Genomic DNA, 67,500 nt, shown 5'->3' on the forward strand with positions numbered 1-67,500 from the left:
GTGAAATATTTATCGATATAAACACGCGGGTTCCATAGTTTCTGTATTGGACAAAAAACATAAAAAATTTATTACCCCTTCACAATGATTCATCTTTTCTTGTCACTAAGAGATACTGTTCGCTAATACTAATGCAAAGATATAATCTTTGGTATAGACGAAGGTAGAGAGCACATTCATTATTTATTTGGCAATGATTGAAAGAAAACTGATTGAAATGTTATATGCAGCAGCGAGTATAAACGAATTAGTGCTGTTCGCTAGAATGTGAATACAGTTCTTTTAGACAGCTATGGCGTAAGTATCCTTATTTACTCCTGCGCAAGAATTTTTCGGAGTTATGATGACCATAAATATAGCGAAGAAAATCCAAGTTTTGCAAACGTTATTCAGGTAAGCACTTTCGCTTATTGAAATGTTACATCTGAAATAAAATATGATAGGCTGGAGCAAAGGATATTGACACGATTCATTTATGTGAGTTATTACTTTTCAAAAAGAATCTGATTGTAGATGTGAGTATACAAGTCTTTGATTCGCCTTCTTCACAAAGTAATCTTCTAGCTTAAACGACACTATTCGCATCTCTGGAAATATGCTTTTTTTGCTCTACTTGTTAATGGTCAGAATTATAATGAACGTTGTAAGTATTTTTTTAAAAGAGCGTGACTGATGGGTCACAAATATTTATGCGTGACACGGCATTTTGCGTGGGTGGTGCGCAGCGCCCGGCGTTGCGTGACGTAGAGAGAGGGGCCAGAACTGGACTACGCCTGGCTACGTTGATAACGAGGCGTGGACCAAAGCGGCCCACGCATCATCTAAACTATTGCTATAGTCTGTACAGGCGCTGGACGTTGTAGACTAAAAAGGCTAAGAGGTCTTTAGTCTCCAATACGAAGCCATTCTTTAGGAGCGCTATGCGACGAGGCAAAGAACGGCTTTGTGGGACTGAGACCTAGAAAGATCTTGAAAAGATGCAGGTGACTGACTATTGCCTTGACAACTACCTGAAAGTCAATTAAAAATCCCAGAAGGATGAAGAGGGGTCGAATGATGAGGGCTCCGAACTTTAAAATTCGTTGGCTTCCCTGTTCGCTTTGACTGCGAGTTGTGAGTGGATTTATTAACTGCTAGCAGGAGAGTTCAACTCCTCTGTATAAATTTGTGCGACTAAGAGTCAACTTGTATATGTTGAAGTTATTTTTCTTTTCATTGTTTTGGGGCCATGGTAATGTATGCTAATGAATTTGAAACAGAGGAAAAACAAAAATTAACGCAAATAAAAAAGTGAACTACAAAATAATCAAGATATTAATATTTTAGCTTCTCATAAGTCTTCGAATTCCTGGAAGATCGTCAAGTTAACTTCATTGGACAATATCGTATCTTTCGATCATTTAAGAGTCTTTCTTTCCTATTTTTTTGGGAAGTGTCTTGTACGCTTATATGAAATTAGTGATACTCCTGATCCAGAGCGGACAGCGTCAGTCCTTGATCTTCTGTTGAGATCTTCCATTCATTCATTACTAGTAGCTGACGAAAAGACAAAAACCCGCTTTTATGGAAATATAAATGGGGGCGAGCCTACTAAAAAATACTTACAACTTTAGCTATATTTTGATGATCAAATAAATGTAGTAGAGTTGTTTTAACTCCACCTGCCGTTCGCAATTTCTTTGTCGATCCGCAGCAATAAAATCCAATAAGGTGATATGAGAACAGGTTCTCATTTCTGGCTGGTGACGCAGTACCTACCCCACCCTTGGCATCTCTCTGGTGGCATACAGTTACGTCATCATGCCGGGCGGAAATGGTGCGCAAGCGCGCACTTCACGTCGAACAACAACATGGCGAAGCTGGAAAGCCAGAGAGGAATAGACACCGCTTTTGACTCTTATTTTAAAAGATAATGACTGGTTTGGTCAAGAACCAGATCGTGAAGCAGCTCGCCAGGTACTTTTGCCATAAAGTGGTCCAAAATGTCCGCGATGTTCGTGAGATCTGCTCGGCGCGATAAACGGGAATGTGTGCACGTGAACTTGTTGGACAGGTTTTTTAATGCTGTGCATTTTCTTTCAGGTTCACAAAGAACCTCTCTCCCAACAAAATCAGCGTGAAGTTTCTTAAGGGAGAAGGCGAACTTCACAACCTTGAACTAGATGAAACAACTCTTTCAGAGCTTCTGGAGTTGCCACCATGGATTCGCCTTACAAAAGCTGTATGCAACAGAATTTCCGCCAAGGCAAGTTATTATCAGCATACGGATGCATTGTTGAATTTATTATATTTCCTTAAGCACATCAATTCATATTTCACTTCATAATTTGTTTAAAACTTTTTTGACAATGACATTTTTAGAACGAAGTCCTTCAGTCAAAAACAGAGCAGTTTTGGTGATTAAACTGTTTACAGATGTTTTACTTAAGAGCAGAACGTCTCAGAACGTCTCAGAAGCCTGATAAAGTTCTGTCATTTCTGTCATCTGTTGAGGAGCTGATGATGAAAATATTAAGTCTATGATGAACAAATGTGGAAACGACGTTTGCTTAGGGTTATAAATATTAATCTGTGTTGAATCTGAGTTTTTTCCTGGCGATATTATTCAACTGCCTTTATGATTTTCATTTTAAAGTTTTACTATATGATGACAACAAAAACTATTGTAGTCCTTTTAGTAGCCTAGCGTCTTTTTAAAGGGACAATGTGTTTCTTTTCCGAATGTATTGACATAGAATTTAACCAACACTGTGGATTATGTGCTTGATCACGAGTTTAAATGCTACAGAATTTAAGCTTAAGTAAATCTTCATTTGCGTGATTATTGTAACATGACAACCTTTTACTTGACAAGTTTGTATTTACTGCATTTTATAAAGTGCTTAAAATGGTAATTCAAAACCCCCCAGGTTAAACGTAATTATTTTTGTAGACAATAGGCTTTTGCTTAATTGGATATTCTTTTTGTCAAAAGGTTTCAGAAGGAAATAATTCTAGATTCTTTAAAACATCAAGAGCACCTGTATATAGTATCATAGTTGTTGAATTGTCAAATTTCGTAGGAACGCCAGTTTTAAGTGTCAAAGTATCTTTTGTCTGCATAGCAAACTGTCGTCATGGAAATTTTGATAATCTCAAGCCAGAATTTTACAGGTGAAACTGTCACTGGTAACTGTATTCAAGTCTGAGTAAGAACGTTTTTCTTTGCAGAATTTTCTTGAATTTAACTGACATTGTAGGATAAAAATTTATACTCTTTTAAACCAACGGTACCCCGTACATGTTATGTTTTGAAGGAATCAGTAAAAAATGAATTTGGTGGGAAATGACACTCTTGATTTATTTTTCTACAGATTCACTGGACAAAACTTAAAACAGATCCAATTTGTCTGGTAAGTGTTTGTTGCATTTTACAATGTAGTACTAACTATTTCTGGAACTGCATATCCTACTGAGATAATTTTACACTCAGTAATAATATAATATAAATAGATTTTGCCAGAACTATAAGCGAAGCTCCCGTTTACGCATTCTTCACACAATGGACTTTAAACCACTGCAAAGAAATCCACAAATCTATATTAACCTTTGGGGGAGAAACACATGACTTAGAAACATAAACTTAAGCCTGCGATCAGTTAAAAGCTAACAACTGGTCAAAAAAACGTGTGACCTCGATGAGTTGGCACCAGAGCCCATGTAACAGTCATGTGACACTGGTCAGCAGATACCCTGTTTTGACAGCTGTCAATTGGCCATAACATGGTTGTCTATTATCAAGTTAAATACAGCTTACAGGTTAAATACAAGTTTGACGTTTCACATTAGTTTCCCTGGGGGGATATGCCGATGGGACCCTGGAGCCCTTAGCCTATACCAGCGCTGGTCCAAGTGAATTTTGCTACCCTATACTAGACTAGACTCCCCAAATCCTGTTTTCCAGAAACAACTGAGGTCACTAACACAGTCCAGCCAGAACAAAACCGATTTGATTTTTTTATATTCTTGAGTGGCAATTCCTGGTTTCCCTAGTCTAGACTAAAATCTTCAGCCAATTGATCAGTTTAAATTTGAAATGATACCCTCTTCTAGACCCAAACTCTCTGATTTATATACCCTATCCCAGGGTAAACTGCTTCAAAACCATTCCCTTCACAGCGGCACATATCTATATAGCCCATATACGGCAGTACCCCCCCCCCCCCCCCCTCAGTACAGAATTGACCTAAAACAGTAATAACCTCACGGCACCCCACTGTAGCCCCTGTAACGGGTTAATTTTATCTTGCAGTATCTTGACCGTGTTGAGGTTAACATGGAAGCTGTTGACAGTGATGTTAACACGCCACCCACCAGTTCGCCACAGAGAAACCCTTCCCACGCGCCTCATCAACCTCTCAAGTAAGGTTTAAATAATCAAGGATGTTGACTGTTTGTATTTGGGTTGTTAGAGATGTGAATTTTCTTTCAAAATAGCTACTTAAAATATGTAAGACTTCTTTCCATTGTACACGTTGCAAGTGTAAACTCAACCCTAACTAGAATTTATTAAAGGTAATACAAAGGAATTCCATTTTTTAAATGTCAGTAATTGGAAAAGAACATTATGTGAGGCTTTCATCCCCTAATTTTTGTTTCCCTGTCCAAAAACATGAGTCATCAAAAGTAGAGGTTGCTTAAAAAAGAATGAAACAAAGGTTGCTTTGTTGGATTAATATCATTGTAAGCAAAAAAGAAAAGGTCCTTTTCTCTCCATTATAAAAGAGGCCAACTTCAATATTTTTGACCTTGAATGATGCTTTCAAAATGAAACACAAACTTTGGAATTAATGCACTGTGCAATGTTGTTTGAGTGTTAAGGTCACTTGTCATAGTGCAGGCAATCTGAAGTACAGTCGACTCCTGGTAACTTGAACCCTCAATAACTTGAACCTCCTGCTAACTCAAAGCAATTTTGATTTCCCAATTTTCATTTTTTGTTTTGGTAAATTACTCAATTTTGGAACATATTGAGAAAAAGTTTACCAAGAAATGAGTTAGAATTAATTACAATGTGTATACAACAACAAATTACAAGACAGCCTGATGTTCAGGTTGAAGTTTTACATTTTGCACTATGTTGTTTATTCCTGTAGGGAAAAACCTGCTAACAGGTATGGCTTTGTTGAGAAGGTTGTGGATGGAATGTTTGTTCAGATCAACTCTGTGATCATCTCATTTAAGTTTCAAGCTTTCCTTGCAACATTCCAGATGTCACGTTTGTTTATACAAAGTACAAACCCCAAATGGGAAGCTGATGATCTGCGGAATACGCGTGTGAAGGATGAAACAAGAGGAGAAGTATTAACCTTTAAAGAAATAACATGGTCTACTCTAAGGATAGATGCCAATGCATTGTATGACGTAAGAAAATACCTTCTTTTCATTTTCTTGTACAAATGTACAATGAGTTTTTTTTGTACTACCATATTTTGTTTCAAAGAGCTGCAATTAGGAGTGAAGATATCAATAAGTGCTGTCTCCAAATGGGCTTCACATCACCCAAACAACCATGCGGCACCCACATAAATTGATTTTTAATTTTTGAAAGTTATTAGTGGTGATTAAATTTATTACTATTGTTATTGTTATGGATGTATTTTAATAGTTTTATTTTTCTGCAGGAAAAGCTAGACCAGCAGTCTACTCCTCTGCGTCTTATCACCAGTCATTCAGCTCTCCATATTACAATCAAGAAACGTCTGGAAGACTGTGCAGTCCTTTCTGCAAGACTGGAACTTTTGTTAGATGATATTTTATGGGTTCTTACACAATCTCAACTGCAGGCATTTTCTGGTCTATTACATTCTGTGACCCAGGCTATGTCGCAAACAGCCCGGAAAGGGCCTGAAACCAATCCTGGGCAACCTGTGAACCCAGTTACCCAACAGCAACAAACTTCTTATGCATCCTCACAGGTGAACGAATCCAAGACTGACATTGAATCATTAAATGCACTTTTTACAAAATATGACGTACGGGAAACAGCATATCATGTGAGGACAGGGAGCATTGATCTTCACTTATGTGATGACACCGAAACCGCGGGCGGTGATGGCGGAGCTATGCATTTGCAAGTAAATAAATTATCAGTGGATTATTATCCCTATCATTTAGCTGGGACATCAAGGACTGACTGGCCTTGCCATAATGAAGCATCCTTAACTCGTGCTTACTGGGTCAACCAACTTCTAAATGCGTTTAGGAACTCACAAAGTAACAAGCAAATGTCACCTCACAGAGCAACGCAGACCCATCATAGAGCCAGAAGTGATGTAAGTATACATTTTGTACAGTATAAACATTTGCTATGCTTCCCTAGTGCAACCAGTTGTATGGCTTCTACACCTGTATTAACTCTTCTCTTGTAGCAGCCATAGTAAGAAAAAAATGATCCTTGGCTTTATCTAAATGTTTCCAGTTACGTGCTGTGTGAACTTGACATAGTCCTGTAGCAGACAATATATGTAATAAGTAAATTATTTATTTTTGGTTTGACTGTTAAACCAGTTTCTTGAAGCTTGTGGGCTTAAACCTTCAATGAAGCATACCAGTAACTGATGTGGAAAGCTGTTTTTTAGATAATAAACTACTACACTTATTTTGTTATGGCAGAGTTCTGTTATTGGTGGTAATGCCAGAGAAGGTCCCCATCATCCAGGATCAACAGTCAGTAATCCTTCTTCACCTCGTGTAAGCTCCAAGAGAAACCACCCTTCAAGTTCAGCCGCAACTTCACGACAATCAGCACATTCTATCAGGAACAGTATGCAGCGCCCTGTTTTCATGCTTGAAAGTTGCTTTGTGGTTCGTTGTGAGGAATTTTTCATCAAGCCTGTAACAACTTGTAATGTTTCAAAGGAAGAAATACCATTTTTATCATCTGATAAAAAAGCTCTGTATTTACCCACCGACATGCCTGCATTTCAACTGGACTTCACGCAGTACTATTACCCTGGCACTGTAGGTTCACCAGGTTAGGGGTTAAATTTCCTCTTTTTTTTGTTACGTGTATCTCAAGGTGAATGCCAGCCTTGACTTCTCTACGGTTTTTGAATTTAAACTTAAAGGAAGATCTATTATTAATTTTATATTTAAGATACAGAAGAGTGTAAAAGTTGTGGTGAATAGCTGTTAACTGGGTTACATTATACAATATTGTGTAAACAGACGTAAAAGCTGGAGTACTACTGTATATTTCTAATGTCTTACATGTAAGTGCGTGGTTTGTACAGAAGTTCATGTCTGTGGTAGACAGAAGACAATGTAAATTCTCTGACTAACTACTATAAACATGTTTTTTAGACATTTCTTATAGTGGAATGAGTTGAATATGCTTAAAAATATTAAGACTTTATTTTCAAATGATCTTTTTGTTTCGTATTCTAGTACCCTGCCCAAATGTGTTTATTCAGCTAAATCCCATTCAGCTGACACTTGACATACCAACCTGTTTGTGGCTCAATAGCTTTGCAAGAAGCATTCTTGGACAGAGAGTAAGTACTTGTTTGCCTTTTTCTGCACTCAAGAGTCGTTTTAAAGAAAGTGGTGCTTGATTGAATTCTCTTGCGTTTCAACTCTCAAAAGCCACGGAAGGCTCTGCACTTTGTAATGTCATGAGCTTGGCATGGGACAAAGAAGTCCTGGATGTCAGTTGAGCTCTGTAAACTATGGAGGAACTCATGGACTGTATTCACTGTCAAATAGTTTATAGGAATTAGTATTTATTATGTTTATAATGTTATGGCCAATCACAGTGAAAGTCAGGGCAAGACATACAAGTAATCCACAAACACACAAAATAATATTTCTTTGGCTGTTTGTGGTTTAGTTTCCCATGCCTGATGAGCTCTTCCCTTCATAAATATCTCTAGTTTTTTTTGTTACATGAGTTTCACAGTAAAACGCATCCCGGATGTTGCAAACAGTGTCAAATGCATCCTGTGTGACAGAAAAATGAAATATTAGTATGGCGTATATTAATGAGAAAGATGTTAAGTAGACTGAATGTTTTCTTTTCAGACATGGTCTATGGGAACACCTGAACAAACGAACTTTCCTTTGAATCATATTGACATTAGAATTGAAGGCCTCATGCCAAAGGTGGGTGTCCTGTGATATTTGGTAAGGTACTAAGGGAGTAGTTGAACGGTGTTGTGATAAGATGTCTTTTGTTGTCTCTCCAATCTGTGAAGTGCGAAATGCACGCGTTATGTAATTTGTTGTTAATAACTTTGTAGAGAATGTCTAATCGGCCAAAGAGGAAAATACTGTACCATAATATTCTTATACTACCTTTTGGTGGTGCCTTGTAAATGTGAATGTGACTTTTGAATTACCCTCTATTAATTTGCGTGAACTGCACGTGTAATGTATGCATTGCACTTGCAAATCGTACAAAACAAAACTTTTTACAAAAGACTGGTTTACTTGAAGCACCACCCAAAAAGGAATTTAAATGATATTATGGTATTTTCCACTTTGGTCAGTTCATGTTATTGTATGTTCCATCTTTCATAAACTGCGAGCAGTCTGTTATTTTTTTCAGACTTAAAACCCTTTCTCTCCTAATCATAGTCAAAGAAAAATTCACTGAAAAAAAAAGACATTTTTTCTGAAAATCGTAACAAATGAAAATTTCTATGTAAATGTTCTACCAAAGACGTTTCATTTTAAAGGTAACACCCTAGGATTTTGTCCACAGATGAAAAGTTATCCTGACAAATAACGCCCGGGGTATTGATCCTTATCCCTACATGTCATTGATATACTGTTTTAACGGGTTTTTGCAAAAGTATCATTCATCAAAGTTGCTTGGTAGGAATTTTTTCATAGACGCAAGGTGAACGTTTTCCGTTATTTCTAGTATCAAACTTTACCGTGATGGAAGTAGGTTAGCATCTTGTGATTTAGGTAACAGCTTAGTGTGCTATTGCAGTATAGCTTTTATTTTAATGGACAAGGTTGTTTGCACTTCTCCATTTTGTTATCTATACCACCCACAAGCTCTGCACCTTGATCCCATCCTACCCAAATCCCTTCCCAGGACTTGTACTGTCCATTCATGGTTATAGTGCTTTCTTCCTTTAAGTAAATCTGTGTCATGTGATTTTCCTTTTTTCAGATTGTCATCCCTTGTCCAAGTGATCCCTGTGCCGCCTATAAAGAATCTCGGCCCCAGGCTCTCCAGCTCCAATCTTCCCAAGTATTTATCACAAATTCAAGGACTGGGTACAAATCCACCCAAACAGACATGTTAATGTTCCTACAGCCGTTCCTGGCATCTAAGGTTTACTCGGATTTTAACAGCTTTCCCTCCTTGAATAGCGATGTTCGACCTTTGCCTAATTCTGCGTGGGTGAACGATTGTAGTCTGTTGGTTAACAATGGCAAAGTGGACTGCCTCATGAATGGCGTTTGTCATGATATTTATGATACCCACCAACCTTCTCAGGTATGAAAAATTTCCTTTAAATGTTTTGCTTCGTTGCACACATTTGAAGGATGCTGTGAACTGTGTAATAAAGTATTACTTTTGGGATAGTTCAAGCGTCTAACTTTTCATGTACCGAACCTAACCCCTTCTATAAAGTACGTGAAATATCGACGTTTGAATCATTTAAGTCCAACATAATATTGGATCGACCCATAAAGTGAGTTCGAGTGGTCCACTTGGTTCCTGTGTTTGTCGAGGTTTCTATTGAACTCTTATTTGATAATCTTGGTATTGAAAAATTCTGGAAAAAGTCTTGCATTTGTTCCGAACTATTTTAACACGCTGGTAGATGATTCTACTTTGATTATTTTTAGGTTTGGTGTATTTCTGCCGAACAAGTATGGCTGGATTTCCTAGGCATTGAGGAAGCAAATAACCGACCAATGCCGTTTATTGATGCTGTTCCTATCCAGATATGGATTGCTACTCCTGTTCCTGAGGCAGGCTACAAAAATACAACCGCCAAATCCCCTATGGGTCGCTCCCAGAGTGCCAGCCCTCTTAACTCACCTCCCCACACGAGGACAAATTCAGAGATTTCTCCCATGAGGAAAGCTTTTGAGCCGTCAATATTTGTCAAAGACCGAGCAGACACAATTCCGTCGCTAGCGTCGTCAAATTCAATATCTTTGCACAACAGCGATTCTAATGTAAGTCATTTTCCCGAGGCTGTCAATAGCATTAGCCTGAGTGAGTCGTTAGTGCTCAACAGGCCTCCACCTGCTTATGAAGGGAGGAATGGGGCGGACAAGCAAACTTCATCCGAAAGTGAACAGCCACCGCCGTACGAGATATTGGCCCAGAATGGACCTGTGTTACCCGTGCCTCACTTTGAAGAAGCACCTCCGTTACCTGAGAAGGTTCCTCTCTCTGAAGAGTTCTTAAACGGCTTGACCGTGAAAGAAAAAGAATCGCAACAAGAGCTTGATTCCGTTTCCAAGGCAGAACTGAGCCTGCTCATCCAAATCCCGCAAACTGTAAATATTCAGTTAGACCACTTTCAGTTTGTGTTTCTCATGCGTATGCAGGAAATGCTAGTTAAACTACAAGAAGACCTTGAAAAGGGTCAGTTAATGGAGTCAATGGAATCTCAGCCAATGATTTTCTTTTCTATCCTTGCACGGGGAGTAGACTTAAACATAGTACTTCCTCCAGCGCCGGACCGTAAAGCCTCCCGTTTGAACAGGGATCCCTCTCAAAACTTAAGTCGCAATACCAGTAGCCTCAGTAGTTATCCAGACACTGGGATTGTGTCAGATAGTGGTTGTCAATCTCCGGATGTGATCGACTCCAAATCTCACTCTAGAACCAACTCAGATGGGTCTCCACAGTGGAAAGATGGTTTACAGCCTACCATGGAGAATCACAGTCCTAGAGACGTGTCACAATCGCGTCCCAATTCATCGCAGTCCACGTCTCATACTTCTGGCCGCGCCAGTGTGTCGTCAGCGCCAGACACTGATGGCTGGTTGATGGTTGGTGCACAGGACAGCAAGTCCTCCAGTGGTCGAGTTACAAGCCAGACGGACAGTGATGCCAGTAACGCTAGTAGTCATCTGGATGGTAGCGCTTCCAAAGATTCCAACAAAAAAAGCCCAAAAATGGTGTCCATTCTTTCCATCCAAGGCGAAGAAGTCGAAGTTGGACTGCATTTTCATGGATATGACAAAGTCATCAAGATTATATGCCCTGAAGTAAAACTGGATGAGCTTGGCGTGGTTTCCTTTGACAAATTCCTTAACCAGAAGTCATTTAAAAAATCGCTTAGGCAAAGTGCGCTTTCTTCTCCATCGGAGGCCACTCCAATGGTGCGCATGCGTGCTGAGTTTGGCCCATCTGCCGAAAGGCTGGAGCCAACAGCTGGGGAACGAGGTTTTATGCATGTCAAAGCCAATGGTGTTAGTGGTACTTTGTTAGTCAGCACTTTAGGAAGCTTGGCCGACTGCCTTGAGGATGAAATTCTTGTTCCTCCGATACCTTTCATGGTGGAAGTCACTGATTCAAATGTCAGTATTAACAATGATCTGCCTCCGGCGTTAGTATCCGCGCCTATGGCCATCCCTATAGATTTAAACATTGAGAACATAGCTATTCGGCGCGCACACACTGGCGTTTTCCACATCAGGCCAATGACCGCTGAACCGCAGGAACGAGCTAACGAACCGGCTGTCATGCCAGTGACACGTCAGGAGTCTTTCAAAGCCAGTCAGCTGAGTCTGTCAGACTCAGCTTCGGTGTGTTCACGTGCCGAGAGTTTGGAGAATGAAAAGCAGTGCCTGGTTGCTCAGATGTCTGTTTCCCGTGCTGCATTGCAGTCGTTACAGGAGGAGCGTGACGCGCTGTTGAAGACGATTGAACGGCTGCAACAGGAGTTGTCGTTTTCCAATCGTGAACAGGACTTGTTACAAGAAAAAATGACCAGCTTCCAGAGAGGAGGAAGAAAGGGATACAGATAGGAAACGCTCAAAACAGACAAAAAAAAAATGGAAACCCTCCGCTAGTGTGTCACAATACGATTTGTGGACTTCTTCTTCCAGGTATCTGCTGAACGCACGGTCCTAGGATAAGTAACAAGGAGCTTGGAGCAACTTTAAATTGTGGTCTACACGCTCGATAATTTTTTGTCCGTCATAGTTTTAAGAAATTGGCTTCTTTGTGAAACGGAGATCGTGGAAAGTGATGTTCTTTTGCGTTTGTAAGGGAGTTTTTAAATCGTTGGGGAACAATTAAGAATTTCATTTTTGGAAACACTAGATCCGGACTTAATAGTTAATTCGAGTGACAATGCGATTTTGATATTATAATTGCCTTTGCAGAGAACTGGGTAATGGCTGTTCAGATCTACGTAGTCTTCCGAACACTGCAGGAATACTTAACACTGCTTAGCTGTCGAGTTGTCGCACTAACTGACCCGTCCTCAGTCCTTTTTCTCAGTTCTCTAGCGACGCGCAGGGTGTGATGGGAACGAAGAAAGCTCTCTTCTTCCCTCTTATCACTCCCTGCTCCCGCCGTGCGCGTCATGCGAAGACGACTGGGGACGAGTCAAGTCGCACAAACGTCATTCTAGTTCACGAAATGTATATTCTGCGACCCTGTCAAAATATTTTAAAAGTAATAATTTATTGGTTAAATATCCAAGATAATTTTTTAGCTAGTTGAATTAAAAAGCTTTTGAGCTATTTTTAATAACTAGAGTGTAGGAAAAGTAAATAATTTTAATGGTAGCAATGAACGTAAAACAGACATATGGTAAGCGAAATATATTCATGTATTTCTTACCAGGTGATAATGTATTGCTTTTTTTCTTACATTTGGCACAATTTTGCAATATATAGGGTGTGTAAGACTTTTTAGCAGCGTTTATTTTTGGAAAAAAGACAATTGTATTTAAATACCACTTAAGAAACACTGCGAACCAATATTTTAATCTCGGATAATCCTTAAAATGTTGAAAAACAGTTTCCTCACATTTAATTGCGTATAATTGGTGGTATTGACTAGATATAATGTATGTGTGTGATTTTAAGTTAAATATCAAAAAAGAAACACAGGGGTTTAGGCTCTAACTAAGATAAAGCACGGCCGAGTTCTTTATGCCGACTTTCGAGTTCTATGGATCACAGATGAAACATTGTGTTGAGTGTTTGACACAGCTTCTTTGTTTGTGTAAGTTTTTTGAATCAACAAGGCGCTGCCGAGTTTTTTTTAGTTCGACTGAGTTATTAATAACGCGAAAAACAAGTTTTAGTTAAGGTAGAAGCATATTGTTTAAAAGTTTTTGTTTTAGGTTAATGTTAATTGCAAAATGTTTACGGCTTTAAAGGCAGGTGACAACTTGATGTTTTTGTCTAACAGCCAATTCACGAATAAAGAAAATCGCAAAATACGCTATAACAGTTTATAAGATGTTATAAATGATACCTGAACCCAAATGTGATTCTCTTAAGAGATCTACACAAATACTATTAGAAAGTAATCTAATAAAAGTTCTATTGTCAAATTAGTTTATAGGGGCACTTGCAAATGTGGTTTGATTCATTCGTGTATAAAAAATTTAAAATCGTCCTAAAAAACATTATTGTCTTCATGAGTAATAATTTAAACGTTTGCTCTTTTCGAGAAAAATAAATACTTTAAAAGGTCAGTCTTCTTTATTGTGTTCAAGAGGGAACGTTTTTTCCAAAGCAGTTTTATTTCTATTCCCAAAAAGAGAAACACACTCGCGTGAGAATTGCATCTATCATGCGTTTCCTTTTTTTACTTTCCCGTGGGTTTGCTATCTCAAGGACTATGTTTCTTTCCCATAGGCTACCTGCATCACCAATACTGAACCTCGTTTCAGGTTTGTGGGTCTTCACCCTACGTTACAACCTCGTTCCCAGGGTCTTCTCTCCTCCTTCCTCGCTTTAGGGAAGTAGAGAGAGGACCCTGGGAACATGGTGGCCAAGGGCCGGCTCCGTCCACAGATCAAGTGGACCATTTAAGAGTGAGTCCAAGAGCAGATACATTTTATTTTTCTGTAAGTTTTAAAGGGGCGGCGCGTGTAAAAAATGTTTGAGAAGGAGGAGCGGTCTGGATGGGGACATCCCGATATAACCCAGATCACTTCAATGAAAAAGTCTCCTGCTATTGCCTTTTGGTATTTGAAGCCCTGTTGTGGTTTATTTCATAGATTGTTTACAGTCCCCCATACTGCATGTCGTATGACTGGACTTGGTATGGAAAGTACAACAACTATTGCACAGCAGTCGTTTAATGCTTCTTGCGCGAAATATCAGCCTATCAGTGCTTCGAAGAGAGGTATCGCTCCCAGATATTCCTCCGGGGCCTAACCCTTACTTAAAAAGTCATCGACCGAATTAACACCTTTAAAATAATCAGTTTAAAAGCAAGAATCAAGTCTCCATGCAATGAATTTTCAGGCGAAATCTTTGTCGGTGCGGCCAGCAAGGACAGTTAGTCAACACCTAGCATTTCTACAGTCAAAACCTCGAGGCGTGGCTTGTCCATAAGTAGGCTGAGTCACCAAACAGCCGTCGCCTAGGGCTGGAGACTGAGCCTAGTTACTGGCAAACGGCAGCGATGATCACGTGACCATTTCCCGCCCTTTTATGTTAACCACGTTCTGCGCCATGTTCCTTCGACGTGGAAGACAACAGTTTACATGGTTTATGAGAACATCCAACTACAGCTAACGTGAGTATGTTTTAACCTATTTTATTTCGCTTTCCTTTACCTTTTTTTGCAGTACGTAATTGTTAAGTTTTCGTGGTTACTTTGTTGAAAAACGCTGAGTGGAAACTGCGGTAGCGGGTCTTATTACGGGCTGGTTCGCTCGCACCTTGAAATTCAAGGTCTTCAAAGTCCTTGAAAGTTGCTGTCGGTGATGGAATTTCCTCGAATTTCGGTGCTTACTTTATCCAACCCAGATTCCCAAATGCCTACGAGGAGCAAACACAAAGACCTTCAGGATTGCTCATGTTGTGGAAGAACTTAAAAAGACATAGACTCAAGGCTCTTTTTTGTACTGAACGGAGGTTCTTGGAAAATGGGATAGTGTCCTTGAAATGTCCTTGAATTTTTTCTTCAAAAAAGGGTTCGAACCGTGTCATTATGTACCATGAGAAAACAATAGTGAAAGTTTATAGATCCGCGCGAAGGGTACGCCGTCATGCCAGCTGTCGTTTTCGACGTTTTCCGTTTCCTATAAAAGTCATGCTAATTCCTATATTGACTAGGAATTATCGCTTTTAGAAAACTCCAACTTGTTTACAATTTAGAATTTATTTAGAATTTCCTGCCTTGAAAAGCACTTTAAAATGATCTGCGGGCGATTTTATCATATTTTATACTAAAATCACCAGCTATCACTCAGAATCTTAACTGAACTGAGTATATAGCAAAAAAGGTTGGTTTTTTAAATTTAAAGTTATCTTTAAATTTATCTCTTTATGTCATTTAAAAGTGTTTTATAAAAATGTGGAATAAATTGATCTGGGACCGACGACTGGATTCAAGTACGGTCGGTATTAAATACCTTGCTTTTTTTAAGCCGGTCAGATATTTACCTAAATGCCTTCTGAGCGCTCTTTGGACGACTAAGAGACTCTTGTTTCTTGCTGATATAAAAAGAAACAGTATCATCTGTATTGAGTAACACTTTGAAAATGCCATGGACACTGTTCCATAAGTAGGATAAGGATTAATGGACCGATTATATTTAAGAGAAGGGTTACATATATTTTAGCGGGAGAGCAGTATCCATAAAAGTTTGAGTCAAGGATAGTTGTTATAGGATACTTACTGAAAAGGGCTTGAAAAGTGGGGCTATGTTTCCAAGTTCTCACCCTTAGAAACATCAAAAAGTCACTCATTTCATCGCGATGGCGTTCTTAATTTGTTAAGTTTGACAAACTCGGACGATTTTTCACAAGGGGCAAGGAAGGGCTTTAGGTTTGGCACCAGAAGTATTCAAGAAGGTCACGACTTTTTCAAATGCTTTATAAATGTATGGTACAAACATTTTAGATGAAGCTCCATTCATTTTTATTACAAGTTACAGAATCGCTAACTGGTATGATGTAAATGCAAGAAAGAAATTATAGTGATTACTGGAACGTGACAATGACCAATTTTGGCGTGACGATAGTAACGAAACGGAACATAAGGACAGAAAATGCTAAGTTTTGCCTTTGAGTGAAACTGTTTTTTCCTGATTTTTTTTCCTGGTAAATAGGACTAAATCAAACGGACATAAAATATAAATATCCACTTTGTCTGAAACGATAGTTTAAATTTCAGGGTCCAGGTGTTTCTTGTTTGGTGTTTACATAAGGTCCGGTATCTTGTGTCACGCTCATCACAGACAAACCACATGCTGTTCGAAGTCACTTCGCGGTTGGTGTTAGTCTTCTTGAATCTTCGGATGTGCCGCCGACTTTGCTAAATCGCCAAAATTTGCATGAAAATGAGGACAAGTCCGCGAAGACGATTAATCTAAGAATATTGAGGGCGAAGCAATTAGCTAAACGGCGACACGTGCAATATATTTTTGCTCATTGATATCTAATCATTCATTATTTCGGTTTCCGGGCCTTTGCACGGTGTTGTTATTTCGGCCTTTGTTGTGTTTTCGTTTCCTCGTTGCGAGGAGAATTGGAGGTTAAAAACTAGCTGTAATTGAAACAGACAGACTTTTGAGTTCACCTTGATGATGCCGCTTGTGAAAGAAGACCTGAAATGTAATGTTTCAGTTGAGTTCTTTACAAACTCGATTCGCCATGGCCATTGATGGAATAACGAAGGTATCATCTGCGCACGTTTGGCTCATGATCCGGGATTTCCCTCCTCAAAGTTGATACCGAAAATATCAATGTGGTGGTTCTATAGTGACGAAAAGACAAACTAAACAAATTACAGAATTGTTTCTCATATTATGACACAATGCAAGCTGCGTGGTGTTTTACAAGCATGACAGCTCTCTAGATATTTCATTGCCTCGCGCCATCTTGCAATCGGATATAGTCCTTTGAACTTCATTCTGCTGAGAGTCCTTCAAGTCGATGAGACATGTATGGGCTGATTCTGGAGAATTTTCGTTGCGTAATACTTGAGAAATATGGCGAAGCTGTCTGGAACAAAATTGTGGAAAAATCTCGAGTGAGGCACCACACTTTTGCAACACACAAAGTCTATTCGGAAGACATCATTGTTCGCCTCATTCAAGCAGCTACAGAAGAGACCAAGCACAGTTCGCAACAAGTTACCGAGGATGTTGGAATTCATTTCCTCGGTTTTATTGGTCAATATGGCTACGACAGAATTTTAAAAGTGCTTGGTAGACATATGAGGGATTTTCTGAATGGCTTGGATAATCTTCACGAGTACCTACGATTCACTTACCCAAAGTTAAAAGCACCTTCGTTTTTCTGCGACGATGAAACGGAGCATGGACTTAAACTACACTACCGCTCCTCACGTAAAGGCTTTCTTTACTATGTCATCGGTCAGATCAAAGCAGTTGGCCGATTCTTCTATCATATCGACGTTGAAGTGGAACTTTTATCTCATACTGAGAGCAAGGAAGGAACGAATGCCTTGTTTCAGCTGACGTTTGACAACAGCGTGTATATGGAATCACGCCGAAGGCCAAAACGACACTCTGTCATTTCATTGAACGGGGATGCCGAAAATCTTAAAATCCCCATGGAAGTATTTTACGAGGTTTTTCCTTTTCACATTGTATTCGATGAGGAAATGGTGATTTCCAGCACGGGTAATAGCTTGGAAGCCGTTCTACGGGGCCTTCCTGGAAAAAAGATTTACTCACAGTTCACGCTAATTCGACCCTTCATGGAATTCACCTGGGAAAATGTGAGTGTTTAACTATTAAGATATTGAAAGTATTTTTATTTGGTTGAAGACTAACCTTGTAAATACAGACACCATAGTCAACTAATGAAAAATGGTGTTGCGTGTCATCTTTTAATTATATTCAGAAATATGCATATGTTTTCCCAATATTCGTACATTTCAATAAGAAGGTTTAATGTTGAAGGAGAAAGTGATCACAATAAATAGCTTTTGTATTGTTTTCATTTCTTGATAAAAATCAACCCTCACCTCAGAATACAAACCAGAGCTGTCGTTTATATTATTTTTTCTTTTCACGAATTAGGGGGTTTTATCTTTAAGAAAAAGGGGATTTGATTAGTGCTAACCTGAAAATTAGCCCTTTTAGTTTTTTCCTTTTATATCCCCCCAAAATTATTTTATTTATCTTTTGAGCCATATGAGCCATAATTCAGTTTATACATGTGGAAACAAAGTTAATATGTTCACATTAACTGGCTATGTTACTGGTCATTTCTATCAAAGCAACCTTCTCCAAGTTATATTTTAGAAATATTTAGTAACCTTGGGGTGTTACATTTAACAGCCATTGGTAGTTTCTTGGTGTTGCATAGCAGATGTGGTCACCATGAGCCATAATACAAAACATCGAAAAGGCACCAACTTATAAACACAGCACCCCAACTGCTACCATTATATAACATATACAGCTTGAAGTCTATCAATTCATGTGATGTTGCTCTGTTGGTTAGGAGTTGTTTAGTATTTTGTTATGTCAAGTCAAAGAGCTTTATTTTAGATACCTTGATGAAATGTTTGCGTATTGTAAAGCCTTCTTATTATTGTTTGATTACTGACATAGTGTGTGACACAACCATTTCTCACATTAATCATGCATCATGCATAAAACACTATAACTGTAATTTTATGCTTATAATTTGATATCAAAAGGAAATGTTGTGTTCTGAATGCCTAGTAGCATTTTAGATATAGATGGGAGAGATAAAGTGTTAAAATGTTTTCATTATAAATCAGTATCTTAAAACTTACAAACGCAACCAAAAAATGATTTCATGAAAATAAAAGGCGACCGTTTCATGATTGAAGAAGAAATAACTCCGCTTCACATAACTCATTGTTTTAATGTTTAAAATAATATGTTATTTCACTCATACAGCCTGTCTTATTGTTAAAAAAATACGTTATTTTACTCTTATAGTCTGTCAATGTAATACATTTTGCCTTTCTCAGAGTAAAGACATTCATGGTAATCCAAAACTCATTTTAAGGTTTGACGCACTTTCAAATTACCAGAAAACATGCAAAATGATTGGCATTCCACGCATCAATGTTATGGTGTATGAGAGTTATTTTTAGAGTTTCTAATGTAATTTTAATTAACACATGTTTTTATTTAACAGTTTTTGGTGTTTCTGTGTTTGTTGAGTCCACTTCCTTTCTCTCTTCAGCCTAAAATAGTAGTGGCAAAGTAAATTTGAAATGTTTTGTTTACAAGAAAGAGAAGTATTGTGTTTGATATTCATATACATACTGAGACTTACTGTCTGGTGCACAGACATTGAGCCATAAAGTAATATCCGTGATGAGATGTGGGTGAACCACATGTTAAAAGTAATGTTCACCTTACTTTCTGTTTGTCTTTTCTAAATCATTTTGTCCCTTTTCCATAAGTAGTTATAGTCCAAGTTTAAGACAAATTTTATCAGTAAAAATAGAGTTGCAGGTGTTAGGGATGTTAACATTGGTGTAAAACTTGACCCCAACCTTGCCCAGTTTGTGGCGTTTATCTATGAAATTAATATTTCATTGAAGTAAACTTCCTCTGTTCCCTACATGTATTTGGGCCAGAAGCAATTTTTTTTATTTTTAGGCAAGATAAAACATAAATATTCTTTAACCCTTTGTTCTTAAGATCTTGTTCTTGTATGGTGCTGTAGGCATACTGCTGTTTAAAAAACAAAAGTGCAGCATTGCAGTGTTTATTAAAGACAACAATAATGTTTACTGTTTTGTTCTGCTTTTCCATGCATTTCCAAGTTTATGAAGTAGAATGTTTTTGGCAGTGGGTAGATGTGCAAGTGGTTTTGAAAAGTCCATTTTAATGTTGTGAACTGTTACTTCTCTCTGAGTGGGGGAGCAGGGTAGGATTTAACCTTATCATTCCCTTGGAAATCATGTGAAGAAAATGAAAATCTGAAGTTTCACTGTGTATTGCAAAAGAGTTATCATTTGATAGATAACTCCATTAAAAAAAACCTTCCGCACACTTGATCATTAGAACAAAACACATTTGTTGCTGTGTATGGTTATGTTTGATTTGTTTTCTCGTTGTTGTTGTTTCTGTAACCCAGGACAACAAGATAAACACATCTGACAGCTTTGGATAAATTAAAAACTTAAGCCCTTTTAAAAGAAAAAATAAAGGGAGGAAAAAAATCAACCATACGAGGACACAGAATAAATCTGAGCCCCAGATTGGATTCGAACCTACAAACCTCTGTGTTCTAGATCACGAACATGGAGGGTCATGGGTTTGAATCCCATCTGGGGCTCAGATTTTTTCTGTGTCCTCGTATGGTTGATTTTTTTTCTCCCTTTATATCTCCCTTTATTTTTTCCGCTATAATATTAAACTCTTTTACAATTTATATTAAGTCAGGTCAAAATCTACGTCCCTCAGTTTGGAACAGCAAACGCAGTGCATTACTTTAACTTAAATCATGAACTTCCTAGAGCAGTGTTTATGTGAGTGTAACTCTCTCATCTGCAAAGGCTCCCACTGATTAACAAAATATTGGAAAATGGTGATAATGTTTAATAATTAAAATTTACATGTATAATATATTATGCAAATGTATCTACATAAAGGTAATCAGATCCATGAGTGCAGGCCTCTGTAGATCAGAGGTGAGAGAAATGTCAGGAGAAATAATATTATGAATTATTTGGGTTAAGAGTGCTGTACTGTACTGTTTCACATCTCATTCAGAAATGTACATTGTATCAAAAATAGGCCACTTCCGAGTTCTAAAAAGCCTCACTTTCAAAATGAGCCTAGCTGCACAACCTTTTGTGTGAAAATGAGTTTTATTTGCATGAAGATGAAAAATGATTTCCATATCAAAGGCTGAGCACCTACCCTTGTTTTGAAACAGAGGCCCGGGGGAACTCAGAAATGGCCTATAGTGACGCACCAGGGATGTAGCTAAGAAAACGCTAAGCAGGCTTTTTTATTTGTCAAGCCGGGTTTTTTACTCAATTCCACCTTCAAAATGTCCCCATGTCTTGGTTTTCCTTCGCAATTTGAACCAGTGGTAGCAGGGCAGTCTATAAGGGCCGGTAGCCGGCCAAAACTGCCAGCTAGTTAGCCATCCTTAGCTGGCTACTTTCATCTCCTTCTACCATAACTGCTAACAAAATATAAGCACCATCGAATAAAATAGTAAAGCATCAGTTTCCCAGTTTTGAATGACATTGAATGCATATTTTATAAACAGGTTTAGACCTGTGAAATGTCAACTATAACGTTCGAAACCGTGCGATGTCTTGGAATGCCTTGGACATTTTGACCGCTTTGTTCCCAGTCTTGCAGACAGTCTTGTATGTATGCCAACAAAACACATGGCATCCGCAGTGGAAAATACCTCTTGAGAACCATTTCTGAGACTCTAAATTTCAAAATGTCCCTGGATGCTTCGGCCCTCAAGAACTTGTGCCTTTGGTGCGAGTTCCGAAGCCGCCTACTATTCATTATCAGCCTGCTACTTAAAAACTTTTTGACAGCCCTGGTGGTGGGCTCTTTTTCAGCCACTCTAGTTAGCCAGCAGCTGGCTCTTAGTGACATGCCTCGATGCATATGCAGAATTTTTTGTTTCGCTTTTTAGAGATTTCCATGGTCATCCTTGTTACTTGATCCCCTTTATGTTTTGGGCTGCTTGTATAAAATTAATACAATAAGAGATTGTTGGTTTCTTGACTCATGTGAGGAACAAAGAGCACTACTCCTAATCTAATACAGGTCATTGGCTGATTTCATGGGGAAGGCAGGCACCTTCATCTAGATCCCTACCCCTCTTCAGCCTCTTACTATCAGAAATTCCACAACAGTTTTATTTGGAAAGTAAGTTGAATGAGTGATTGCTTACAGGAGGTGGTGGTACCTACATATATGTATTTGTTTCCATTGTGAGATCAGATACCATATTTCTAATAGCAGTATTTGTACTTTTAAGGTGAGAACACACACAAATGTTGTGTTTGAAGTCCAGTCAATGGAGGCGGTAGTGCTGCCAATGGACGGTGATCTTCAGAATGGGGAGGTGATGGTGAATGGAACGGAAAAGGAAGGCTCTGGTGACCTGTGTTTCATCCACCTCAAAGGACAGATGTTGTACATGGAGGAGTGGAATTCAATGGTTTACCTTTCAACCCCAATGTAAGTTTTAAGAACACTGGGGCCCGGTTCCTGAAAGGCCGATTAGCGTTAATCCAGGGTTAAAATTTTGTTCCGTTTTTGTATTTCACATTGCTATGCATTGATTTGGGTAACATTTTGTGTTATCATTACTGTATCTCGTAGTAGAGGCTCAGCAGTATTTTGTAACCTCGAGTTGCATGTTCTTAGACAGGAAAACCGTGCTTAAAATTTGTCTTCATCCTGGGTTAAACTTAACCATCTTTCGAGGAACCTGGCCCAGCAGTCTTGATATTCTGAATAACACTGCACAATACAAAGCAGTTCAGAATTAGCATAAACTGCCCTCTTATCAAAGATTGAAGCTGGGTTAACAGAACTTTTAGCCAGTCAGTTCAAGTTACTTTAATTTCTGTTTTTCTTTTTTCAAAGGCTTTTGACTTATGTATGTGGCAAATAGTATTACAGGAGTCGTTTTAACTGTAGCTGTAGCAAATGTTACTGTGTTCCTTTTTCAGAATTGAGAAACTAGAGATGATGCACAGTCTTGGACTGTACATCAATGACCTGAGCATGCATGATTCTAGCAGAGATCTTGTTTTAGCTGGAACACAGCAGTCAGCAGAACTAAGATTGGCCCTTGATCAGGTACCAAAAAAAATTGATTATTGTATGACACTTAAGAAACAGTGTTTATGGTTGAAATTTTTTATAGAGATATGACATGTAGTTTAAAGTGCGTTATCCTGTGAAAGTTACCTCTGATAATATATTAGAACTTCATGTTTTCTCTTTGAACCTCTACCCTCACAAGATGTCTTGAAACTCTTCCAACTCAAAAAAGCTAACTTTGCACCATCCATTTATTAGGAGCTTCTGAAAAGTGCTAAGCTTGAAGAGAGCATGAAAGAGCTGGATATAGAAAAGAGGAGGACAGATTCATTGCTGTATCAAATGATCCCTAGATCAGTGGCTGATAGGCTACGACAGGGTGAACCAGCGCTCAATACTTGTGAGGTATTTACCTTCAATATTTTTTAGATAAAAACAGTTTACCAGCAACCATAACCCTAAACCAACAATACCGTTCACTTTTGTTTCAGATGTTCCATGATGTTTCTGTCCTGTTCAGTGATGTGGTGGGATTCACGCACATCTGTTCACTAATCAGTCCCATGGAAGTGGTCACCATGTTAAACAACATGTACACAGCATTTGATCAGATCTCAGAGGAGCATAATGTTTACAAAGTAGGTATATAAGTAGCAGAGGTCTAAAGTAAGGATACTTTCAACCTTGGGGGAGATGGAGCAGGTAACTCTTAATCCTTTGTTTTTCTTAAAGGTTGAGACAATTGGTGATGCATACATGGTGGTGAGTGGTGTTCCTGAAAGAAGCAAATATCATGCGGAGCATGTCGCAGATCTTGCACTTGACATGATTTCTGCCATGCCAACACTAGTGGATCCATCAAAATCATCCCCTCATCTCCGAATAAGAGTAGGTAAGGACATACTCCTAAGTTGTGCGGCGTACAGAAAGTACAAGTGTAATCTTGGGTCAACCGTTCTTTTAACAGTAGGAAGCTTAAGCAACAACGACGGCGACGGCTACGAAAACGGCGCTAAAAAGTGAAGTCGCGCTGCTTCAAAGTTTATGGCGCTTATTCAATCCCGTCTAATTCGTCAAACGTTGGCAATTTTTTTGGAGTTGAATTCTAAAAGACTGAATGGAAGTTCAGGAATTCGAAAGGAGAGAGAAAGTCGTTATCTTGTGTTCACAAAACTTGAAATTTGGCATTTTCACGTCGTAGTAGTCGTGCAGTAACGGAAACGAAATGTGCAAAAAAGCGTGGTGCACCTTCAAAATTGTTGTTTTGCCGATCTAAACCTATGGCGCCGTTCTCGTTGACGTCGCCGTCGTTGTTGCTTAAGCTCCCTAATGTTACTGGAATGCTGACTTTCAGCTAATGTTCCTAAATATTTACTTTGTCTCAGGAACTTAGTGCCAGACACTTTCTTTTTGAAACTACATACGCCCTTTCTTTTTTCTCACAGGTGTTGCTTGTGCATAGGGCAGTTATGATGAAAACATATTATCGTAGCCATTGTATCGAGTATTCAACTAGCCCTAGACTATGTTTGAGTTTTGTTGCATGCTGAGGCTGCCAACAATTGTCTTACTACTTAAATTTAAATCTTTTATGCAATTTTACAGTGGTTGATTCAGGAGAGCCCCCCCTTATTTTTAGACCAGACTGAGGCCCAAAGGGCCGAAAATTCTTTTTTTGAGAGTGTTCCCCCCCCCCTTATCTAAAGGTCTGGATAACCGGGCACCCCCCTTATCTCAAGGTCTGGAAACAGCACTGAATTATTTTACAATTGTGAAACAACAGGTGTCCACACAGGGATGGTTGTAGCAGGAGTTGTTGGGGTAAAGATGCCTCGCTATTGTTTGTTTGGGGACACAGTCAACACAGCATCGAGGATGGAGTCCACAGGATTGGTAAGTAATTATAGCCATAAGTGTCAGTGAGTTTTATGCCTTATCTGATTTAGTTGTGATTTATGGCATAGGTAGTGTAAACAAAATTATTTATTGCTATCATATACATTACGGTATGTATTATTAATACAGCAGATCGAAGATTTTGGATACAAGGCCTAAACAGAGAGGAAGCGCCTTTTTCCGCTTCCCTTTTCAGCGCAAAATATCGGAAGTGACTTGATGGAAAACTTTGATATAACCAGCAATACGTATACCAGACTGACCAAAACGACGATCGTCTTGTCCAGAGGACGTTCATACCTGTAACAGGCGGGGATAATGAAATAATTGTCTATATATCGCGACATGAGTTTTCACGTACCCATGTCGCGCTATATTAACTATGAACGGTCCATGTACGGCACACATCTTAGCTTCTCAATAGAAGCGATCCCCCGAGTGATAAGATAGGATAGGAGTGACAGAAAAGGCTTTTAATTCCAACAATAACGATGGTCCTTACCTTGCGAAGATTACGGTCAAGAAAAAAATCACAAATGGTATCGCGCTAAGTACCAAAATTCGAAGAAGGCTAAAGATTTGAATGATCACACAGACACTACTGGATTGCGTTTAGGATTACTACCTGAACAGGAAACTCTGGTAACAAGAGGGCTAAATATGACGCCAAAAAAATCAGTCTTCTTTAAACAGCTTTTTGGTCAAAATGGCATACTTTAGGTGGACCCACGCTTAAGTCTTGAATGTAAAGCGAAATTTGCCTGGTCCCTGTACGAAGTTTTCGCAGACCCTCTCGGTCAATTCACTTCGGTGACCTATCCGAGGCGAGCATTTTCGCTTGGACGACGTGACCCCAAGCGCTTTGGCCGCGCGGAATAATGAGGCCAAGGGACTAGGTAAAAGCGAATTTAAGCAGCCGTACGATAGTATCGTCCATCACATATAACAAGCATTTTGTTACAACTTCAAATTTGTCATCCATAGGCCATGAAAATCCACATCAGTGAGACTACTTACAACTGTCTACAACTGGCAAACTACAGCATGAAGCTGAGAGGAAGCATTGAAGTTAAGGTGACATGACACTCTGTAATGATAAATTTTAGTTACATTTCCTTTCCGAGAAGATAATTTGGAAAACAAATTGTTTTACACATTTTAACCACCCACTGTTTTTCTTTTCAGTCTTAATTTCTTATCACATTATTTTAGATCTAAGGGTTGAAACTGTATCTTTCATTTCAAATCATTTGTACGTACAAGAACCTTTGAAAACGATTTGCTTTGCTTTGAGACACAGTGTGGTCAAACGATTTGATTTGCTTTTGGGCATAGCGTGGTCAAATTTTGCAGTGAAACTAGAGGCAAGTGTTGTTTCAATGAATGATTTACAAGCGAATACCTTATGTATCCATGTAAGCCGTCACTTGGGCATTAGAGTACACTTCAGCACTATTAACCGCTATTAACCGACAAGTTCCAAGAGTGACCAAAATCCAGTCTCTCCCAGCAATATCAATACATAGTCTAGAGAAAAGGCTATGATAATTATATGCTATCAACTAATTGTTTTAAGGGGCAGTTTTGTTGGTTTTTTGGGGATATGATGTTGATTTGGGAAGGAAATAAGGGTAGAAAAGGTATACACATAAACCAGCTAATGGGATGAGAGGCACCTTGTTGTGGTGGTGGACTATCTGGTAAATAGAGAGATTAAGATTCACGTTTACTGCAAACGGCAAACGTCAGACTCAGATTGAGAATTTCTCAGAATAGGAAATAAGCAGATAAAAACTGTCCAGAACGATTCCTTTGGTTAAAACTGGCATAAATCTGCTTATTTTTGTGTAGAATAATAAAGAGTAAATAGAGAACAAGAGAAAAACTTGGTCACGTGGAACAAATTCACGTCTGCCGTTTGGCGTAAACGTGAATCTTAATTTCTCTATTGTCTACTAGTTATTCACTTCATACTTTAATTTTTAACAGCCCCCAAATCCAAATATTTTCCAATTTTTCCAACATTTTATGCATCCCCCCCTGATTTTTATACATTAAAAATATTCGAAAAATTATCCAAAAATCATCCAAAAAATATTGAATTAAGGACTCTAACTAAATTGCGTCCTTTTTTGATTGAATGAAATGTTTGCTAGATATTGAAGGAAAGGGGTGGTAATCAACGAACAATAATGCTTTTAACCAGACTACTGCCCCCTGAAGGCAATGTCTGGAGAATTTTTATGTGTAATTTTGGGGTTAAAGGGTTAAGTAAAATTTCCTTTTAATATCGAGGGATCAAGTGCTTTATATTTGAGGGTCATGGTAAGCTTTTTTTCCGTGCCTGTAGGGAAAAGGAGGGATGAAAACATACTGGCTTGTTGGAAGGAATGGAATGGGAGAAACAGCACAGTCGTACATGTCGTTTGTCGGCGGTAGCCATCCAATTGCAATCCACACCGAGTCTGACGATGCTACATCACATCATTCTACCTTGGGAAACATCAATCTTCAGATGAACACGACGGCGGTGTCCGAAGAGGACGAGAAGACTTTGAACGGGGCTGATGAAGGGAATGAAATAATAAACCCACAAAAAGATTGTCCTGTTGCATACTACGGCCATGTTCCCCACACGCCTGCTAATGATGGTGCGCACTTTAAGTGGGAAGAGAAGGTTTGAAATTTTTGTGGTATAATTTTTTTAAAATTTATGTCTTCTACGTTGTTTACATTTGGTCAAAGGAACACTGCCTTTAAATGTCTGAGTCGTATTACTTTTTAATTGTTGAGATTTCTTGTACGATAAAGAGGAAACACGGCTAACTCTTGTATAAAATAGATGGTGAATGTTTTTTGTCGCCTCAAAATGATGAGCTCATACATGTTCGTTGAAAACGGTTCTCCCGAACAAACATTTGTCGTCAAATGGCGCCAGCAATGCCACAGTTTCCGTTTTCAACGCTTCGTCAGTCAAGTGTGAAAAACATTTGAACCGCATGATTGGTCAGGTATCAACATTTTCAACGGTAAAAAATGAAAGCCTTAGCTGTAGTGTACTTAGTTTTTCTGAGTTTATTCTTTTAGTATCTGAGTACAACACCCCTTGAGGTTGAGATGCAAGGTGCTATTCCAACAAGTGTATCGTGATTGAATACACTACATTTGAAATTTTAACTGTTATATGTACTCTCTGATTTTCAGGGCAATTTAAACAATGATTCTTTGGTCAAAGAGAATTCTTCTGCCGTAGATGAGCAGGCCAAATCAAAGAAGGAAAATAAGCCCTCTAACACCGCGTCAACATCATTGTGTAATCTTTTGTAACTTATTACAATTGGTTTTCTATCGAGTGTTCGGTATTGAATTGGAATTATTATTTTTGCATGGGAGGTGTCATTGTTTTTGAAAATTTAATTTTTATTCTTTGGGTTTGTACAGTACTTCAAGGCTGTTTTGAACTACTTTTAAATTTTTTATTTTCTATTTAGTTATTTCCTTTTTTACTGTATTGAAAATTTTCAGGATATTTTTATTTTGTACGTTGAACGTCACAGATATCCGATATCTAACATAGCATAAGGGAAAAAGCACTTTGAAATTTATTCTAAACTATTTAAAGCGCGTTAGTAAGATGCTTTGGAATTAAGTTATTTGGGTTAAGCTGTATTAATTTATGATCGTAATTGTCGGGGCAAATGTCCTCGCATTTCATATCATTGAGAAAAGATCTAATTTATGTTTGATATGGGGTCACCAAAAAGGATGCATTTTAGGGAGGTGATCCGTTACCCCTTCGAGAAACGGACTACATGCGTGCTTGAGTACTTTAGAAGGGGCGGGGTAGGCTTTAAAAAGATGGGTTTTACTTGGGCACCATAGACAGTTACAGATTTAATATAGGTGTTCGCCGTAGAGAGGTGACATTCTAGAAATATATGTTTCGTAGTTGGTGATGCTTGCATACCTCAGATAGGTGGACTCCTTAAGGAGGCCGTCACCTTAAAAGTTGGGGGGTACATAAGAGATGTACACACCTCAAAGACGTCGGTGCCTCAGAGGTTCGGAATCTTAGTAAGGTGTGTGCCTCAGAGTGCTTGCTCTCTTAACCATAAAGATGTTTAATTGGCATCTCAGTCGTAAAAAAAAACTGTATCAGTTAAGATTACTTTTTATTTTATTTTATTTTTTTACTGCTTTAATGTTTATTTCGTGCTGTCTTGTAAATGTATATTATTTGTGTTTCCCGTTGCATCTTACCTGAAGACTCACCCCATCTTCCTGGTTTCTAGTTGGTCTGAAGCACCAAACGCTGTATATCGTAATTAAATGAGTATACAATTTAACCGAAAAAGGTTCCATTTTCAGGGAATTTATCAAATGACCTGGTTTCGAAGCGGTTGGCATACTGGGCTTCTCTTACTGAAATGTTAATAATGTTGTTTGATGCAATTAGTACTTAATTGTATCACAGCAAACAGACACTCGAACCAAAACAAATTAAACTCAGGAAAAGAGTCCTAATACAACAGAGTCAATACCCGTTGGCCCCATAAACTAAACTGAAGTTAGCCTGAGTATCAGGCGTTTCTGCGGAAAAAAGGGAAAGATGGAGTCGAAAAAGGGAGAGAGTTATACTCAGGCTAAATTGAAGTTGTATTTCGAAATCGTGGCTCTTGTTCTGATAAACGTTTTGAATTGTGGGCAAAATTAGCGAAAGCTGATAGCGTCGGTCTTGTTGATTAAGCTGCGCTGGGCTTGTCTATTGACGCCGATAAACCTTCTCTTGACACTAGAGAGCCTATGGGTTCACTAGATAGCGCTAACGTTAGTTTGTAGATAAACTCCTTTGAGTTAAGGTGTTTGACGTTCTAAAGACAAATATGTCAGACATGATCTAAATCATTTCAATTAATAATACTTATGAACAAATTCTTGTGGGGTTGTATGATTCTAATTTTGAATTAGGTTTGAATTTTTACTGGGCTTTGGAAAAGTTAATTTATATTACAACTTGAAACGATTGAATACGTTACGTAATCGTATTTGGAGCCAGCCAACATATTAATGTATAATTATTATGTTAAGTATGCAAAATAATTTGTACATTGAGAAGGGAAAGTATATGAATATCGGGCAGGGTTTGCAGTTGCGGCGTCTGGGAAAAATACTGCTTTGTTATTTATCTGGGTTAGTCGTTAATTTCCTGTCTCAGTAAGTGTATAACACATAAGTGTGGAGCTCATCGTGTTGGTCTTAAGAGCTCTTTTGTAACGAGATCTTATATTTGCAATTTATCTTCCACCTGTTGGTTCACACTCACTAAAAAGGCCGTTATTTATAAATTTGATGCTAATATATGGGAGAAATATTTTCGCTGAAAGGGGGAGATCAATAGGGGAGGCGGGGCAAGGGAGGAGGGTGACAACCCCAATTGTTACATTACCAAGGACCTAAAGTAAATAATGCGAAAATTCGACGTCGAAAATGGGGGGGGGGGGGGGGGGGGCGCGGGGCACGGGAGGAGGGTGACAGCCCCAGTTGTTACATTACCTAGGACCAAAAGTAAAGTACGGCGAAAAGCCGGCATCTAAAATGGCGTAGAAAACTATCCAAAGAACAAGCTATGGGATAGTTTCATCTAGTTGGTAGGTTTATTGACGAACGGTTTTTTACTCTCCAACTTAAAATGATTATTTAGGTTGCTGCACCGTCTATCTCTTTATGATCTTTAATCCTTTTTTGTGGGCATGGTCTTATCTCGTATGGGCAAGCACAGCGTCGTCTATGCGCATGGTACGAAAATATAATGAATGGGCATGGGTGTAGATCGGCTTAAATAAAGATATGTAAACCTACCCGTTGGTAGCGGGACTGGCACATGCAGCGAGCGTAGTAATAAATCGAACTGCTAAGACATTTTCGTGGTGCCTTTTTATTGAGCATTTGAATGGAAATAATTTATAATTTAGTGTCAGATAAACTTGTAAATAATAAGCTCGAAATGAGGTGTAATATGACTATGAATGTTATAAATAATCTCATGCACTTCGATAATATATATAGTCTTGCCATATTTACCCTTTTTTCTTGTTGAAAAATATTAAATTCATTTCGAGGTTCAGCTTTTGTTGGTTTGAACCTCTTTGAAAAGTGGAATTTTGAGTATAAATTATTATTTCGCGAATTAATGGAAAGCATTTTTCGCGCGTTTTGATATGCTTCCGTAAATCGGAATATCCACCAGTATTTCCCCCCTCCAATTCGGGGGACAGTTGTATAACACAGTGTAAAATAAAATTAGATGGTTCGTTTAACATAGCTAAAGAAATTCAGCATTATTGTTAACGGTTTCGATGAAAGAAAGTTCAAAAAGCTTTTCAATTTATTTGGTGTAATTCTTGACGATTGAATTTCTTTAAGAATTAAAACTTCCTACCACCCCTAAAACCCGCAATGCTTTTTTGTCTGAAAACGCTTGCAATACTATGCGTTATGTTCTGCTCCCACATGAAAGCGATAGACAACGGAAACGGAAAAGTTGTAATAAAAAACGAAGGTTTTCGAAAACTGGCTTTAAGGTGGAATTCTGAAAACGGAAATCTATTCAGCTTTAACAGAGCGCTGTTTAGCTTGTTCCAGGCTCCGAGATAGTCGAGTGCGCGTGAGAACGCGCGAACACGAAACGAACGGGAGGAAACTACCGCCCCGTTTCCTAGATCACGATTTTCGCGTGCCTTTCACTAACGCGTCATCCCCACTATCTGAGAGCCTGGAACAGGCTAAGCTCTGTTAGGTGTGGACTGGCGAGAAATCGCTGACATCATCATCAGCTTTCTGTTTAAAACAAAGCAAGAACGTAACACCTGTAATTATACGTCCGAGGATAGCCTGGCATAAAAAACGCACCTGATATGCGTTTTCGGTCACGGCCTTGTTGTGGACGGTCGCGAACGATGCGAAACGGTAGTGTGAAATCCAAAGCGTTTGATACGATTTTTACGTAAACTGAGTTTTTCTGGAAAACGTATTAGTGTTAACATGGCTTAAAATCTTCTCCAGTTTAATGTTAAATCCTAACAACTAGAGTTCGTTAACTTTTTATTTTTCCCTTCCCTTCCAAGATTTACCGGGACCTGTTATCGTGTACTGTAACGATATTTTTGCGTATTAAACGTCGGTATTTTCTCTTATCAATCCACGGTGTTTATTATTGTTAATGACTATTCATGAATGAATTGAGTAAGGCACATTAATGCTACTCTTTCGTCAATACTGTCACAAACAATAAACTATATTAAAGAAGGTCGGTAAGAAAAAACGTTTAACCAAATGCTGTTTTTCTATGTGCCTTTCAAATTTACATATCTTAAAATTTGTTTATACACATATGTACAAAAGAGCCTCAGCGTGATAAATAGTTAAAAGTAAATATATAAATATATAATTTTTTTAAAAATGTTTCGTAAAACTGGAAGATTCCTGAACAAGTTTGTTTGATCTACCCCATAAACGTGCCCGTCGAAACGTTAAATGATTCTGTATACCCATTGGGAACATACAGTATAGGTCCTTTGTTCTGTTAGTTCAAAAAAGATGCTTTTGAAACTTATGTATACAAATCTTTTACTGGAGATACATGTACTCAGTGTAGCCAGCGTTCAATAACAGAACATGAGGGCACTGGGGCAAATCAGTGAAATCACATCCTTGTCATACGGTTTTGCAAGGTGATTGTGTTTGTGGGTGAGGTTCATGTACAAACTGTTAACACATTGTGGAGACGTTTCGTGATTTGAAGTGGACGTGTAATTTCTATTAGGGTGGAGTCAGGAGACCATCTTGCCAAGTTTTCTATCTAGTACCCAGGCGTCTCTTGCAACGTGGAATTCCAAGAAATAAATAACGGCTGCCAGCAGCTGTCTTTCCCATAATGCCTTACGCTTCACTTTCATCAAGTCTCCTGCACGTGACTGCAGTCTTTGTCGACTTTTACACGACAATACTGCGGTGTTCCATCGAATGATGGGCTTGAATCTCTTATGGGGGCTTATGACAACATTCTTGTGGAATTGGGAGTCTCTGATACGTTGAATGGCCTTTTATTTTAAAAGCTCATATGCGGTCACCGTCATGATTGTTACGGTTCGTCGATCAGATGGCCGTCTTTCAAGGCCACTATTTTGTCACAGTGTTCAATGGACCTGACTCGATGCGAGATCATAATCACAGTTGAATTCTTTAGTTTATCTCTGATTGTTTCTTGAATGATGTGCTCCGTTTTGGGGTCCACATGAGCTGTAGGCTCATCTAAAATGACGATTTTACTCCCCCGTAGCATAACTCGAGCGAGGCAAAGTAACTGCTTTTCTCCTACACTGAGATTCATTCCACTATTAGTTAGTGTGTAAGATAGCTTGCCTTGCAAAGTCTCTACTAACTGCTTCAGCTGCACAGCTTCTAACGCTGCCCATAAAACAGCATCACTGTGCTTTCCCAGTGGATCGAGGTTCTTCCGGATAGTCCCACTGAAAACAACAGGATCTTGTCTTAGCACAGAAATGCACCTTCGAGACTGTTGAACGTTCAAATCATTCAGCTTCACTCCATCTATTGTGATTGTTCCTTCAGCCTCGGGCATGCGCATGAGCGCAGCTATGATACTTGATTTGCCGGATCCTGTCCTTCCTACGATTCCAGTCTTTGATTGTCCATCAATGCTCAAGTTTAAGTTGTCTAATACTTTTGCACCCTCAGGATAGTACCTCAGGGATACGCCCGTGAACGTTATTTGGCCATTTGTTGGCCACTGCCCGGTTATTGTGGATGCTGTCTTGTAACCTGGTTCAGGGTTAATCTTGAAAATGGCCATCACTCGTTCTACAGAAGTCATTAAGCTCTCCACTTCTGCGGACTGTTGAACGCTCACCTGGGTAAAATGAACGGTTTCAAAGACGTAGACAAAAGCAATTCCCACCAGAGCTGAAAATGGAACAGCAAATCTAGTTACATTAAGAATTAATCTGTAGTTATAATGGACGCAAGAATCTTATGGTGAAAAAAAAGTTTACTCAAATGTATTCAACGGGTCTAAAGGTGAAACCCGGCTACAAGAAACGGATTACGAGAAGTACTTTGACTTTTACCTTTTCGTTGGCTCTCTACGCTATCATTTGTTCCCTACAAAAGCTTGCGCAACCCTTTTCACTCTGAACTTTTCAACTAATTCGTATGTTCCCACACGTTTTTTCGCTCTTGAAGCAGAGCACAGCTATTTGCTTCGAGATCTGATTGGTTCATTCAGTCTTTCGTAACTGGACTGAATTATAGTGTGCTTTATAATACACTCGAGTGAAACCGCTTTGTTAAGGGCTCTGATTAGAAGACCACTTTACCTGCATTATCCTGGGAATTGAAGGCAGCAAATAAAGCCACAATCCCAATTAAGAAAGCAGAGATGAAATCCAGTCTTATTCCCAGCCATCGAGTCCCAGCTAGCACCATGTAATATGACCGGTTGTGGTTGTCTTGATATCTGCGGAGACACAACAGAGTAACTGCTTGTCAGGAGATCAGGCATTCTCTACTCTAAAGTTTACTCCGCGCGTCCGTAATCATGCGCAATAGAGAGGAGCTCTGGGATCAAAAATTGTTTTACTCTTCAATGTGAAGAAAACTGATTTATAACGTTTGTTATGTTTTCCTAATGTCGCGGTAGTTCTCAGTCAGAAGAAGTCTCGTATCGGGCATATTTGCCATCGATTTCCCAATTGAAAGTCAGAGCTTGAGCTTTGGGGTGACTGTTCGACATTTTTTTCAGATTTGACAGGAGCGTTTCCAGCCTTAATTTTGCTACTTTTTGTTCAGTTCAGAATGAGTGACCCTCTTAACCCCGGTATCTGGACCTGAGTATCAAGAAATACCTTGACAACACCTTGTATGAAGGGTTATTCCCACCATCCTACTGTTCTGTATTTCTTGCTTAATGCTCAGAAGCTAGAAAGACAGTAGGTTTAATTCCAACACACCTGTATAGGAGCTCAGCAAACTCCTGCTGCCTCTTACGGGTTCTAATAGTATCCAATCCATCGAGTGTTTCAGCAATTTGTGACAGCACAGGGCTACGGCAGACAGACTCAAGTCTCTTTAGCTCCCTAGACGTTTTCAAGAAGTACCGAGCAATGTAGACGTACAGAATGATAATCGGCACCACAACTGCTGCAAGCCAGGCATTTGCCGCTAATGGAAGAAGCGCTGCGGTCAACACAAACATCACCAACTGGATTGCAAAGAGAAACGTCTTCGGCAGAACTTCGTCCAGGCAGCCAATATCCTTTGAAAACCGATTGAGAATCCTGCCAACTGGATTTGAATCGAAGAATAGAACTGGTGCTTTCAGGATAGCCGTCGCCATGTTGTTGTGAACGTTTTCTGAAGATCTGAGCACCGCTTGAAAGAAAACGAAGGCGCGGCAGGTTGTAAAAAGAACAGCCGCTGCGACACAGCTCGCGTAGATTCCGATATTTTTTCTGTCCTTTTGCTCTTCGTGAGGCAACGTTGTTAGGAAGGAAAGACATAAATCGGGTAAAACCATTATCCCTATAAAAATAGATATAAATATAACGTTAATTCATATTTTATGACTGGCTCCGCGAGCGGCTAAAAGGGTGCGCTAATAGTGCTGATTCGCTATCGGAGCAAGGGGACTGAGATGGGCCCGCAACTGAGAAAACGGTTCTTAGCCCGAAAAGTTGTGTTCCATGTCCCATTTACTTCCCAACCATATTTTCCTAAAGCTTGCAAATGATAAAGAACCTTTTTTCAAGCTTCAGGAAAATATGGTTGGGAATTAAATGGGACATGGAATACAACTTTTCGGGCTAAGAATTGTTTCCTGTGTTGCCTTTTGTTCCCCTGTGTTACCCTTTGTTCCCCTGTGTTACTCTGTGTTACCCTGTGTTACCCTTTGTTACCCTATGTTACCCTTTGTTACCCTATGTTACCCTGTGTAACCGTTTGTTCCCCTGTGTTCCCCTTTGTTACCCTGTGCTCCCCTGTGTTACCCTTTGTTCCCCTGTGTTACTTTGTGTTACCCTGTGTTACTCTTTGTTACCCTGTGTTCCCCTGTGTTACCATTTGTTACTCTGTGTTACCCTGTGTTACCCTTTGTTCCCCTGTGTTCCCCTATTTTACTCTGTGTTCCCCTTTGTTCCCCTGTGTTACCCTGTGTAAGTCCTTTATCGACCAAACTTTTGTTCGGTCAAGATAGCTGGGTTTTGGCCTTGTGGGCCTTGACGTCGTCACCATCTGTGCAAACGCAAGAAAAGAACTTCACCAATATACAACTGCACGAACCCAGGCTATTGTAAGACAGCCATCCAGCTTGAAAACTGTTGTCCCGCCTTTCCTCCCGGCCCAACTGACTGCCCTGGGTCTCCGAGGATATGGGACAACTAACCTATGGCATCTGATTTTAATGGTCTTACCAAAGGCTTTTCACAGAGACTTTAAAGTTACGAATCTAACTCTTATACATGAGAACTAATAAGCTTTGTTTGACCAATGTATAGACGTCCTCTTACCTTGGGAAAGGATAAAAATGATGATCAATGCAACTAAAGCAACAGGATTTAATCCTGCCCTTAAATAGTCCCAGTACAGCTTGAAGGACACAGTGCCAGTCACACGATCTTCCTCTGGAGTGGCCATACTTCTACTAGATTTGTCCAAAATGTTCTCTGACCTGTCCCACTGAGAAGCCATGGATTGTCTTTCAAGCAATAGTGTGTTCCTGGCTTCATTGCCTATTCTGTTACAACGAGGCTCTAAAAAGTCTTTTACTGCTTCGTCTTCGTGAAGTTCCGCAAACTTCCCCTTAGCGATAACTGAGCCGTCGCGCAAGATTATTACTCGATCTGCCGATTTGATAGAGTACTCCTTGTGTGAAACCATTAGTCGGAGTTTGTCTGACAGCATCCCCAGGATGCAATGTTTGAAGATGAAATCACCGACATTTGCATCAATTGCAGCCAGCGGATTGTCCAAAAGATAGATATCGCAATCAGCATACACTGCGCGTGCCAAACTGACACGAGCTTGCTGACCACCACTTAGGGTGTTTCCGCGTTCACCGATGACAACTTGATCTCTGTCAGGAAACCTTTGAATGTCCTCTTCTAACGCACAAGCGTGGATTGTTTGAAAGTACTTTTCAGACTGGAATGGCCGACCAAAGAGAATGTTTTCTCTCAATGTCCCCGAAAATACCCATGGTATTTGTGGTACGTATGCAATGCTGCCAGATACCTCGATATTTCCTGCAGTAGTCGGCATTTCACAAGCAATTAAAGATAACAAAGTCGACTTCCCACTTCCCACCGGACCGGTAATGACGGTCAAGGTCTTATCTCTTGCTTCAAAAGTGACTGATCTCAGAGGAGTTTTGTTATCATCAATGATTTTACATGTCACATTGCTTAATTTGATTCCTGCTTTTGTATCTGGCCCACATGCCTTCTTTAATTCTGTTTGACTTAACCCCAGACTTGAAAGAGGATTGTTTCCGTTATGGTCATCTTGAATTTTTACAAACTTGGTTATGATGCAAGATTTTTTAGTGTACTCGTCGAAGTATGTCAAGCCATCAGAAACGTCCACAACCACTTTGCCAATACGTTTGTTCGCGAACAACAAATCCTTCCCATTTTTACTTGAGTGCTTTCCGTCAGTCAAACAATGCATTTCTGGTAGCACCAAAAACTCTTGTATTCTACCAAATGAAACGTACGCCTCGTAAATAAAATGCAGCCCTTCTGCTATAGATCTTAAGGCACTGTTTCGGAGCACATTTATTATTGACAGAAGTGTAAACACTTTGAACGGTGTCAAGTTGGAACCAGTAAATACGAGTGTCAAAAGAGAGATGAACGCTGCGACAACGCCAGAAGTGTACATCATAGAAATACCACAAGATACAAGGACACTCTTCTGGCGAATTATCTTCATTTCCTCCCTGAAAATAAATAGGAAAATTATCGTTTTTTCACTTATCTCCTAGATGCTCGTAATCAGGTATTTTTACAGAGGTCGCAGTGGATGAATCATCCTAATATTGACCCAGAAAAGGCAAGCCAGCCATTTTTAAACGATATTCAGAGGAGATCGCGAATTCTGATCCGGGAGCCGTACCAATAATACTCAGGGTCTTGGAATAACTGCCATTGCCCGGCAAAAGGCTAGACCTTCTTTTTTTGTTGTTGCTCAGCCTTGTTAGTTTTTCACTAAATTTCATTGGTAAGCTATTTTATTATCAGTTTTTTATGGAGGGTATAAAGCATAGTGAGATTTAATCTACGGTATGACTTCTTATACCACTTACTTTCGAGTCTCCCGGATTTGTTCCAGAAAGAACCATTCCAACGCATGAGTCTTCACTTCACGTATTCCAGCCACTATCTCAGCCATAAGGTTTATTCGCCTATCTGAAACAGCAGCGGTCTTTAGTCGGAGCTTTCCAGCAAGGTATGTAAGGAAGCCACCAAATGGCACCAGAAGAAGCAAGAACACGAGACTCATTAACGCCTGCCAACCTATGAAGTGCCACATCAACGGAACAGCAACAGTGACATCGAAGATGGCGACGAGGAGCCGAAAGAACTGCCTTGCAGCTTGCTCCATTCTTTGAAGATCATTGGACACGAGATCAATCACGTGACCCTTAGTAAATCCGTTCAGTGTTTGTTGACCAAGGAGCAGAATCTAGAGATTGAGAACGAGGATACAATCAAGCCTATGTTTGTCAGTCCAATTTATCTACTGTAAGCTACTTCAGTATTTCGATAGAGAATGTCAGATCCTCTTACACATGAATAATCGTTTACTGAGACTCTCAATTCTTCCGATCTGTAAGCCTTTGCAATTTTCAATTTTTTCGTATATAATACATACATTATCCAGAGGAACGTGGAAAGTCCCACCTTGCTACAATAGCTCACCTGTATCGTTGTACATTTTTAGAGACCGTATATAAGTCACCTCGCAAGTCAAATTGTGCGTATTCGCATCCTCTCATTCCCAGCATTCCGCTTCAAATAGGTGTTTCTTTTTACAAACACATATAAAAAGGCAGCAAAGAAAGGAGCGAACAAAGAGTTAAGGACTAGAAAACCTCTCTGATCCTCTCTAGTCATGTTTTTTCCTCTGCCGTTTTATTCTTCTATTTACACTTATTTGGGTGTGGTCGTTGTTGAGGTACCTTTTTTAAATACGAATACTGCTAATGTAGGGGCCTTAGGGTAAGGGGTGCAGTTAAGGACTTCGGTTATTGTACACTCAACAGGTGTCCGTTTGATACATTAACGAAAAAGAATGAATGCCAGTCTTAATAAGGACGGTGTATGATGGTTTATCCTAGTAGCTTTAAACAAATCAGCATTCCCCCAAAATCAAACCGGAAGTCGAAAACGTGACGAGGCACTTAAGGAATGTCTACGCAGGAAGCTGAATGACCTGAGTACACTATTGGTACAGTGTATTTAAAAACATTCACTACCCAAATAAAGTTCGATGCGTAATCAAGATGTAATTCACGGTAGCTTCTAAGATGAAAATGCGTCTCAAACCTTTGTTTGTTTCTCAAACGAGGACTAGTCAGTCCGAGACAACGAAGAATGATGATTGGATACTCTGGGACACAACTGACCCTACAAGAGACTGTGACGTTGTTATTAACGTCGTAAAGGAGGGAAATCTGACCTCGCATGCACTTTGGTGAAGCTAATCACCTGGATTACCCTGTCCCTGGGAGGTCTAAGTGATACTTACTCTCAAATTACATATTGAACGTTCATTCAGAACGCTTATCCAGAGTTCAGCTGTACCGTGAGAATGATTTCTAAATCCCAACTTATCTCTAATAATTATTTGGTTCCCATCGTTGTTCAAACCGCAAAATGACATAAATCTTACTTAACTTAGACGAAATCCGGAAAGCGTGCTCTATTACATGAAGAAAAACTCACCTTTTTGAATATAAGACCTTTGAGCGAGGCCTTCATTCGCATCCCAATTACATAAAGTTTGAAACTGCTGTGATGCACGGCGACACTTTTCATCACTACAACCAACAGCATTAGCAAGGCGCAGCAAGCAAGCAGGCCTTGCTCTGGGGTGCTAGACACGAGTGTGGAAATAAAAACTCCCAAGAAAAAAGGCTGAAGAAATCGCCCCACCGAGTCCAGAAACCCAGCAAAACCAATTATACAGAGTTCTTTGCGTGACAACACTTTCATGGCTGTTTTCCATAACCGTGGGTCTTTGTCGTTTTTAAGATCTTTCGTCCATTGTGATTGCAGTTGTTCTGTCAATAGACAAGTTTTGTCTTCGTCGTGCAGCGGCCAAAAGTCTGACTGTTCCAGAGGGCGCTTGTTCCCCGTTTTGAATAAATCGTTCGTCCACCAAAACAAAAGAAACGAAATCCAGTTGGCTTTGCTCTGGGGGTGTTGAGGAACCTCATTATTGCTGGCTTCTCTGTCCATTAGTCTTAAAATGAAAGCAAAATTAGTTGTGAGTAAACAAAGCAAAACTGCATATTCATTTGAAAAGGATTTGTTTAGTTTATATGCAACAGGTAAAGTTTATCCCATAGGGCTAGGGTGTGCTTTGATGACTTCAGACAGAATCTATAATTTTTCGCTAGCACGTTGAGACATTTCGTTTGACATGAACGATGATTGCTTTCTTAGACAACAGAATGACGGCATTTAAAGAACAAACTCGATAACGGGTATGGTACAACTGAAAAAAAAAAAAAACAACCGATTTACCTTTTTCCCAGTTTGAGGCCAAAAAACACTTGATCCGTCATTATCAATAAATACAAAGCGAACAAGAGAAGAAACGTATATCAACTTATTGTAGTTGAAGGATCGACTTAACATCTGAAAATGACATCTAATACTTTCACTGCCATATAAACAAAATAAACGAAGTTGACCTCAGCGATTCATTTACCAAAGGTGCGAATTGTCAAGTGCAGATGTAAATAGAGGTCGGGCGAAATTTGTGTAAATTGTTTGCGGATGTGACGTGCATGTGAGTATCCTGCTAACAGAGTTTGTTGGCGCACGTCTGGGCAACGACAAGTGGAAAGATACGTTTATTTGATAAATATAGAAAAAAAAAACTTTTGATCCTAAGATGATCAGCACATTTTATCCTCGCCGAACATAATCTAATGTAAACCAAACACTCTAGCGTCAGTTTCGTAAACAATAGTACTATAAAGGAGTGGGTATGATGGAGAAAAAGGATGACTTTTCCGATTTTGTTGGAGGAAAATCGAAAATAAGAGAGGTTGATTTCAGTCTTATACATAAAGAGAATTAAAGACCGGAGCGAAATATCTGTTTGAGACAAACTTTTTCGACCTTCAACTGAATAACGTCTATAGAAGATAAACGACTAGTTAGGGACACCTTCTCTTTATAACGCAAACTGTTCAGTACATAAAAAGAGCCACAGTAGAAGGTTTCCGCATGAGATTTATCAACGTTATTATAGTGTTGATTAGTGATTGTTCTGGTTGGCCTTGATTTTTTTTAAGTCAGCTCATGATTTTGCCGGCTGGTCTGGATTTCGAAGGTCTGGATTGCCCGTACTGTATTCAAAACTTTAGTGAAAGGAAAGTTTTGCGTTTGTTGGTGTACGCCTTGCCCACGCGATAAAACCGCGCTCTTATTGATCCTTATTCGCCCCCCAGGCAAGTTGTCGATCCCATGCCTGAGATGGCATCATAAGTACAAGTCAAGAAAGAAGACACTCGAGGACTTGTAAAACTTATTCAAAGTAGACAGACTGCAAATTATATTAGTTGCTAAAAAATATATATCTACGTGTCGCAACTGTTATATAAGACTAAAAATTAAATTATTGTGCGATCACGTTTTGATGTGCTATACGTGGTGATGACCGAAAGGAATAATGTCAATAAAGAAAGACAAATAGAGGAACAAGCCAATACTAATCACAAACAATAAGGATGCCTTAAATTTCGCACAGATGACGCACGAGTTTTTCTTGACACTGACGGGTGACATGTAGGGTTTACAGAAGGCGTTAACTTAGATCATAGTTGATCAATTCTTGTTTTTTCCTTCAAGTATCACTTTTTTTTCGAGTACACCAGATCATTGCCTGCGTCGCAGACGCTCTAAACCTTCGGACTATACAAATGGTTTAGACGAATACGTGGGCCGCGGCTGCAATGCAGGCTAACTAGATCACAATAATAATAATAATAATAATAATAATAATAATAATAATAATAATAATAATAATAATAATAATAATAATAATAGTAATAAAAACTATGGTTAATGTGATTGTCAAAATGTTTTCAGATCCAATGGTTACCTTAATTAAAATAATCCGTGATGGAATTGAAAGAACAGGTAAACCAGTTCAGAGGTATGACGATTCCCTAGGTTGATGACGAACAAGAAGCTCTTTATCGGTGGTGTTCATCAGTAGGCTTGTCTCGGGTGCATTAACTTTCTATTTACCTTTTCGGAAAACCAGTATTATCAGTTTTAACCTCGAAGAACACCGAACGTTTTGTCAGGGTTTACAGAAATGTAAATTCAGTTTAATGACGGCTGCTAGGCTTTGATAAATTGTCGGCAAGGATAATTTTTGGCATCATTCGTCATTACGAGCATAACTTTCATCTATTTTCCAAAAAAACACTGCTATGATAATTTGGGACCTGGATCCAACAGGACTTTCCACAGGAGTCATTCTTTGAGTTTTTAGAGGAACCCATCCTGGCTCCTGATTTTTATAGCTGTCAGACATGAGTTTTTGTTCCAGTGGCTCACCTTTCTACATTCATTTATCACTGCCAATTTCGAGAAAATACTTTGAAAGACAGTGAAAGCCACGGAACATGCACTCGTAAATATGCAGACGTTTCTTGAATGTAAATAAGGTAAATGTGTTTGCCATTTACATTTTTGTTGCATATAGTTATATTGAGGTGTTTTCTACCAAATTTTAAGTAACAAGGAAAAGCATTATTTATGTATTTTGTTTTTGCTAAAATAACTAGAATAATCACTGGCCTATTTTTTGAAATATAGGAGCACTGCTAATAACATATGCTACTTTTGCGAACAAAATATCAAAGCCTATTAAAATTTTCTAATTAAAAAGATCAATTAATCAGTTTTCCCATTTTGAAGGCTTGGTCCTCGTTTTGGCATGTTTCTTGTTTTTCTGGCATCATCTATGCTTTTAGCAGGAAGTGATGTAAAAGGAAGCCTCTGTATCAACAAGGAAATAACCGATTATTCTGGCGACATGTGCGGCCAACTCCATCCTGGAAACAGGTGTTTTAAATAGGTGTTTTAAATCTACTTCCTTCAATCAAACTTCTTAAGAATCCATTTATAATAAATTCATGAGATATCATTCTATGGGTAGGGTATGATAGAATAGTTTGCCCATTGATTACATGAAAATTAATGACCCTCTTTACTTTTTTAATCCTTCATAACCGCACATTATTTCGGTTTCGATGCTTTGACAAAGTGACGTCTTCAATTCGTCGCACGTTTTTTTAAAACACGTTTTTAAAGTAAAGGGTAAAATATACCCAAGGCACAGGCTAGCTACCAAGCACTGAACAGTAAGAATGGTGACATTTCCTTTTTAAAGTAATTTCCATGATTTTCGCCCGTTGCCTCGCTTATTTGACCGTGGTCATACTCTCTCTTCAATTGCCAGCCCCTTTGGAAAGGCCGATATTTCAGTTGAGTGTATTGTGTCATGAAATCTAGCGATTGGTGGTCAAACTCTCCTTCAAATCCAGGCCCTTCTTCAGGATGGCCGATATCTCTTTTGTGTGTTTTTTGACTTTGTAATGACATTCAGTGATAGAAAAAATTATCTTTAAGTTAAAATATTTTGACAATTGGTATTTTGAGTAATTCCTACAACAAAGAAAAACCTTTTGCTCCCTTCCTTTTGTAATGTTGTTTTAGCCATGTAACTTTGCAACCAAATCTCAACATTGCACGGGGAGAAGTGCATGGGTGAGAAGTAAGTATAAGAGAAGTGCATGGGTGTTTCAAGAATTTTTGAAAAAGATTATCAAATATAATTAATTCCTAAAGACAAATGCCACCCTCAATCAGTTAGTCACAGTCAGCGCCAAGTCCTTATAAGACTGTCCATCGAAATATTTCATATAACTAATCCATTCTCTTTTCTTTTCCCTCTAATGGATCCAAACGGTAAGCTGTCGCAACTGAAATTTTTTAAAAATCATCAGCCTGTTCTGCCATCCATCAAAAGTTATCTGAACCTCACCTGGCGGACAGGTGAAACGGTAAAGTGCATGAATGAACGGATTAAGGAACATCACATCGACCATTTCCTACTGACGCAATTAAGTCTGAGACTAGGCTCGTTTACCATTCGCTGTTCGGAAAAATTAGCCAGGACTCATCAGGAACAATGTCCGGACTTGGGAGAGCGGCGGAAATCGTGCCTACTTTGGTTTAGTAAAGCGAAGAGACTGCGAACGACCTCGGGCGTATGTGAATAAGGCTAACTTTGGTTCGAGGTTAAATAAATTGAGGAGGGCCTCACTGGAACCCCCGCAGGGTAAAAGAAGCTATTCATATAAGACAACCGCCCTGACAACATCAGTCGGTGGAGTTCAGAAGCCTGGGTGCTTACGTACGTGAGACGTCGAGATAGCAGCTGATCAGTATACCACAACGGACCTCTGAGGGATTTAAAAACTGGTAAAAGCTCACACATTCATCAAACATGAGTGAGTAAGGGACGGACCATCAGAAAACTTATGGGGGGGAGGGGGCGAAGTACAAAAAAAATATTCCCGCAAGGGAAAATCAAATGAAAAAAAAATTCATGCACGCCAATTAATCCTATAAAATATTCATGCTATGGCCTTAAAAAATTCATACGAGGAATTTGATAACGACAAAAAATTCCTGCGGCTCGAAAATTCCCCACCCCCCCCCAACTTTTCTAATGGTCCGTCCCTCTAGTCATGACCAGTCACAAGCAACCATTGTGCTTCTATAGTCCCGCCAGTAAATCAACACCAACGCCTGATGACGACCAGTTGTACGCGACTAAACTGGTCGCGACAACTACACGAACCTTTCATCATTATAACACTTCCATTCCAAGCATAAAAATGGCAAGTGATCAGCTTCACATTAATTGCATTTATAACGAAGTGTGAGCTGGGAATAAGGAAAAACAAAACACTGACAGCCTACTTATAGCTGAGACTGTATTGAGCCTTGCTGTCAGTTCTTTAAGCGGATTCTCTTAACGTTTTTCTATATTGACGCCACAACACGACCAAAAAAATCCCAAATAATACCCATAAAGGTATTAGGCAGTTTTTGTATCGGTGAATTAGTGCTATGAAGTACCTCTGTTCAGTAACTGCTGCAATATATTAAGTAATAAATGTTTATCGCCTTATCTTATTTACAAATAACCTATTTCAAATAACAGGATCATTGACTTGATCTTATATTCTTTTTGGCCAGTCGGTGCAGGAACCCGCTTTAGTCTGCTTAGAGCTTGCGGCCTTGTAAGAAAACGCGACTAGATAATGTTTACTTACTTTCCTGAGGGATCGTCTCTCGTCCATAGCGATTTTATCCTTATGCAACACTGATTAATAAAGTCCATACTTTACTCCTTTTCCTTGACAACTAGCCTGTTAATCATTACGCTAAAAGATGCATCGTTTCACAATTATCAGTGTTAAAGGTAAAAAACCCTCTGGCAAATTGCCTCGTGCCTTTTGAAGTCAACAGACTGAAACACGTTTAAGTCTGGAATCTAAATAAAGAAGCCATTCCTTAATTTTTTATTTATTAAGAGGGTGGTGGAATGTCCGGTGAGCCATCCGATATTCGATAGATCGCTCAGTTACAAAGGTCTTAAACCCGGGGAGATATTTCTCGAAAGTCCCAATAATTTTTCGGGACCGGATGATTAACCGTCGCTTTTCGTTTTTTCCCTGGGCCGCGGATGACGGTTACGTCATTGTTAACCATGACCTTAACTGGTATCAATCATACTTTTGATAAAAACATTACGTTACATTGCTCTGCTCGTGTCTCCCTTCGTGTACAGAAAAGAAGAAAACACGAGGAAAGGAAAGTGAAAAACGCCAAGGCTCTAGTCTTTTGAAGACTTTCAGATGTGGATTGTAAATCCTGTAATATTCCGTGCGTTCAGTTTTGAAGTACCTAACAATAAGGAAGGGTATATTCTGAAAGATTTCGAGGGCCACTCTGGCTGAGTGGTCACTTTTTATTGTTGTTTTTCAAGTTGTTCAATTTACATGGACACAGTCAAAGAGACTTCCAGAAGTCAAGATAAGTCAACAATCAGTTCAACCAAGAGAATGGTCGATGAATTATCATAAAAAGAGAGGTATGAGCTGCAGGAGGACGCTGTTGCCTGTAATTAACCTCTAATTACTCAGTTAGCCATGGATGGATGACGATAAAGATATAAGATGATAATAAACTGGTAGTCAATGCAATATTGCCCTAGGGTAGATACGTGCTTATGTTTTAGGCTTGGCAGTTTATTAGCATTCTTTATGACTACTTGTCAGCACTTAAAGACTTATTTTCACCGCAGTTTTCGTTGATCGCCCACTTAAAGGCAATATCGGAAATACAGCAACGAAAGCAGAAACAAACATAGAATGTTACGATAAGTAAATATGAAGCGTCTAGCAATCAAAGAAAAACTCTTACAAGAATATGATATAATCGGTATGTGGGAGTGAAAAAGTCATTTTAACTCTGTAGAACGTCTGTAGAGAAGAATTTTCATAGAAATGAATTGCATGTTCTTCACAAGATACTGATATATACGATCATGAGAAAGCGATTGAGTCGGCCGTGGTAAAAACTGACATTGTCAGGCCAAAAAAGAAAAAATGGCAACAGCCTGAACCGTAATTTCTTGTAATGATGCTCTTTACTTTGATATCACAGGAAGTTCGTTTAATTTCCACTTTATCTGCGGAACTGAGAAGTTTAAAAAGTGCTAGACTGTTCAAAATAAAAACGACCAGGCATCATTTTCTTGTACGGCTGCTTCCTGTGCTGCAAGCTGCTTCAGTGCTTAGTGGTTCTCTTTTAAATTTAAGCGAGAATTAGCAATTAAAGCTTTTCCTGTTTCTTACTGTTTATGACTGAGCCGACTTAACTGATCACTAATACTTCGAACGTGTGAATGCAATGCCTGTGCCTGCCCTTACAAACTTCTATAACCACGGAATTTAACATTGCACCATTTGTTTAATTTGTAAACAAGACAATACCTGGAGACAATACGAAATTTTTCAACCATCAGTTAACGCTGGACCAGCCGAGTTACGCGTAAAAAACTAACTGGACAGTAGTGATAACGTCCTGTTGCACGATTTGCTTCAGTATAGCTTATTTTGCTTCCGTCTTAAATATTTCGTTTCCTGGGGATTATTCTGACATACACTGTATAGCAGTTTGTCTTTATCTAACAATAAATTGAATTGAAAAAATATACCACTAATTGTACGAAACTATTCAGCTGTACTTCTTCAAGAAGAAAAAATTTCTAGATTCTTCGAAATGAAGGCTCAAATTTTTAATTGAAACGTTAATCCTTCTTAAAGAATGAAAGAGAAATAATGTTACAGTTACCTATTCAATGTGAAGCCTTCCATGTTGAACTTGTATGCGATGGATCAGTCAGTTGTCCTTCGATTTAGTGCAATTTAAATTGTTTGAGACCTATTTGGTAACTTTTGTTGCTAATTGAATAACCACCAGCACAACGCACCGTCACTGAGTCTTTTGTTTTCACTGCATAATTGATCATTTGGAGGAACAAAAAGAGATGAATAACTTCATAAAGTGCCTGTCACGAGGATTGATTTCTCATCGTCCATCCAGCCTATACGCACGCCATTTAAGAGAACTTTTTTCGCACGTGTGTCCGAAATCCCTGATAAGTGATTGATTCTAAATGGGGCATAACAAACGTCTGTTTTCCTGTGGTTCTCCTTATATTTTTTTCCGGTATCCTTCAAAACCGTGCAAAACTTGGAGTTTTCGTTATGTTACGGAACTTGAGCACCCTTAAGAATGAAAAAGATTTAAAAAAAGAAGCTAATTAAGGACATTTGTGGGAAGACCTTGGTTTGAAAAACCACGAAAGCACTACTCGGTTACGTTTTGCGGCACATGCCTTTAAAACATAACTTAGAATATAACGTTGGACGTAACAGCAGAAAAAGACAAACAAACACGCAAACAATGTGATAGTGATGCTATATTCAAGCAAAGACGTTTCGTGATATTTTTCTGATTACCACACTACAGGTGCAATACACTCATACACAAGGGGTCATCCCTTGATCTAAGGTGATCAACAAGTATTTTCTCCTTTCATTAACATGGTTTTATCAAGTAGACAGGTCAAGAGAATGACGATTTCCATCATCAATGCAATATTGCGTGTCTCGAAAAGCTAACAAGACCTAAGACATTTAAAATATGTTTTACCGATCACGAAATGTTAGCTTTGAAGACAAAACAACAATATTACTCTTTAAACAAACGTATCTACAATGACTCAGTCGCTTAGCAGACGCTCTGGACATTCTGTTGAAAAAGGTCGTTTAGGGTGTTAAACGGTAATGGGAAACGAAAACAATCCAACATTTTTTGGCCAATTATGTATTTTTAGTTTAGCTGTCATCAAGAGCCGACAAACTTTTTTTAACATTCTTTTTCGAGAATCTGTCCACAAACGTCATCCAACAGACGGTTTCGCACTTCCCGCTGCTAGTCCGGTATTGATACAGGGTTACAATACTAAACCAGAAAAGTTAACATTAAACAAACTTGCGTACTCAGAGGTAATACTCGTGTATTAAAAATTTAATTTTCTGACCTTGAAACTGCGATTATGTAATTATGGGGCCGTATGCCCTCCTCTTTAGCCGAAGGGCTTTTGCCGTTTGCCGGTTTATTACCATTGAGTCGATAAGCTGCCTAAATTTGATAAATTGGCTTATCTTCTCTTCATACAGTTCTTTGAAAAAAGCGGTAATGCAATAATACAATCATGTATAAAATTCCATTGTTCATACTTTGCGTTCTGACGAATTCTGTATTTCCTTTCGTTACCAATTCTTTCGTTTGAGGTTTCAGAAACAAGGGAACTGTTTTCTTTAACACAATATGATCTCAGAGTTCTTTTATGTAGTTACTTTCAAGAGAAACCAAATTTTAAGAAAACTGGAGAAAAGAGAAAAGAGAGTAGGTATTTTGTATACATCTTACAAAAAGAGAGCCTTTGCGAAAACACTAGTTGAATCAGCCTGGCAAGAAACCATTTTTTCTGCATAAATAAATTAGATACTCCCAGCTCTGAGTTATTTCTCAGTTCTTCTTTGACTCAGTGAACTGCATTCCAATGCGGTTTGATCTCATAACAGAAATTTTGATAACGATATTGCCAAGATGATCATCTGTTAACAACTTTGATATTTTGGCGATTTAAGTACATTATATCCATTGAATAGAAGGTGAGCGCGTGCCGTGATATAATTTTGGAAAATGACCCCATCAAGTCTGCTCGCTCCATGCAATCAGACGGATTTACTCCTTTTTACATTTTAACTCTCGTCATCTCGTTATTTATTTGGGGTATATAAAGAATACGAATGCCGGGATCTTTTCGTACACAGACTGAACTGAACTGAATAAAATTGCACAAATTCCGCCACGTACCGTTTATGCATTGCACATTTACCAAGGTCGCTTTTGCCGGATGTTTTATTTCTCCCCCAAAACCTCTAATTTACCCCCTACAAGCATCGGCATTTAATAAAAATGTGTTTGATGTACTTCTATATCTGCACTATCCCTTTTTGTAATCTACTACAATTTAAATATTTTCAAGTTTCTTTTATTTAATTAGACACCGTTTTAATGCTGACGTGCTCAAGTTAACTCCACTGTGAGTTAAATGTATTCTTTAAATATGTGAAACGATATATTTCCGACCTATTTTTTGTCTTTTCCGAAGGCATCTTTAAAATGCCGCAAGACTCCGATAATAATATCCGGGGCTTACGTTTTTCATAGACCTTTCTCAAGAGGCTAATTAAGAGGGGCTCAGAGGCATATGGGAGGGAAATATGCCTTGCAAAATCAGTAGGGCTTGCCAAATTGAAGGGTAATTTGTGTCTAAAAATTTCTTCTTAATGAGCGAATAATAATATTGAATCTTTCACTTGAAAGTAAATTGAAAGATATTTTCGAATTTTATGGTTTGTACCGCACTGTACTTACAATTCTGATCGAAGCAACGACTTGTTTCCGGCTTGACAAATAGCAAGCTTCAAACTTGGGCACTGAAAACAGACGAAAAATTAAGGCCTATCTCTCCAGAATCAAGGCCAGGATAAGATGGGAAAGTGGTGCATTTTGGCCTTTGCGCGACTCATCCATGATTTCGGGGGGAAAGAGTTTGCTTTCCAATTTTTGTGTCCAAGACTGTAGGTAGGTCTAACGATTGGAAAATTTCCTTTGTCTTTGAGGACTCAAATAAAAGCTCTTGGACGATACTATCCCTGCCTTCTTCAGTGCTGGGCTGTAAGCCCCCAAGGGGCATTTAAGGGACGTTTCAGTAGAGGTGTGCCGCCAAGAAAAAACGAAATTCTTCGTTAATGACTTATATTTAACACCTCCTTATTTTCTTCGCTACCACCGGGAGTGAATCCTTGCGTATCCTTACATGAAGCTATAAATCAACTTCGCCCCACAAAGAATGCACAGCTGCGTTCTTCACATTGCTTTAAATTAAGGGTGTCGAGGACTTACTTCAAATTGCCCTACATTTACCTTCGGGACAGTAAGAAAAATCCTCTGTACGAGAGTTTCAAGAGTATCGGTTTGCCATGTTACCCAAACGTCAGCTTCTCTTAAATGCGTGCTAAGGATTCCAGGTTTTTTGTTCTTGATCAATTTATTTATTTTCAATAAAATCTTCCGACCTTTCATACTGTAGCTTAACCCTAGGCTCGATTACCAGCCGCTGTTCGGGAAAATGAGCCCACACTCAAAGACCGGACCCGGGAGACGGCGGAAATCGAGCCTAGCTTAACCCTATCACTATTAAATCTGCAGACGAAATCCTATGGTGCTACCACTAAAACAAAACCCCTTTGGTCAATTTTGTATAGTGATACTCGGAATTTACAAACAGAAATTTGAGCTTTTTTGGGGAATCTTGGAGTGAAAGAATTAAACTACACTAGTCTGTTCATAGTATCTCTATTTTCTCTGGAAGGAAAGCGACATAAAACAAGCGAAACGCGCCCGTACTTAGTTGTGTTTTGTTGGCTTCTTTAGCGTTGATGCTCCACTTATGCTGGGCTTTTAATAGTCTACTTAATCTATCTGTAAATGTCACGAAACTCCCCGCTTTGTTGTGAAGGGAAAATTACAAATTCCGCAATTGTATGCGAGTCCTTAGATTTTCAGTATACTTATAACTCATATTTGTGGTGAGGGTAGCTTGGACTCCACCAGTTGATGACCTTGAGATCATATGCTGGGTCTAAAACAACAATTGTTCCCTCCTCCTTTCTGTACCTTCCGTCAGTCCGCGGCGAGTGAAATGTTAACTTGACTGTGGTATGCTTCATATCACGGCTCACACCAACTGAGGCTCTAGTTAACACATGTCCTTGAATGGGAGACACTGGGAGAAAGTTGACGCAGTTTACCTGCAGAATGCAGTTATGTTCTTCAGGATTATGACGTACATCATCGACTTGATCCAACCAATTAGAAGAGAGAGACATGTACCCTGGCTTTCGTTTTCCACCGCCGTATTTCCTGGAAAACTTGAAATAAAACACCCAGACTTTCCTAGTTTGTTTTTTACACATCACCTGCTTGTACCACATGGAAATACACAGCTGTGACTCAAGTTCACTGGGATCTGTTACAATAGATGTATTTGAGAGCAATTGAGTTCTGAATAAACCATAGCCATGATATAAAGCTCGTATGATCCTTGCACGTAGACCAGGACGGCAATCTATTCTGTGAGGTTGAAGCCTTTCAGGAAGTTTCATTGGCTGGCTAATATGCCGTTTGTAGATTCTCAGCCAAAAGGTTCTCATATTTGTCGCATCTCTTGCTCCTTTGCAGATCAATGCAAAGTTCTGAACTTGTTCAGGTCGAATGTACTGAGCTAACAAACACCACACATCAAGTGGGTATGTAAATCCACACTCATTATGATCTGGGTTCTCTTTCTTTGGGATTTTCTTTGATCCTTTTCGTCTTCCTTTGACTAGCCTTTCTTTTTCATCTTCCTCTTCTTCTGATGGTAAATCAAAGTCAGTTCTTTCATACCATGGAACTAGATTCTCCTTTTGAGCTTCGACGACTAAAGCAGCTTCAAAGAAAAAAGAACAAACACTTATAATCAGTTCATGTGGCTAGGTAACAAGACAATCACCTTTGGTTATCACGTGGCACTACTCTTAACAATAATTGTGCAATGCAATCCATTTACAGTGCATGGAGCATCTGAATCTGATCTTTTTTATACAGAATTTTTTTTAAAAAGTTGTCATAAGCGCTGTTTTATTTCTTACCCTGTTTCAATTGAGGATCTCTTGGAGAGGCAAGACTGTGGAATTTTTCAGAAAGCAACCTCAGTTCATAATAATCCACTCACTCCATACAATTCTTCAAAAAAGTCTGTTCTTACAATCTCCAAAAAAAAGAACAATGTGCCCATCCTGTAATTAATACTGAGCATTTCATATCTGCCTTTGTGAATAGATTAATATTTAAACACAACCTTGATACAGGATAGTTACTTGTAGGATTTAATGATTAGTTTATTTATTTTATAATATATTATTATTGACAATTTGTAACATAGCGTATGTACATTTATCTTATGTGAAATCTTATGTTAAATTATCATTATCAATGAGAGAGTTCAAAGTACAGTTGCCCATTAAACAACCCTTAATGTACATTATTTTACATGTCTTCTCCTCCTTTCCTCCAAGGTGATGACACCATCTTGGATTGACAAAAATCACCCATGCACTATCGATTCAGATTAATACCAAAATAAGTGGTTGATCTTTGTTTACCTGACACTGTTACAACTAGGGTAAACTTGAGTTGGGACAACTCATTCCATTACGACTACTTCTGGTGGTATCATGTTAACAATATGTACAGAACCAGGAGAGGTGAACAAATGCCAGAGTGAAAGTCTTAAAGTTTTTAACCCTTCACAAGTCCCAATATCCACATACAAATTCTCCAAACTGATCTCTATATATTTTCTTAAAGAATGAGTTAGAGAATTTGATAAAAGATCAAAGCATTTTCTCTTAGGTGATAATTTTATTAATTCTCATAACCTACTCTCTTGACGATGTATGGATATCATAAAGAAGCAAAATGAAGTTGGTCACTATTGGGACTTAAAGGGTTAATAAATATGTACCTAAAAACTACCCTGCAAGCAGATGTTTCCTTCTGGGATATTTTTCAGGATTTACAAAGTCGTTTGCATCGTTGAAACCTCTGTTTGTAGGGTACAGCTGTACCTAAAGTCAACATTATTCTCAAACCTGCGCTCATATTTGCAAATCCTCTTGATGCCCTTTTAAGAGCCCCTTTGGCATCTTTGGCATTTGCAAAGTCTTCAATAGCAAGATCTGCAATAATAAGCATTCAATACTTTCAATGTCAGTAAAGAAACCAAGCCAACCCATACAATTTAGACACTGACACCCAGCAAAGCAAAGCAGCAAAAACAAGCTGATCGTTGATAAGCAAATAGTGTGTGAACAGAGCCTTTATCCACTTTTGCTTTCTAGCAAGCTTGTTTTGTGCAGGATACACCCTTAAAAGCCTCCATGAAACTAAACCTGAGCTACATCACCAAAGTATATAATGTACATGTGCAAGGTATTTTCCAAAGAACCTTGTGACCTCTTCACATCTATACAGAAAACATGTACAACCCTATGCTCTGTGAACCAGTTTGATCTGCTGGGTTTAGCAATAGCATAGTGAAATTCACAGCTTACATAGAAATGCTCTATTAGAGAAGCCTTTAAAAATTAAGTAAAATTGTTGACTGTTCTAAGAGAATATAAGGGGCAAATCACATGTAATGATGCATTCTAAATTGATATTCATTTTATTAAACTGTGTAGGTGGTGCTTATGGCTGACAAGAAAAAGTCTGGTGTCCACCTTGGCTATCTAATCCTACGTAGAGGACAGGACACAAGGGAGGATGTAGTTAACTAAGGCCCAGTTTGAATGTCAAACTTTTCATGTAACAAAGTTAAAAGCTATTTGGGTTGACCAAAATGATGTAAGTTCAATGGTTGATTCAGATATTGAACTTACTTTGCTGTACTCAATTCATTTTTACGATTTACAATGGCCTAAAATGTTTACCGGTGAAAATAAATTACCGGTACAGTAATTTCTGTATTAGGTTCAGCACATGAAAAGTTCGACGATTGAAACCAAGTCGCTCCTCAGTCGAAATTCCCATATCAGAAGATAAGCACTCGACCCAAATTAGAAAAGTCGGACTTAACTGATTCAAACGTCGATCTTTGCATGTACTTGATGGAGGGAATTAGGTTCGGTAAATGAAAAAATCGACGTTTGAAATGGGCCTGAGCTATGTTGTGGCTGAAAGTTTAATCAGGGTGTGGTTCCCTGACATGTTCGAATTAAAGACTTTACAAACCGTTGCTAGAAGGAGAAAACTAACATTTCATGCTGTAAAATGTACTTACAGTTCATCTTTAATGATCTGAAATTTAGCTTAACAGCTACTTAAGCACCATTACACTGTAACTTTACAGGGAAGTTGTACTCAAAGCGGACGTACGTCGATTCAGTTTAAAACCTTACCTCCACCAATCACGTCTTTGTCACATAATGCCTTCCGAAGTTTTTCAGAACGTGTTCCTTTCCCCCTGTGCTTTCTCCGAGGCATATTTTTCTTTCAAATGTACAAAATAATAGTTTACGATGGTCCAATAGTCAGTACTCTCTCCTTTAGCTTGGACACGTTAACACGTCCGCCATATTTGACTTGGTAGCCTCACCTGCACAAGGCTTAGCGGCTAAGGTGTAGGTCCGCAATACGGTCGACATTGGTGGGACGAGTGTAACGCAGAAGTTAACCTACTTGATATTCGAATGTCTTATGACAGACTTCGAACGTACTGGACACCCCAATCGTTTTTGCAACTTAGGTTCATTTGGAAGGGAGAAAGGAGAAGGGTAACTTTCCTGCCTGATTCTCAGTTCAGAAAGTCCGATGTCGCTTCCATGGCTGGGTGCCTAACTGATCCTAAGTGGTTAGGATGGGGCTCCGTTGGGAGCCTTAGCTGGCCGAAAACCGATCTCTGAAAACAGTTCAATGGATAAATATTTAGAAAAATATTCTTTCTTCTGGTGACTTTTACGTCTAAGCCAATACTACTGAAACTGTTTTAAATTCATACAAATAGCAATAACTCACTTAATATCAATATCGTGAGCTAAAAACTGCATGGTACCTATTAAGAAGAAACGTACATTTTGTTATGAACTTATGCATGGATGAAAAGATACAAAGGAAGACGAATCTTTTATCAGAGGGTATCCGTCAATATATTACGGGTTTGGACTGGGTAGATTTGGACTGTAGGAAATGTACTTTGTCGTAAAAACCAACAGAATATGTTATTTTGCCACAAAATTTCAACGATGAAGTGAGTTCTTTCTAAGGTGGATGACTTAAAAAACTGCCTTTACGTTTAGGACTAAGAGATGCGTCAGTTCAACTTAGAGCATAGAGGGGATCCAGAGGCGGATCCAGGATTTATTTTAGGCACTCGTCTCTTGCTCTACTTCAACACCAATAAACCACATAGTTTTTTTTGGCAGAATACCAGTTGTATTAGAAAACCGCAGGGAGGGGGGGGGGGGTGCGCACCCCCTGCACCCTCCCCCTAGATCCGCCCCTGGGATCAGCAGTTCAGGAACAAATCGTTCACACAAATATCGAACATCGCGCTGGAGCCTGTTTCAGTTAGCTGTTGACAGAGAGGGTTTGGTGAACCACATCCCAATTCTCACTTCTGAATTCCTTGTCAGTGGATTCCAGTCCACGCTACTACTTATTCACTTTCGCTAAGGTGCGAATCAGTGCCTGTTCATACTGTACCAAAATGTGGCACAGAACTTATCCGATATGTGACGTTCCACTTGCTCTATCGGCTCGCTCCGTCACAGATATTGCGCCAAAATCACCTCATGATAGGGTTGTAGAAAATAGATTTTTATTTGAATAATTAAAGCCAGTCTGTAGGCGATATCTATGAAACTTCCCCCAAAATTACCACTTGTTCCCTTTTTCTTTACATTACTTAAGACAACGTTAACCAACCTTGTTATGTAGGTGGTTACAAGGGGAACGGGGAACAATGGAACAGAGGAACGGGAGATTAAGGGGAACAAGGAGAACAAGAGGAACATGGTAACAAGGGGAACAGGAGAACAGGGGAACAAGGGAAACAGGGAGAAGAGAGGTAACAAGGGAACAATGGTAATAGGGGAACGAGGGGAACAAGGGGAACAGGAAAACAAGGGGAACAAAGGAAATAAGGGGAACAGGGGAACAAGGGGAACAGGAGATCAACGAGAACAGGGGAAAAAGGGGAACAGGGACGAACAAGAACAGGGGAACATGGGGAACAAGGGGAACAGGGAAGAACAAGAACGGGGGGAACAAGGGGGAAAAGGAGAACAAGGGGAACAAGGGAAACAAGGGAAATTAGGGGATAACGAGAACAGTGTGAACGTGGGAACAAGGGGAATAGGAGAACAAGTGAAACAGGGGAACAAGGGGAACAGGAAAACAGGGGGAACAGGGAAACGAGAGGAATTAGGGGAACGGGGGTAACAGGGGAACAAAGGAGCAAGGAGAACAGGAGAAGAAGAGGGAACAGTGAAAGAAGGGGAACAATGTGAAGGTGGGAACAAGGGGAACAGGGAAACAAGGGGAGCAAGGGGAACCGGGAAAAAAAGTGGAAAAGGATGAACAAGGGTGAACAGGGGAAGAAGGGGACCAGGAGAACGGGGGATAAGGGAAACAGGGGAACAAGAGAAACAGGAGGGGAACAAGAGGAACAAGGGAACAAAGGGAACAGGGGAACAGGGGGAATAGGGGATAAAGGGGAACAAGGGGAATAGGGAAACAAGGGCCTCAAGGGGAACCGAGAAAAAAGGGGAACAGGTGGAACAAGTGGTAACAGGGAAACAAGAGGAACAAGAGCACAGGGGGAACAAAGGGGCAACAGGGGAACAGGGGAACAGGAAAACAGCGAACAGGGGAACAAGGGAACAAGGAAACAGGGGAACCAAGGAACAAGGAAACAATCAGTTATAATTTCGCATTCGACCACGATGCTACTAAAATTCCTCAAAACAGGCGATCTTGACACCATCGCCTGATGAATACTACCGAACAGCAAGTGATCAACTAGACGCGATCAATAAAAACTTTCTTGAGTGGCTAACGTGAGACAAACGATAAATTAACGAATCCGATCATACTCACTGAAACACAATGAATAATATCTGTCATGCTTAGTTTTCTCTTTCATATGAAATTTCAACTTAAATATAATTTGCACCCCTCGAAACGGTAACTTTTAATCTTATTTATATAGCTTTATTCCTATATAACATTTAAGAGCTCACTGTTTTTTAGATCAGGGCCCAGTTGTTCGAAGGCCGATTAGCGCTAACCCGGGGTTAAATTTTAACCTGGGATTCTTTGTCTTTTATTCAAAAGCATTTTCCCGGATAATTTTCTCGATTCTTTGTTGAGCATCCAGTCATTAAATTGTAGACCAAAAGAAAAAAGATGAATTTTGTTCTTAAGCTTTCATATCTGAATTGAAATTTCGCACTAACCCTGGGTTATCTTAACCCTGCTTTGAACAACCCGGCCCAGGCATCATGATGTAACAGTGCCCCATGAAAAGGAATCCAGGACATTCTTGGATTCGGGATTCCACGCTGAGGATTCCGGATTCCAGGTACTTGATTCTAGTATTTGTCAGTAGATCTTGGATTGTGGACTCCAATCGTTAGTAAGATTCCGAATTCCTTTAGCTGTATTGTGGATTCCAAAACACAGGATTACAGATTCCACAAGCAAAATTTTCCCGGACTTTGGAATCTGGATTCCATCCATGGGGCGATGTAAGATGTAACACCTTGCAAGTACCGTAGGCTGCGTTCCAGAATCAATTCTCCTAGTAAATGTCGAAGTAATGGTTACGTATAGGCGCTGAATTACGTTATAATCTTCTTTCGTTATTTATATAAGTATATATCTAATTAATAACTATAGTAACAACTAAATCTAATGTAAAGAGGAAGGAAAACAACTTCTCCGTTTAAGTCGACTCCGGGAGTCGACTTCGTGTTTATTGCGTAGATTAATTGAAGCTTACTGCTTTTCTCAGGCTGTGGTGTAACTTTTTCTAGAACCAGATAGGAGGATTTCAAGTTCGATCTGCACTGGGCATAGTCCTTTGTCGCATTCCCGTGAACAAAGGCACCAGCTCAAGGGATGGGTTGACAAAATACAGAATTGTCCATCCAAGCCTCGACATGAATTTATTGTATGATGACGCGTGTAGAATATGGGCGGGTTACGTTTACAAATCACTGAATATCGATCTTTATCTTTTAGCTTCGATCGAGCGTTGGCAAAATGGCTTCTAAAGGAAAAGAGCCTTGAAAATTTACCTTTTTTTTTTTCGCTGAAAATGGCGAAAATTAAGAAACCGGTCTTTATCAATCACAAAACAGTAATAAAAATATTTTAAAAGTCTTGTTTTTCTATGATAGCTCTTATCCCAAGGACACCAGGAAATCTTAAACGGCACTAAAACATTGATCGTTTTCTACATTGTGCCTGGCAGAATAATGATGCCTTTGGCACTCCACTTAAACGTTCCACGTGGCACTTATTGTTTGTGGTTTAATCAAGATCGGCAGAGAAATGTTCCACAAGTATTTACCAAATGGTCGGAAAAATATAACTTGGCAGAAAGCATTAAACCATGCAAGATGGCCTCTCTTTATAAGCCTGGTGGTTTCTTGTGGCCTCCTCGGCTAACAAGCTGCTGTATCCTGTTAAATTTGCTATAAAAAAGGGTAAAAAATGATGATGATGATGATGATGATGATGATGATGATGATGATGATGATAAATGCAATAGACTAATGACAAATTCAATTGTTCTATTACATATGTACTTAAATGAAGACTGACAAAAACGTTGTATAGAGCTTGCTAAAAATTCGAAAAAAAAACTTATGAAAGCAGTCTCGAAAAACAAAATAGCCCTCTGCAATATTACTCCCGCAAACGTTTGTGCCTCGCGGTAGATTAAGCCATACCTCTTTAAATCAAATTAAAAATGAGATAAATTTATATTGTGCTTCAACGTCTCATATATATATTTTAAAGCTTATCAAAAACTACTTATTCGCCAATATTTAAAAGTCAGCAGATTATTTTACCTATATGGCTATGAATTAGATCTTTTACTTCTCGGATCTAGTTCGTGTAATTGTCGCTCTACATCCATTTGTACAAAGCCCTGTTGGTGTTGTATTTCTGACCGTTGTAATAACTTGACACTGCCAGGTACGTATCACCTTTGTACTCAAATGAAGTTATGTCAGATGCTCCCTGAGTTGGAATCTCCTGGTAGATGACGAACCGCGAGCCGGAGGCCTGGTACACAACGGACTTTGTATTGAGCTTCTGACTGTCACCATAATAATTGGCCACACCCAAAAACGTCTGACCGCTGATCACAAATGGATACAATGCTCGGGCTCCACGTGTAGGAATGGACTGGAACAAATCAAATTTGTTGCCATTCCACTTGAAAATGAAGGAGTCGGTATTGAATTTTCTTCCAGATTTGTAGTTGGCAAAGGTAAGGAATGTGTGACCATTGATTTGAAAGGATTTCACATCCCACGCTCCATAAGTCTGAAGAGATTGTAGTTTGACAAAGTGTCCTCCTGACCACTTAAATACTGTCGACTGAACAGAATTTTTCCTCTGGGAGTTATAATAGTTTGCAAACGCGATGAAAGTGTTATTTTTAATTATAAACACCTCACATCCTCTCGCACCTTCTGTTGCTATCTCCTGAAACTTGTTAAACTGGCTGCCACTCCATTTGTAGATGACTGATTTTATGGAATAGGTACTACCATCATAGTAATTTGTCACTGCAATGTATTTGTTATCATTTATTGTGAAAAATGTAAAGTGACTTGCTCCTTTTGTAGGTATTTTCTGAACGACGACAAACAGCTTGCCATTCCACTTGTAAATTGTGGAGTCTCTCAGGCGAGTTCCATCGGCGTAATGATTGGCCACGGCAAGGAAATGTTCATTAGAGATCGTAAAGTATTCAGTGTTTAAAGCTCCACTTGTTTGCAAGGTTTGATACGAAGTTAATCTTCCAGTTGATTCGTCCATCCTGTAGATCGTGGAACTCGTCTTGTACTTGCGGATGTCCCCATAGTAGTTGGCAAAAGCGAGAAACAGAGTCCCGTTGATGAAAAAATGTTCGACACCAGAAGCTCCTCGGGTTGGTAGATCTTGAACTTTCTCAAAGAAGTGAAAACCAGCATCGTATTCTTTGTAAAAAAAAAAAAGACACGTGGAAAAGCAATTTCTATTTGAACTGTCTGTATCTTAAGTGGAGGCCTAGCCTGAGTATCAGGCCTTCCTAAGGGGTTAGGGGAGAGGAGATTTTAGATGGGGGAGGGGGGAGGGGTTTCTTTCCCCTTTTCCCCCAGAAACGCGTGATACTCAGGCTAGTGGAGGCCATGCCATCTACAGCGAGCTTAGAGGTGGTCATTTATATGTTATGCACAAGAAATCGGCTAGTATAGGTAGCTGGAATGAGATTGGTCCATTATAAAATCTTTTCTCTAATGAAACCTAAAAAATAAAGGAGGGCTCGAACAAGAAAATTAGATACAAATTTAACCAAGGTTTCATTCCATTTATTAGTACAAGAGTTCATAAATGGAAGCGAACCTCAAATACAAAAGGGAGTGGTGATAGCTGATCTGCGGTTTTGTTCATAGTTTTCATTGTGTATTTTGGTGATGTAGTGATCACGTGACCCAAAACACATAGGTCGTGCCCAATAATATGAGGCCTAAAGACTATCCAACAGTTCTCACGAAGGGCGTGGTTCATCATGAGTCACTCTCTTCATTTTGATCTATTGGCCATCGATTTTAACTCTGACTTTGGTTAAATTTATAGCGAGGCCGCGATCCAGTTTAATTTGTGCGAAACGAAAACCGGAACACAAAAACCAAATCATTGAGGTTTCTCAAACACAAAACATTTTAACACAAGAACTAGATTTATACACAACACACATACACAACCTTACACAGTTTACGTATCATACTGATGCACACAGCCCAGTGTATGTTGTATTTAATTCTAGAAAATTCATACAAGTTATCAAAATAAAAAAGAAAGAAAAACAATTATTGAAGAACGGCAACTATTAGCTGGTAATAAGTGGATTAGGATTCAGAGGTAATAATTTTTAAACAATAGTTATAGGACAGACTGCAAGTGTAATGTGAAAAAGGATCCACTTAGTGTAAATGAAGTTACTTACCAGTTTTACAACTGGCTGTTGTACTGGAAGCAAACTTCCCCTGTGATGAAAATGTTAAGAGGAATCACACACAATTCATTATTTTGAATTGAGTACAAGTATGACTAAAATTTGCAATTTACACGCATATAAAGAGAAGAAGAATAATTCCCTTCTCTTAATATGAAATTCCACCAGGGCTATACCCTCACGAACCGTACATCTCAATAGAACAAACAGTTACAAAAAGAGTGTCCGAATAAACGAGGTTCACTTTTTACAGTATATATCTCAAAAAAAGTATCCGTTGTCTGCATCAATGCCTGTCCGTAATGAGCGGGGTTCGACTTTACTGCTCTTATTATGAACTGCTCTGTAGGAAAAACTTATTAAAAAGACTTTCTTCTCCCCAATCTATCTCAATACCTGCGTGTCACATATTCCCGGATCTCCTTTCGGTCCCTGTTCTCCTTTGTCTCCAGGAGATCCTTTCTCGCCCTTTTAACAAATCAGAATTAATTACTTATAGATGACTCGCTCATTTGGGTGTTACATAAGAGAACAGTTTGCGTTGAAATAGAAAGGCAGCTAAAAGGGGACAGCAGAAAGCAATAGCTTAGTTCAAAGCTTAGAATTCCACATCTTTTGTTCGAATTCGTTCGTTCTTTGTAAAACATTTTAAAATCTTTAAAGCATTCTATTCTCTTATCCTGCCGGTTCTAATTTTTTTTTAACTTTTCATGCAATCTCACTTACTTGTCTACCCACCCCATCAAGATATTTTTGTGAAAGGTTTGAACCCAGGAGTCATTTCAAAAGTAGGTTGAGTTTGATCGTTCGGTTGAACGTAGTCCTGAATAGGACTGTTGTTGTTGACAGTGACTGACGTTTCGACAACCTGTGCGGTAGTCATCTTCAGAGTCAAAGATATTTTTATGATATTTTTCTCAGTAATTATAGCAAGGGGTAATTTGCAAACCTTTTCATCTCTTCCTTGAATGCCTGATTCACCTTTTTCACCCTGGAAAAATAAGACGAGAACGTGGTATGTTACTCACTGAGGAAAATTAGCGGCGCTTCTATGCTACACATTCGGGCCACATTCATAACAATGGCTTAATAACCTTCGCTCCATTTGTCCCATCACGTCCGTCACGACCATCTTTCCCTGTGTTAAAAAAAAATAATGCTAAATAAGCACAGTAAACTTAAAAATAGGAGTCAGGAGTCCTGATAGGGCTGTTGCCAGCGTGAAATCTAAATATAGTAACAAAGATGAAGAAAGAAGATTGAGAAAGGTTAAATCCTGGCGGACAAACCCTTCCTCTTGACAAAAAAAAAAATTCAACTGCTTTTTGACCTCAAAATATTCCATGTTTCTGAGTAACTGTGATTCTGAGGATCATTACCGCGCTGTTACCTTCGTAACATTAGAGATCAAAGACTAATGCCGTCTTGTTTTTCATAATTTTCGTATCTGTTCGTTTCAGTATTTTTTTTTCGGTTTTTTTTCTTGAAACAAAGCGAAACGAAAAAACGTAAGAATATAATGGATCATGATCCAGCGCGACCCTAGGCGCATGCGCACCTACCCTGGGTGCCAGCCGGTTTTTTTTCTTTCCTAGTTCTTGATAGTCCCGTGCGCACGGGTTATTTCATCCTATCAGGGGCCTGATCCTAGGTATTTCGAATGGACCTCTGGATCTAGGGTAAGGCCCACCCCATCGTTGTTTCACTTGGAGACTACCAGTCTTGTCGTTGTCCTTGAGAGTCATCTGTTTAAAAGTTTGCATGATACGAGACAAAAGGTAAAGAGTACTTGACTCTTACACGAGAACCGCGCAGGTTGCCGGAACGTCAGTAACTGTCATTTAAAGTCCTAGTCAAGACTACACTTGCGCTCACACCCGAACGATCATATTCCACCTACTTATGAAATGACTACTGGGTTCAAATAATTCACTATATTATTATTTATCACATGTTTGCTGAGCAGGGACAAACTATGAGACCTAATCGTGATTTCTTAAAGCATTAGGACAATACTATCACTTAATAATATACTCTACCATGTAACCCATCGCGCCCGTCATTTCCTGTATGTACAGAAAAAAAAGATGAATTGAGTAAAGGCCAAGAAGTTAAGGAAAACGGAAATGGGATTTTAGAAGTCGTACATTACCGTATTTTATTTGGTGGGGACTGAGTAAGAACCCTTATAATAAATCTATTCGTGTTTCAAGGTGAAGCGCGACAGACTTATGGGAAGGCACTTCGTTTCACTTCCCAAGGATCTGTGCGAGACTCTTTTATTTCTGAAACCCATAAAAAGAACAACTGACTGTGACTCTGGTACTCTCATGATCTACAAACGCATGCAGACAAATAAACAGCATACCTGGACCAAACCCCTCTGTAAATTTCCATGAATTAGATTGTTATAACTTAAGAGCGTGTGATATGTCAACTCACCGTTTCTGCCATCTTTGCCGTCTTTTCCTGATAAGCGGTCAAGAAACAAAACAAGAAACGTAAAATTTGTGATTTTTCTTCATCGTTGTACTAATTAAAATTTTGAAGCTTCAGAATGGAGTCTTCGAGTAAGGTGTTAAAGGAAAATCAGTTAAATTGGTCTCTTACCATCTTTACAGCAAGTATGTTGTTGTAGAGTTTGGCAGCTGCTTTCCTTTGCTGGTGACCCATCGGTCGGCTGCCAAAGAAAAAGACGAAATAAAGAAAGTGCGTAGGAATGACAAAGGTCTGAGTTCTGTGTTATAATTACAATCAGGAATGGACTTGAAAAATATCAACAAATGAAGAATCTCGCGAGATTATATCAAACAATTGGCACTACACGTAAATTCATGGCATCATTTGGAAGACAGAAGGTTTGATTTCACCTTAACCTTTACCGATGTCGTGTACATCGGCAAAGTTGGAGCTGAAGCTAGAATTTGCAATGGAAAATAAAACGTTCTCAAATTGTAACTGTTATTATGTTCAAAGCAATACCTGTTGAGCTGATTGTTTTTGTGCCGTTCCAAAGGAATAAGCAAGCAAAATGGCTAAAGTAACCAGAGAAGGCAAACGAATCATTCTCCTGTTTGGGTACTTTGGTAAACGTTGAACGAGTTAGCTCAGTAGCTAGCTTAGTGTGGCTCGCTTCCAAGATGATCTTGGAACATGTATAATTCCAATAACGTTTGATAGGCGTGGCCTCCGTAAACAAGTGATTAGGTTATCATAAAGCACGTAGCAGAGGATACTCTTGGCACTCTGTCAGACAATGATAATACTTAATTAATGAGTGAGAGAATCGCCCAACAGATGGTCACATTGAACTCCTGATTAGGTGATCATAAAGCACGTAGCTTCAGACACCCTTTGTACCCTGTTTTAAAAGCACCTTAATCGAAGTCTTATCACTAAAATTGCCGCAAATCAAGGCTTTAGCCAAGGGGGTACTCCCTATGATGGCTCCGCCGAAAGGATTACCTTTTTCAAGCGCCAGGCGTGAGGTATATAACAGGGTAGGGATTACAGACTCATTTTATGGCTGTGAAAAGGTCAAAAAAACTTCCTGGTTAAGTGATTTGCTCGTATTAAAAAGACAGTGTATTTACAGCAGTTAAAAGGGATGCAGCACCAAGTATGTAAAAGGGGTAACATTTGTCAATAGAAGATATACGAAAGGGATACCTTTTCTCTCAAAAATAGTACGTAAAAAGATAAGGCGTTGGACATCAGAGTAGAGCCACCCCGCATAAAACTTTGTTGAGTAGCCCCCGCTCACCCGGAAGCTTCGCCAACTGCATTTTTCCATGCAATGTAAACAGCCTCTTTAACGTCATACCATCAGGCTTACCAAGTAATATACGTGAGCCATAAAGGGAAGGGTTAAGTGCTCAGCTTCGTATACTATTGTTTGTTATTATTTTTATCTTGGCATGCAGGCATAGTCAAAGCAGTCAAACGTGTGGCGGGGTCCTTTGATGTGGCGCGTTAAAAGGCCACTGACACTTCCAAAGAAGGCTATAATTTCCCTTAATGGGTTTCCCTAACGGCGTCTTAAGCACAAAATGCTGGAATCTAAATAACGGCGTAAACATCTGGAAATAAGTGTAAACTTCAGTGAAATGAGTAGGAGGGAAAAAAAGAACAAAGCACAGCTTAGTACGCAAGAGCTGTTGTCTAAGTTTGTTTCCTTTATTTCAAATTATATTTTGATCAGTTTTCATTTGCAGCCTCCTCCACCTGCTTTCAGAAACAAGAATTTTTTCGGCAAAAATTCTGGGGGCCAATGGAATCGCAAGCTCTCAGTAAAGTCAGCGCTGTTGTGAAAGTCAGCCAAACTGATTCAAGTTCAATTATATATGGTTTTAGATCCATTTATACAGGGAACTGTTGGCGTAGGCTATCCCATGGCCATAATTTGCCACTGCCAAGTACGTATCACCTTTGTACTCAAATGACGTCATGTCAGTCGCTGCGTAAGTAGGAATCTCCTGGTAGTTGACGAATCGTGAGCCTACGGCCTGGTACACAACAGATTTTGTCACAACGGTGCCTGGCTCCAACGGGAAACCTTTGACCACACCCAGGAACGTTTGACCGCTGATCACAAATGGATGCAATGCCCAGGCTCCGCGAGTAGGAATGGACTGGAACAGATTAAATTTGTTGCCATTCCACTTGAAAATAAAGGAGTCGTCCTTTCCAATTCTAGGGGAAAAGGCAAGGAATGTGTGACCATTTATTTGAAAAGACTTAACATCATGGGCTCCATAAGTCTGAAGAGACTGCACTTTGACAAAGCGTTCCCCTGACCACTTAAAAACTGCCGACTGTTGGGAGTCATTGGCGTTTGCAAAGGCAATAAAAGTTTCATAGTTTATTTCAAACGTATCACATCCCACAGCATCTTCAGTAGCTACTTCTTGGAACTTGCTGAACTGGCTACCGGTCCATTTGTAAATGAAAATTAAACGCTGTGGTTCTTTGAGATTCCAAGGTATGCCGGCGTCTGATACTGCAAGGTACTTGTCACCATTTAATGTAAAAAAAGTGAAAAAACTTAGAGTTTTCCTGTTTCTAGGTATTTTCTGAATGACAACAAACTGCTTTCCATTCCACTGATAAATTAAACAGTTCAGCGAATCGTTTGTACCGCGGTAGAAGCTATCCAGACTATCCACAGCGAGAAAGTGTTTTTTTCCGATTGTAAAGTATTCAATGTCAAAAGATCCATTATTTTGCAAGGTTTGATATAACTTAAATCTTCCTGTTGATTCATCCATTTTGTAGATAGTGGAGTTAGGCTTTTGGTAGTTAACAGTCTCAGCAAAAGCAAGAAACAGCGACCCGTTAATGGTAAAATGTTCCACACTAGTAGCTCCTAGGGTTGGTAGATCTTGAACTTTCTCAAACAAGTGGAACTGGGAACCAGCGTAGCTCCCTTTGTCGAAAGGAAAGAAAGGGGTAACGCCGATTTAGTGCATTTCTTCATAAACAATACCAGCGGCGGGGTCGATGATCGAAAGTGAGACCACTCGCCAGGGAGTTATGCTATGCTAATAAGTCACTTATTATGAGGACGAAACAGCTGTCCATGACTGCCACTGTTGGGGGTGATATGGTTGTGCGCATGTGTAAGGTACTGATACCGCGGAGTTCGGGAACGGAGTTCGCACGTGTGCTTCGGTGCTGAAATTGGTATTGCATTTCTTTATGTAATATATCAAGCATGAGCAGTGTTCATCAACAGATGAAACACTGAAAAGAGAGTTAAAAATACGACGCGCAACGGAGTATTTTT

At 39.2% G+C, this 67,500-nt stretch overlaps 5 protein-coding genes across 7 annotated transcripts; 2 read left to right on the forward strand and 3 right to left on the reverse strand.

Annotated features, from left to right (window-relative positions):
- Window positions 1-1,818: 1,818 nt before the first annotated feature.
- Window positions 1,819-13,679, forward strand: LOC140940221 (bridge-like lipid transfer protein family member 3B). Its single transcript, XM_073389143.1, has 11 exons — window positions 1,819-1,956; window positions 2,083-2,245; window positions 3,354-3,392; window positions 4,292-4,401; window positions 5,136-5,403; window positions 5,664-6,314; window positions 6,655-7,015; window positions 7,429-7,535; window positions 8,062-8,142; window positions 9,164-9,493; window positions 9,850-13,679. Exons 1-11 carry the CDS (start codon window positions 1,913-1,915, stop codon window positions 11,989-11,991), a joined length of 4,296 nt encoding a protein of 1,431 aa, XP_073245244.1. The 5' UTR covers window positions 1,819-1,912; the 3' UTR covers window positions 11,992-13,679.
- A 2,705-nt stretch (window positions 13,680-16,384) lies between these two features.
- Window positions 16,385-30,325, forward strand: LOC140941319 (soluble guanylate cyclase 88E-like). Its single transcript, XM_073390300.1, has 10 exons — window positions 16,385-17,908; window positions 22,141-22,343; window positions 22,841-22,970; window positions 23,193-23,339; window positions 23,426-23,572; window positions 23,667-23,826; window positions 24,718-24,827; window positions 25,815-25,904; window positions 27,181-27,507; window positions 28,035-30,325. Exons 1-10 carry the CDS (start codon window positions 17,105-17,107, stop codon window positions 28,155-28,157), a joined length of 2,241 nt encoding a protein of 746 aa, XP_073246401.1. The 5' UTR covers window positions 16,385-17,104; the 3' UTR covers window positions 28,158-30,325.
- Window positions 30,326-30,536: 211 nt separating this feature from the next.
- Window positions 30,537-45,688, reverse strand: LOC140941320 (ATP-binding cassette subfamily C member 4-like). Of its 2 annotated transcripts, none has more exons than XM_073390301.1 (7): window positions 45,499-45,688; window positions 39,851-40,370; window positions 38,209-38,588; window positions 36,413-37,842; window positions 34,859-35,429; window positions 34,226-34,365; window positions 30,537-33,812 (listed from the first exon to the last, which is right to left on the reverse strand). In XM_073390301.1, exons 1-7 carry the CDS (start codon window positions 45,564-45,566, stop codon window positions 32,971-32,973), a joined length of 3,951 nt encoding a protein of 1,316 aa, XP_073246402.1. In that variant the 5' UTR covers window positions 45,567-45,688; the 3' UTR covers window positions 30,537-32,970. The 2 variants fall into 2 exon arrangements, with proteins under 2 accessions (XP_073246402.1, XP_073246403.1); XM_073390302.1 differs by lacking the exon at window positions 45,499-45,688 and adding an exon at window positions 40,655-40,730.
- A 5,686-nt stretch (window positions 45,689-51,374) lies between these two features.
- On the reverse strand, window positions 51,375-55,036 carry LOC140940532 (transmembrane protein 183-like). Its single transcript, XM_073389517.1, has 3 exons — window positions 54,877-55,036; window positions 53,569-53,655; window positions 51,375-52,364 (listed from the first exon to the last, which is right to left on the reverse strand). Exons 1-3 carry the CDS (start codon window positions 54,959-54,961, stop codon window positions 51,445-51,447), a joined length of 1,092 nt encoding a protein of 363 aa, XP_073245618.1. The 5' UTR covers window positions 54,962-55,036; the 3' UTR covers window positions 51,375-51,444.
- A 2,552-nt stretch (window positions 55,037-57,588) lies between these two features.
- Window positions 57,589-64,852, reverse strand: LOC140940416 (uncharacterized). 2 transcript variants are annotated; one of them, XM_073389387.1, is made up of 9 exons: window positions 64,698-64,852; window positions 64,326-64,395; window positions 64,158-64,184; window positions 63,755-63,781; window positions 62,810-62,853; window positions 62,665-62,706; window positions 62,112-62,183; window positions 61,707-61,746; window positions 57,589-60,696 (listed from the first exon to the last, which is right to left on the reverse strand). In XM_073389387.1, the coding sequence occupies exons 1-9, from the start codon at window positions 64,779-64,781 to the stop codon at window positions 59,615-59,617; spliced, it is 1,488 nt and encodes a 495-aa protein (XP_073245488.1). In that variant the 5' UTR covers window positions 64,782-64,852; the 3' UTR covers window positions 57,589-59,614. The 2 variants fall into 2 exon arrangements, with proteins under 2 accessions (XP_073245488.1, XP_073245489.1); XM_073389388.1 differs by lacking the exon at window positions 62,112-62,183.
- Window positions 64,853-67,500: the final 2,648 nt, after the last annotated feature.

Source organism: Porites lutea, chromosome 6, assembly GCF_958299795.1.
Source record: "Porites lutea chromosome 6, jaPorLute2.1, whole genome shotgun sequence".
Taxonomy (NCBI): Eukaryota; Metazoa; Cnidaria; class Anthozoa; order Scleractinia; family Poritidae; genus Porites; species Porites lutea.

Excerpts from the sequence above, each read along its gene's own strand:
- LOC140940221 (XM_073389143.1), top strand. The coding sequence starts at position 1,913 with ATGACTGGTTTGGTCAAGAACCAGATCGTGAAGCAGCTCGCCAG. Across the intron at positions 6,315-6,654 it reads ATCATAGAGCCAGAAGTGAT|AGTTCTGTTATTGGTGGTAA; the intron begins GTAAGTATACAT and ends TTGTTATGGCAG. Across the intron at positions 7,016-7,428 it reads TGGCACTGTAGGTTCACCAG|TACCCTGCCCAAATGTGTTT; the intron begins GTTAGGGGTTAA and ends TTCGTATTCTAG.
- LOC140941319 (XM_073390300.1), top strand. The coding sequence starts at position 17,105 with ATGTATGGGCTGATTCTGGAGAATTTTCGTTGCGTAATACTTGAGAAA. Across the intron at positions 22,344-22,840 it reads GTTTACCTTTCAACCCCAAT|AATTGAGAAACTAGAGATGA; the intron begins GTAAGTTTTAAG and ends TTCCTTTTTCAG. Across the intron at positions 23,827-24,717 it reads TCATCTCCGAATAAGAGTAG|GTGTCCACACAGGGATGGTT; the intron begins GTAAGGACATAC and ends GTGAAACAACAG.
- LOC140941320 (XM_073390301.1), bottom strand. The coding sequence starts at position 45,566 with ATGGACTTTATTAATCAGTGTTGCATAAGGATAAAATCGCTATGGACG. Across the intron at positions 40,371-45,498 it reads AGAGACGATCCCTCAGGAAA|ACTAATGGACAGAGAAGCCA; the intron begins GTAAGTAAACAT and ends TTTCATTTTAAG. Across the intron at positions 38,589-39,850 it reads AAGGTCTTATATTCAAAAAG|ATTCTGCTCCTTGGTCAACA; the intron begins GTGAGTTTTTCT and ends CTCAATCTCTAG.
- LOC140940532 (XM_073389517.1), bottom strand. The coding sequence starts at position 54,961 with ATGCCTCGGAGAAAGCACAGGGGGAAAGGAACACGTTCTGAAAAACTT. Across the intron at positions 53,656-54,876 it reads CAAAGACGTGATTGGTGGAG|ATCTTGCTATTGAAGACTTT; the intron begins GTAAGGTTTTAA and ends TTATTATTGCAG. Across the intron at positions 52,365-53,568 it reads ATTTGCAAATATGAGCGCAG|CTGCTTTAGTCGTCGAAGCT; the intron begins GTTTGAGAATAA and ends TTTTCTTTGAAG.
- LOC140940416 (XM_073389387.1), bottom strand. The coding sequence starts at position 64,781 with ATGATTCGTTTGCCTTCTCTGGTTACTTTAGCCATTTTGCTTGCTTAT. Across the intron at positions 62,854-63,754 it reads CGGGCGCGATGGGTTACATG|GGAAAGATGGTCGTGACGGA; the intron begins GTAGAGTATATT and ends TTTTTAACACAG. Across the intron at positions 62,707-62,809 it reads ATGGGACAAATGGAGCGAAG|GGTGAAAAAGGTGAATCAGG; the intron begins GTTATTAAGCCA and ends TTATTTTTCCAG.